The sequence below is a fragment of the Hypomesus nipponensis genome, chromosome 11 (assembly GCF_054491055.1).
Source record: "Hypomesus nipponensis isolate SF chromosome 11, ASM5449105v1, whole genome shotgun sequence".
In the NCBI taxonomy this organism is placed as follows: domain Eukaryota; kingdom Metazoa; phylum Chordata; class Actinopteri; order Osmeriformes; family Osmeridae; genus Hypomesus; species Hypomesus nipponensis.
This window is the reverse complement of record NC_140371.1, coordinates 14,477,703-14,528,705: the sequence shown is the minus strand read 5'-3', so window position 1 is coordinate 14,528,705 and position 51,003 is coordinate 14,477,703. Positions and strand designations below refer to the sequence as shown.

At 41.7% G+C, this 51,003-nt stretch overlaps 2 protein-coding genes across 3 annotated transcripts; one reads left to right on the top strand and one right to left on the bottom strand.

The window, feature by feature from the left end:
• The first annotated feature begins 27,270 nt into the window (after nucleotides 1-27,270).
• On the top strand, nucleotides 27,271-32,092 carry plek (pleckstrin). 2 transcript variants are annotated; one of them, XR_014768869.1, is made up of 10 exons: nucleotides 27,271-27,393; nucleotides 28,705-28,860; nucleotides 29,083-29,264; nucleotides 29,378-29,469; nucleotides 29,616-29,800; nucleotides 30,053-30,157; nucleotides 30,651-30,734; nucleotides 31,065-31,137; nucleotides 31,269-31,496; nucleotides 31,585-32,092. XR_014768869.1 is itself a non-coding variant. In XM_084709725.1 (9 exons), the coding sequence occupies exons 1-9, from the start codon at nucleotides 27,352-27,354 to the stop codon at nucleotides 31,406-31,408; spliced, it is 1,059 nt and encodes a 352-aa protein (XP_084565851.1). In that variant the 5' UTR covers nucleotides 27,271-27,351; the 3' UTR covers nucleotides 31,409-32,092. The 2 variants fall into 2 exon arrangements, 1 of the variants encoding a protein (XP_084565851.1); XM_084709725.1 differs by having other exon boundaries at nucleotides 31,269-32,092.
• A 15,029-nt stretch (nucleotides 32,093-47,121) lies between these two features.
• prokr1b (prokineticin receptor 1b) lies at nucleotides 47,122-49,373 on the bottom strand. Its single transcript, XM_084710252.1, has 2 exons — nucleotides 48,904-49,373; nucleotides 47,122-47,815 (listed from the first exon to the last, which is right to left on the bottom strand). The coding sequence occupies exons 1-2, from the start codon at nucleotides 49,371-49,373 to the stop codon at nucleotides 47,122-47,124; spliced, it is 1,164 nt and encodes a 387-aa protein (XP_084566378.1).
• Between the last annotated feature and the right edge of the window lie 1,630 nt (nucleotides 49,374-51,003).

The window sequence follows — 51,003 nt, the reverse complement described above, 5'->3', positions numbered from 1 at the left end:
TTTAGCACCCACCTCAAAGTCACTCACTCATGTGGTGCTCTCGCCCAGAGGATGAATGCAGAATCAAGACAAGACTGTGTTTTTAAAAGTGCCTCGTTCCTATCTTGAGAACAGCAGCTGTGCTTGCTAACTGGATTCTGGATTCAAATGACCATTTTTGTTCATAAATAGCCTGAGGGGCATCTGTTGTTACTGGAATTGTCTGGAGAATTGATGCTGGAGCTGCACCGTGGGAAATATTGACTGGGCCAAAAATGCATGTTTTGCCAAAAGGTTTGATTTGGTGTCAGTTCACATGTAATGGTTGGCTTTTCCATGACACAGATGCTGTATCCAGGACAGAGAAGGAAAGGCAAAACAGAATAAACACAAAAGCATCCAGATTGCTCTCTGGCAAGGATTAGCATATTAATGCTTTGTTTTTGTTAGAATGTAATACCACTGCATACATTTTATATGCCACATTACTAAACAAAAACTATGCAGACAAATCATCCACCCCAACACAGTATTTATTAATTGCTATTCCCATGTAAAAAAAGAAAAAAAACTCAGCATTTCTGATCAATGACAGTGTTGATGTGTTTAATAATAGATCGACAGTAATGCATATAATAATGTATTTCAAATCCAATTTTGACATTAAAGTAAGAAAACACTTAACGAAAATGTTGGTATTCCCTAAACCCATTAGAGCCAGCAGTATGCTCTATTAACATGATAGAAAACAGCGCGAGTTGCATGACTTTCTCCGTCTCTGTCACTCTCAGTCTCTCTCTCTGTCTCTCTCTCTGTCTCTCTCTCTGTCTCTCTCTCTGTCTCTCTCTCTGTCTCTCTCTCTGTCTCTCTCTCTGTCTCTCTCTCTGTCTCTCTCTCTGTCTTTCTCTCTGTCTCTCTCTCTCTCTGTCTCTCTCTCTCTCTGTGTCTCTCTCTGTGTCTCTCTCTGTGTCTCTCTCTCCGTGTCTCTCTGTCTTTCTCTCTGTCTCTCTCTCTCTGTCTCTCTCTCTGTGTCTCTCTCTGTCTCTCTCTCCGTGTCTCTCTGTCTTTCTCTCTGTCTCTCTCTCTCTCTCTCTCTCTCTGTCTCTCTCTCCGTGTCTCTCTCTCCGTGTCTCTCTCTCCGTGTCTCTCTCGCTGTCTCTCTCGCTGTCTCTCTCGCTGTCTCTCTCGCTGTCTCTCTCTCTCGATCTCCTGGTTCCGTTAGGGACTGATGAAACAGGGATTTAACAGGACTTGAACACCATGACCCAAATATGCTTTCATCTGACATTTTAGGTAAACAAATCCCTTTGAAATTAAATTGATCATCTGCCTTTTCATATTATTCTTTTTAAAAACATGTTGATAATGCTGCCTGGCATTTTCTTTTATTAAAATCCCACATTCCTGTTTCTTAACTGACACAGACTCCCCAGAGCCAGCATGCAGTGGCATGTCAGTCCCCTGACTGAAATGGAATTCCTTGTTACAAAAGTATCAAGAGCCCAGAGTCCAATGGCTGAGATAGGATCAGAGCTAAGATACACATGACACAGCTCGAGGTAGTTTCCACTTGAAGAGAGCCCACATTAGAACAAGGGCAATTACATGTAATGGGAGCTTAGCCTAACTTGGGTGGATGAGACTAAGTGATCATACCATATGCTACTTTGATAGAAACTCTAATAAAGAGATGAGGGAGAGCATTGGCATTTGCACTTTTTAATTGCAATAAAATGTTTTCTTTGGGAAGAGTAGGAATCATCCATAAACAAATGGTGTAGTAACTACAGCTGAGGAAGAAGTGACTGAAGAAGTGACTGAGTCATTCATTTAATTCCTCTATTAAGGCGATATGGGTATTAACACCTTGAGGAGTTCAAAGGGCAGGCTTTATAACCTGAGTGCATCTCCTTTCACACAAAACCTCATAGGCTATGGCGGAGTTATTGTTTTACTGTATTTTTCCGCCAACTGACGTCTCAGATACAGACAGTTTTGGAGAGCCAGATTTCCAACCCTGTGGCAAAAAGTGTTTCTCCTCACACCTAGAGTGAAAAAGAAGAAAGAATCTAATTTTCTCTCTTGAATGTTATACCCCTGACTGGTGAGGCCCTTGACCGGGTGCTTTTACATACTGTTGTCAACCTCCAGAATAATACTGCACTATAGCGGCAAGAGACATGAGGTAGCAGAAACTCCAAAAAGACCTCATCCAAAGATATAAGTTACAGGATGTGTCACTCCCAAAGAACCACGTGTGGGCGGGAAAACCGAAATCTGTCTCTGCAGCAGGATGGAGACCTAACCACTGCCTCTGCCTAGCGGAGCAAAGCCGGATAAGAAACTTCCGTCTTTCCCCCCATTTAATTGAGCCCAGCACATTAACTTCAAAGCAACACTGCAAAGTAATTCCAGGACTTTGCTGGAGCTCGTTTTCCCTAGCTGAAACCTTGTCCTCTTCATTACAGCCAGGCTCCTCCTCATCCCCTTTAGTCTGTCATGTTCAAACTGTGTCCTGTACTCAGCGCACGGCAGGATTAATGAAATATGTTGTATTCAGTGTCAAAATATGGAATATGGAGGATGGCAGTGTCTCTGGCACAATTACAGATGAGAAAAGAGAAAACATTAAAGAGAAGCTTTACCTTTAACTTTGCCTCAGCCACATCCTCTATGAGGCTCACATAAATACAGAGATTAAACCACACTTAAGTGCTAGGGCAGGAAAAACAAGGGAAAGTAGAAATTGCACTGTAGTTTTACCGCAAAAAGCAGTATATTTTATGTGCATTAAAAAAAATCTCTGCTTTCTTCAGGTTTGACGACCAACAATCTCGAAGCTGTCAAAATGAGCTTGCGACCCCAAGTCTTTGAGGTAACCTAACGTGCAGGTTTATACAGTCGATGACATTCCAGGAGAGTCAGTCTTCCCAGAAGAGAGCAGGCCAGGTCGCCTCGTGGCCTGCTCGTGGGCAGTAATGATAACCTGGCTGCAGCTTGTTTACCAATCAGCACCCTCTACAAAAACGGAGCCGTCAGGCTCAGAGGGAAGGGGCGGGAGAGGCAGCCGCCTCAAGAGGCAGTGTGTGCCTCTCACCAGCATGAGTTGCGTGCCACAAGTACAGGCCAGAGCGACCTACCTGGGTGGAGCGAGGCCCTGAGTACTTCTGTCTTCATGTTTGAACCCTGTTTCCTTTGTTAATTAAACGCACATCTGTGCTAATTGAGTATTTTCTGTCTCGTCTCCTGCCTCAGCCCTCTGACTCTCAGCGGATGTCACGACACACACATAACACCCACACACACACACACACCAGTAGTGATCCAGGTATCAATTCTAATACAATCTCTACACTAATTCACAGTGTGCACACTGAGTAATGTCTGTTGTGGGGGTGGAAAGGCATGGTGGAGAAACGAACAGAGTTGCCTTTATTCTAGTCAAGCTCCAGTTCACCAGACCCCATTCTGGACAGACTTCAAACAACTGCCTTACTCCACATTCACTCTTACTTAGTTCTTCGTCTATTTACTTTATCTATTCATCCATTCATATATATATCCATCTATTCGTACCATATCTCAAGATCACAATGTTACTGGCTGGGTATAGGTCAGATATAGAGCATGTAAAAGATGTGTTCTCTTGTCTGGCCAGATTGTGATTTCACACACAACATTTTTTATTTCAGAATGTGTGTATGTATGGTATCGTACACCTGTTTTTTTGAGCATATACAAGCTTTATGAGGCCCCAGAAATGAAAAACAATATAAAAGGCACTTCTCAAGAAGCAAAAAGAAACGTGTTCCTTAAATCAATTGTGTTTACATCTCAAGGACCTTGAGAGAAGGAGGGATGAGAGTCACAAATTGTCTCTGTCACCTGGAATGAACAAGCTTCATCCCTCATCCCTCAGTAAATTCAAGCCACTCTCAGCTGAGCGCTACTTCTGCAGCAGATTGGTGTCCTCCTCTTTCCCACATTAAATGTCTACTGTATATATTTAGAACCTGTCTATTTCCCTGTTCAGAGGGTAAAGCAGGGAGTCAGATGGCTGAGCGCTGAGGGAGTCGGGCTAATAATCAGAAGGTTGCCGGATCGATACCCCACCGTGCCAAATGACGTTGTGTCCTTGGGCAAGGCACTTCACCCTACTTGCCTCGGGGGGAATGTCCCTGTACTTACTGTAAGTCGCTCTGGATAAGAGCGTGTACTGAATGCAAATGTGAAGTCCACCACTTGACTAACTACTGCATTAAATCTGTGTGTCCCTAGCCTTGGCTGTGTCAGTCCTTTATCTATGCCTGGGGCAGAGAACTGGGGGTCAGGTAGGCAGCTGTGGGCTGGGACGAAACTGCAGGGTAGACTGGGCAGGTATGCATGGATGATGGAGGGAAGGAAGACATTGATTGACTAAAGGGAAGAAAACTGAGACCTATGGAGAAAGACACTGAGTGGGACGGTGTATAATTCAGGTAGCAGCACACACACTTGTGAATAAATAGACATCAAAATCTGAATAAAGTTTTATCACCAAGGAATTTACTTTGGAGGGGCAGGTGCATAAAGTAAACATATAAAAATCTTAATCTATAGAGACATTTTTTACTCTATAAAAAGAATGGCATTCAAAAGTATGACTGGGAAGATAAGTTGCTGATTTAACCTGAAGTGCAGGCCCTTTCAGTGCAATGCAAACTTTTTCCACCATCCAATAGGTTAGCAAACATTTCAAATCTCATGAGAGTTTGGTCCGTCAGAGTATTATCGTGCAGTGTTATGGATGTAGCCCTGGAGCTACTGGGAATTTCACTGGCAGAACTGATTGAAAATCAGTGATTGCAATTTTCTGTGCTGCCACTCACGGTCATGCAGTCATTTCAAACTTTGAAAAAAAATATCTGTGTGTTCATGATGAGGTTTGTTCTAGGTGATTGGGCCACTGCAGTAAACTTGCAGCGAGAGAAAGAAAGAGAGAGAGTCAGACAGACAGACAGACAGACAGACAGACAGACAGACAGACAGCAAGCTCCTCAGACTGCAGCTGATGTTAAGGAGCCTTCCTAGCCCCAGACGTCAAAGCTCTTCCTCCTTGCCACGGATGGGAGGTTACCCATCAGGAAGGTGTCTGCTGTGTGCCAGCTCCAGATATGTGGGCCATTTCTCTTGGCAAAACTACTGTACATCCCCCATAAGTCAATTCTCTCTGATGTCTCATGGACATCACCCATGAGGCCATTAATTGGTAGAATGAATAATGTAATTGATTACTTGGTTTATTTTTGACATCAGAGAGAAAGAGATTGGACACATCAGACCATTTTCTATGAATAGACTATTGGCAAGGCACAATAGATAGGGGAACAGATGTTAAAACTGCTGAGCGTGAGAATGAAAAATGGCTGTGTTATGAAAAATTAGAAAATGCTTACGAACATTAATGTCCAGGGGAGCTTGATGAATCATCTTAAGGAAACAATGAGAGTCAGTGGGAAGTAAAATGTGAGATTTTTTGCTTTTTTAAGGTACGTTTTCTTACTGAGTGTAGGCCAGAGATTCGATCCAAATCACACGACAGGGAAACATAATAGAATTCCCTTTAACATTCTCTGTTCTCATGTTTGTAGTTAAACAACATCTAAAAGTTCAGATTTAGTTGTCATATTTCAGATTGCAAAGGTGAACTAAAAATACTGTCACAGCCATTTTGAAAGTGAATCCCAACCAAATAAATAGGATAACATTGGAAAACACTATTTTGTAATGTTTAGACCAGCTCCAATTCCAACTCCCTACCTAGAGGACCAATCAATGAGACTGATCTCGTCACAAACTCGTTAATATCTAACAAGGAGAATTGAAGTTTGAGAATTGGGGAGGATAGTATGAGAGAAATACAGAGGATAGTATGAGAGAAATACACTAGCCATTCTGTCAGTAGGGGCTGAAGGATGTCCATTTTCTAAATGACTTGCATTAGATTCTAGCACAGCAGGTTTAATGTTGTGTAAATCCTGTGTGTGTAGCAGGCTCTGTGGTATGACAACATATTTGGTGCAAATGGTTTGGTTGCAGACGACTATATGCTTTTCAGAAGGAATGTGTGGTAATGTATTGTCCTGAAGCACATTTTTGTCACATATAACGGAATGATTAAAGAACTGTACAAATGTAGCAGAAATGCTCGAGTATTTGTGCTTAGGGGACATGTGGAGTGCCATATTTCAAAACGTGTTCTGTGAGACCCATTTCATATTTTGCCTTAATGACATATAAGACTTCAGATTGTTCCACAGATGTAAACAGTATATTGCATTCATGGTCTACTGACTCTGTGGTGGAAAAAATGATGCACTTGATAGACTGAATTCCACTAAAGTCAAACTCATCAATAGGATCCCATCCAATAACCCCAAATCATACAGTCAAACAGTACACTAAGATTGTAATGATGGCACAGGAAGCCATGCAATGTACTCCAACACCCTGCACACCAGTGCACTTGACTGCACTGCCACAGATAAATATTATTACTGGAGTGTGAAATTAAAACATAGGCACAAACGCTACCTGTTTCACCTAGAAAGGGGGCACTGGATGCTTATTCCTTACTCTGAGTGAGGTTTGATCTACTTGCTGGTGTGCTATTACTTGTTGCATCATTTTCTTCCTTAAATAAATGCTAGTTTCCATTGGCATCCAATTGTATTGTTTAATGACACTTTGGGTTGTGTTAATGTTCAAGCATGCACACAAGCACACAATCATCCGGTGTTAACTGCATATCTTCTTCCACTAACGATACTGAGTACTTTGTATTCAAGCTCTTTTCAGCTGCGTGAGAAAATATGAATTTGTTCCAAGGACGGCTGCTGAAAAGAGATAGGGAACCAGTTGACTCTTTTTCATACCATACAGACATTGACTAAAGGGCAAAGTTGAATAGACAGGGGGAAATGCAGTGTCCACTTAATCATGGATTCAAATGGCACAAAACAAAACATAAGTTAAATGATGAGAACATAGCTCTGCACTTAAGCTAGGTGAGAGCACTCAAAAGAACTCATTTAGTCACGCTGTATTAATCTGGAGTGTGAGTGCATTTTGTACCATCATTCCTTTACATTCTAAGATTATTTGTGTATCAAATGGAAGTTGGCTCATGGTTTTCTAAAGGAGGCAACAAATGAGGATTGATTCAGCCAACTGAGTCTATCTTAGTGGCCTGCAAATCATGAATGAAATAATAAACACAGGAAAACCTCAAACTGTATGTTTCACTTCACCTGTCAATAAAAAGTCAAAGGAAATGATTCCAGCAAGATCAAAACTTATATTCTAATGCAATAAAGTTCTGAACTCAGAAGAAGTGTGGTACAGTTAATAGATGAGTATCTGCCATGTGTTCACGCAGGATTTTTCATATTCATATCAAGTTCCATTTCCATTAATTTCCCAGAGTATTGCCGTTTCCACAGGGAGATAACTTGCATTCAATCATCCTCTCTCCTTCATGGTTCGGTAAAGGCCTCAAACACTGACATTCTATCTACCTCCTAGCCATTACTGTTAAAGACGTTTCACTCGATGGTGGGGACTACTAAAGCTAAAAGATTGATATTGGTGTGCTAACCGGTACAAGTTACACACTTTCAATTGAAAATCCTCTAGTCCTGAACCGGATGTCTGTTGCACAAATGAAGACATACAAGCTTAGATGTAGGTTGGTGTGAACCCTGTGGTACATTTGGAATGCGTTGAGTACTGAACACTGTGGACGGAGCTTATTTTTCCCCTGCTTATTGTTGAAGGTGTATCAAGGTCACTGTTCACATCCTTTTTCAGCATTCAAGACATGGCAGCTCCATCTCCATTGATTAATCCTTCCAAGTTGCACCTTGGTGTCAATGAGCATATCTCCTTGCTCCTGCTTCAGAGTTCATGGATAGAGTGTGATAATGCAGTGTAGTATCAGTCCCTCACTAATGTCAACGTCCTTAGTTGTTTTTGCTCTTCCTTGTTTGTTTGAACTTACATGGCGAATAGAGCTAATTGGGATTCTGATTCTCTACTTTGCTCTTTTCTTATTTCCTTTCTTCTTCCACGTGAGATAACAACCTTGATTACGTGCCATAGAACAGAGGCAGTCATCACCATTCACAACCTAGTGTGCTTGACTCCTATCTAACTCTATTAATTCTCTATCTTATGAAGTTGAGAGGAATGTCTCTCTATCGCCAGGCCTGACCAAAATAGTGCAGAGCATTGCAATTTCACGCACTCACAACCGATGAATCTCTCCTCCTGGCGGGTAATAAATATTGTCTCTGGAGGGCGACCGACCACACAGTGTGGTCCTGTTGTTGCATCTGGCTTCACTGGCCTGGCAACCTCAAATACTTTAGGATCTGTGGAACACCTGCATCTGATGTGTGGGGAACTCTGCCTTCTCCCTTCTCATGTTCCCTGTGGAGCACTTCGAGGTTAAAGAAATGTGATTCCTAATAAGGGAGGCAGCCAGAAGTTCTACCACTCTGTTCTCAACTATCAGTTCTTCCCATACCATGAATGGATGTGACAGACAGCCCTACTGTATATCTGAAGGGATAAAATCAGCTGTGGACATGATTTGGTCCTCATGGTTTAAACATGACTCAATGACTTTCAAAAATGTTACTCCTTCCTCATGCAGTCCCTCTTTACATATCTTCAACACAGGCACTTTGAGCACATTGAATAAATCTTCTCTCACCCATTCACTCTATTATCTGTCTTTCAATCATACACCCACCCACACACCACCTTTACAGTTCAGACATATTTTAACCTTCAATAAAAGAGCATTACCGGTAGTTTCTTCCCAAGCTGGCCTTCAACTCTACCTTACAGCCTTCAATCATCAGACACTATGCCACTGAGTGAGCCGTAACAATGGGCTGCCTATGGAGCCAAACATGGGCAGAATACCAATAGAAGCAGGCATGTTTGGACCATGCTACTCGTCATGCCTCATTTCCAAATGTCAGCAGTCTGAAAAAAGCTATAGTATCCACTGAGAAAAAAACAACTGCACATACTTCTTAATACATTTCCTCAAATGATCCTGCCACAAATGAACAAGGCACAAACAAACATCTACAAATAGTAGATGTGTAGTGGTAACGAGGAGAAGCAAGGAAAGGATAGATAAGGTCTGCAATAGATTCTAGCTGTAGGCCTATCCGCTGCACTCACATAATTTCAAATTATTTACAATAAAGTACTGCTATTGCATTAATCAAGTCGAAAAGACTTCAATCAAGAGAAATACGCGTTATCATTGTGACAAGCACTTCTCACGCTCACTGTATTCTTGCACTCTATCCAACTCTGGAGACACCTGGGCAAACGCAAAATATATATTTTTTAATTCGTTCAAATAATTACCTTTTACGTCACGGGCGCTGTTCCCCAAGTTTGGTGCCAATCATCATCCGAGGCTTCAACGAGATGTAAAGGAAATCTTATATAATCCTTTTGCTTTTGTCCTTCAGACGTCGTCAGCCCACTAATCTTCAAAGAGGGGTCGACACTATAGCGCGTTTAGAGACAGCCACTAATCTCACTAAAACCAGGTTGCTGTCCTGTGCACGAATTGTCAGACCACTTTCTCTCGCACAAAGTTGCACACAATTCTAAACTAGAAGAGCTGGAAACTCGACGACATCTCGCATGCATCAGATGTTATAGAAAAATGTCGTTGGTCAATATCTCCCGTGGGGCTGTCAAGTATGGACAAATAGCAGAGTGACAGGTGGCAATTCCGACCTCCTCTTAACGGTACTGATCCTAGCCTGGAGCGCGGACGGCAAACCCCTTCTTTGACTGAATGAATCCTTGGACCGTCTTTTCGCTTCTGGTGAGCTGTAGCGCCACCTAAAGTATAATCGAAGAGCTAGGGCTCAAACGTCAGTAGATGATCATCATAGTTGTCACACTGTCATAACTAAAGAAATGAAAGGGTATCTTTCTATCAAGTAGAGTCATAACAAGAAGAAGAAAGGATAAACTATGTTTTTGTCTCACAGTATGTCACAAACACATGGGAGCACACACACATGCAGGACTGTCCACAGAAGAAACTTGTTCACTTCATATTTCCCATCCATGCTGTCCTTCCTCCAAGGGCAGCCAGGAACAATGGGGAGCCATATCAGCGCTGCCCAGGGACCCATTCCAAGTGCTCTCGTCCATGTCTTGGTCAGGGACAGGGCAGGACTGCAATCTGTTCTGGTTCTGCATGTTTGTGTATAGGCATTCTTAGGAGGAAAACCCATGTGATCATGGGGAGAACTCTACACAGAAAAGGATTGTGCACCAAGAGGCCTGGGGAGAACATGCCCAAGTGCAAAGCAGTAATGTGGCACACTGTGCCACCATGCCACGAAATCAATCATCAGCCTATACACATCATGCCACTGTGACAAAGTGAGCAGGCTAACTATGACTTACTGTACATCCACAGTAGTGTTTATGTTTAACAGTCCCGCCTGGGAACAAAGCTAAAGTTACTTCAGATGAAACCAAATACAAAAACAGATCACTCATGCAGATCACATGTGTTTGAGTAAGCTGGAGCCCTGTTCATAAACAGTGTAACTCTGCAGAATGTTTACACATTATTTAGGATTGGGAGGATCAGTTGGGATTTGTGCAACTCTGTCATTGTTGCAAAAATAACCAACCACAAAGACAAGACATACTTTGCAGAAGGGGCATTAGCAAATGTGCTGAATGTGCACAATTGATTGAGTAAAACACCTGCAGTATAATGCCTGTACCTATCTTTAATCTATCTGTTATTGACCTGGGGTCATCTTCACCCAACCCCCCCCCAGCTGTAGAGATCCTCATATCTGGGGGAAACGAAGATACATCAGCATCAGCTGTTTCAGAGCTTACAGTCCCAAATCCTTCTTCTCCTAACTGTCAACACAGGGCTAATATCTGCAGTGTTTTTTTATGAACGACACACAACCACACACCTTACACACAAAATAGGTGCCCATTATTATTCAATAGTATATATAGTACACTGAAAGGTTATAGTGGCAATATAAATAAGTGCTTATAAGTGCCAATAAAGGTGTATTTTTGATCATCACGCCCTGAGAGAAATACTAGGATGTGCATGCCTTATGTAGTACAAACCCTACTTTAACTGATAGGAATGTAATTCCCAAAATTAATTTAAACGCTAACCTTCACATTAAGACAAAAAAAAATTAAGAACTAAATTATAGAATAATTAATAAAAAGTTTACCAAACGCTGTTAAATACAGAACATCCATCGATGCTGAAATCTACAGTCAAAAATGCATGTAAAAGGTTGTATCATACATGTATCATAATTGTTTTTTCTCCAACAGTATTTATGTTGACAATTGGCAAACAGATTATGTTGACTGTCCTCAAAGGAATTGCAGCACATCCATAATTGAGCAACTGGTCATACCAAAAAGCAACTCAATTTGAATAATCACATTTGAATGATGATAAATGATGAATGATATTCTCATCAGGAAATTGTTTTGTTCTCTGAAGACAATGCTAAACATGCCCGTAGCTAAACAAACATTAGTAGTTTGGTTCGGAACATGATATACAGTATTTTGAGAAAGTCCCATGTAGCAATCCATGTAGGGACCACAGTCAATGTAAAGTATGAGAATAGACTAGCCAGGACGTCTTCTAATCCTTTGAATCTCAAAATAAGTCACATCTGGAAAAAAAGTCAAGCAGTCGGATGTCGGAACATCAAACGTCAAAAGGTCCAGGTTAACGTTTTCTCAGTTGTCTGTGTTTTCAGTGTTCACACATTGGCAGAGAGCGGAGTTCAAGCGGAGGAGGTCGGGAGGAAATCGAGAAATAGCCACCCACCCTCTTGCCTGTCTGGCTTCAACATTTAGAAAACCGTCAGCACATGAAAACAACAGGGATGGAAGGGGGTTTTCAATGCGCTGCCAGACAGGGCCTCTCACTTGAAGGGACAGCAATGCTTCATGGGGAGGTGAATAATGAATTGTACACTAAACAAAAGCAGCGACTGTGAAGTGTTCCCCCACTGTGATCCCTTAGCCGCCAGGCCATTCTAGTTCCATGGATGTGTGTGTGTGTGTGGGTGTGTGTGTGTGTGTGTGTGTGTGTGCATGTCGGTGTGGATGTGTGCTGGGGTATGTGTGTGCACGGATAATGTCATGGGGGTTTTGTGAGGGAAGGAGGAGGGGGGGGGGGGGTGCTAACAATGTCTTGATATTAAAGTACACTTTTGAGCTTCTCTTCAGGGGATCACAGGAGATTGGGAGCTGAAATCATTACTCAAACACACCACAGGTATGCCTCTCTGCACATACTAAATGGCTGAGTTCAACAGTAGTATTGGATGTAATTTATCATGAGTTTAAAGCAGGAGGAAACCCATCTCAGCACCACAGAGTTTGCATGCGAAATACTCCTTGAGATGTCCTCTGTCGATTGAAAGGTGAGCTGGCATCGTTAGCTAACAAATTCTCAACTTAATCATAATAATTTGAAATGTCTGATCCAATTAGCAGTCGGCATAAGGTGGGAAAAGGTTTATCGCATTTGTTTGTGTTTGAGGGATATAACTGGTTTCAAAGGGGATCATACATTCTGAATGAATTAAACCGACAGGAATTTTTCAAAAGACGGTTAGAAAACGAGTGGTTATTGTATAAATATATTAAAATGCTCCTGCTGCCTCCTTTCATAGTCGTGTTCTTGAAAGCTTTGTCTCAGAGCTCTGCATCCATCTGACTTAGTATTCATAGCCAGTGACACCTCTGTCATTTACATGTGTTACTTTTATTCTGCCCAACCAGCTTCAAACCAGTTCTTATCCAGATATTCTTGAAACATGGTCTTTTCCTGGTCCAAAACTGTTTCGTTTTTATCAGTGGAGTCTTCTCTTTCTCTCCCTCTAATCCCCTTCCAGGTAGGGATCAATTGCAAAAAAATGAATTGTGAACTTGTTGTTTGGTCCATTCTTTGGCAGAAGGACAATGGGGAAGGTCTGCACAAGCTATTCTCTGCATATATCACCAAGTAGTAGTTTTTCAAGATCCACTTTGTGATATTGAAACAGTATTTACCATCAACTGAAATTGTATGTCTGAACATTTAAATATAAAATGGATTTCAGAAAAAAGCCGCACACAATTTGGCAGCGGAAGCATAGGCCTTGGATTACATTCTCAGAATTGGAGTCAACAGCAAGGTTGAAATATTGAAACTCCACACCCACTTACAGCTTTGCACCAGCAAATATGATTGGCCACCCCTATCTGATGACAGAATTTGAGAGGCTCAGTATCCTGGCAACACCTATTACCAAAAGAAGCTCCTCCAGGCTTTCCTGAACCACCATGCTTTGGCACCCTGTAAACTGAGACAATTTGGTTTCTATCAGGTGGAGAGAGTGTAGAGATGAACCACTTGTCAAAACCAGAACAGGAGATACATCCCAGATCCTTGATTCTCTGGATGGAGAGACAAACAGCAACATGTCACCCACATGTGTGAAAGCTATGATGGATGTTGCTGATTAAAGTCCTCTCACTTGAGAGGTGTGAGTCATACGTCAAAATACAGTTGTCTGTTACTGAAGGATTTTATTGTACATCCATCTACAGCTATGGTACCTTAACATGTAAGTTTACTGGTGGTCTATCACACATTCACCTAGCTGAGGAATGTTCTCTCTCCTCTTTGTTCTACTAATTTGTATTCAGGACCACATTTTAAAGATTAGGATGGTAATTGAAATGAATATGAAATCAAACAAGTTGTGTTGCCAATGACATGTGGCAGCCAATCACTGTGAAGCAAAGACAGGTGGCAACCAATTGTAATGTGCCAACTGATTTGGCCTCCTTCACTAAATTGTTTACATGGCCATTGTCAGGATGCAACCAGAAGAGCCCCATTTTCTCTGCCTAAAATCTCCACAAATTTTTATGAATGCATATTTCCAGTTTTGTGTCTCATGTATGTACTCAATGTCAATTATTTTCAATTGTGTCTCGCTCATACTGTCTCATATGACATTGTGTCCTTGGGCAAGGCACTTCACCCTACTTGCCTCGGGGGGAATGTCCCTGTACTTACTGTAAGTCGCTCTGGATAAGAGCGTCTGCTAAATGACTAAATGTAACCAAGATGGATACATCCAGGTTTAGATCTGTAAAGGAATTATCTTCATCTTAAACTAGATGTTGTTCAGGATGGACATCTAGTACACTGTGATGGGTTGGCTGAACCCAATTTCATAATATCCAATGAATCACCTCTGGGCCCCCCTAACAGGCAACACTTAACTAATTATATCAGTGGAGCCAATAGGTCCCTCCCTGCCAGGACACAAAGTATCACTGATGGTCAAGATGTCAATCATGAAGATGTGCTCATAGTCATAGAAGACTAGTACTTGTTTGATGAGAAGGGACTGGGAAGGTGACCAGACAGCAGTCTGTTGTTCTTGTCCAAGAAGATTGAATTGCAATATGTGGCCATGTTTTATATTTCAGTCACCTACAACATGTTCTATTTGTCAGACACCATGTCTACTGACAGATGCAGCATACAATTGTTGTCAAAATGAGGTAGACACTAACACAACACACTGTCCTGTGGCAGACTCCATGGTTCAGAACTTGGTACTGGCAGCCACACCATCTGTACTACCATAAAAAAAGCATAAAAAAAGATTTCCCTCAGTGTCAGTGACAAACTACAAGATCACCTTGCAACGATGATAGTCAGTGGGCCATCTCAACATATACTCATAAAATCCTTGAACATGTTAGAGATCTGGATGCTCATAAAATAGCTTATATATTGTACGGTGAAATATTATCATCCAACACTATGCAAGGTCTGCTGGACAGATCTATCAACCTACCTACACACTAAACAAAATAAATAAAAGACAGCATCTTTAAAACAATAATACACTACTATGGTATCCAGAAAAACACTGTGGGGCTGTTAGGATCCCTAAATTGGCTAAATGGGAATTCTCTTTTTAGTACAATCCACGTGGAACATTATTATTATTTAGGCTTTGTCAAAACTAGATTTGGTCATTCTAATCAAGGAGAAGCTAAATTCTTTTTAAATGTTTTATCAAGCCATCCATTGTCTTTTGAAAGTTGATGTAAAATACAGTTCCTAGTGTATGAACTGAGCATAATGAACCTGACAAGAGCATCCAACTTTCAACTGTTGAAATCAGCTCGGTGTCTTTGCCTTCTAGTGACGGAAGATTGAGAACTAATTGATTCCTGCACGTTATGAAGAGACGAAACTCAGGATTCTGTAGTGCAAATTTACAATTCAGTAAAATGTCTCAGGGGGCAGAGAGGGAAAACCCACAGTGAAGAGAAGGGTTACCCTTCCACCACAGAGTCAGGAGGGTTGGTGGTGGGTCTCTACACACCAGACACAAGGTGAGGGGTCAGGTTACTTCTGCTGCTTTGTGACAGCCTGCTTATCCTAATTGGCCCTTTGAGAGCTCATTTCCAACCAGGAGTTATAAAGTAGTGAAATGAACTCATGCCATGATTCACATATCCTCTAGCTAACGAGTGTATCAATTAATTAACTCGCTGAGGAGGTGAAGTTGCAAATGCTATACTTCAAATTATGCTTTGGTGTTGTAGAGGGAATTGGAGAAGACTGAGTGATTTGTGAGAACTTTGAATTACAGTGGCACCAAATACTGAGGTGAGAGTACATTTACATTTATGCATTTAGCAGATGCTTTTATCCAAAGCGACTTCCAAGAGCTTTACAAAAGAGCATAGGTCACTGATCATAGCAACGAGGTAGTCCCAAACATTACAAGCAGCCAAAACATGAAGCATACATGTGAAAAAACTAAACAAGTGCCAAAGGGAAGACTCATAAGAGCATGCGGTAATACACGTTACAAATTTAAACAACATGAACCACAAAAAGAGCAAGACTGTACCTGTAGAAGAACAATCAACAGTAAAATATTTCACAGCGAGTACAAAAGTTAACTTCGTAATAATTAACCTACAAGAGCAACAAGTCACTCAATAAGAGTCATTGTCACTGGCAATGTCATTGACAGAGTCATTGAGAGTAGAGAAATTAGTAGAGAGCACTCTGTATATTTAATAAACACCACAAAAAGGGGCAATCCAATTTCATATACTCATCGTAACTTGTCAAGTTTAGCCAGTTTGGCCATGGCTAGAGTAATGTTTATGATAGCACAAATTAGCACAAAGGAAATGCTGACTCAACAGGGTCAATAGCTGGTCATAAGGAATGGGTCATCATGTTACTGTAAACAATGACATATGTCTGACTGTCAGCAACAGTGACTTTGATTCCCTGGGAGAGTGGGCTTTCTCGGCATAAAACATTGATACTATGGAGCTTGTGAGAAACATCTTCATTGGATGCCAGGGCAAGACATGCACACAAATAAAAGATGTTACAAAAGTTTATGCTTCAAAGCAATAATATCTCTATGTGATACTTAACACTAACAAAGCAACACACAGAACGGTGTGAAATACCAAGCATCAGAAAACACAAGCTCAAAGGAATTTGTCAAATGGAGTACTCAGTGCCAAATAGCTGTTGCTGACAATGAAGGGATGTGACCTGGACTGGGTCCCATGACTTTGGTCCCAAAATAAAGTATCAATTTAAACAAGAATTCAATCACTTTCATATAATTCATTGAGAAATACAATGGATCTAAAACCAATGAACACACAGTAAACTACAAGTTTAAAATACGATAAGTCAATCCAAAGTTGTTATAGTATATTCAACGTTTTCATAAAGAAACAGGAATTTATCAATTCCACACAATTAATATGTTGTAGACTAATTCCATTTTGATTCCTTAATAATAGGCTTTCCTAGATGAATCCCAGGAAGGATTGGTTACATGAAAGTGATTGAATTATTGTTTAAATTCAGACTAACATTTGAACCTCCTGAATTTCAACGACTTTCATTCAGTTTGACTGACCACCAGTTGGCCTGGTGCTAATCTGCCAACGATTCACTCCAAAGGAGTTCCAACCCAAGATAGATGCAGGTAGGAGGACATTTCCCAAACTTTCATCCATCAGTCACCATTACACACAAAGGCTGAGACCTGGAGAACCAAAGGTTCCTCCACTTTCAAAATACATGATTTTTTGGGATTGATCCATCTATTCTGTTTACCTTCATCATGCAGTCTTTAATTTGATTTGTCTCTCTTATTGCTATCTTCTAGAACTCCAGTTGAGGTGAAGGATGCTGTGGTGCATTTCTGCGGAGTTTAAAACAGACTCCTTCGGGTTTTTTCGCCACACTGTGCCTGTGAGGGTTGGAACACAGCCCAACGTTGTTCCTGCATGTAATTTAGAGACAGCATCCTCTGTACTCTCAAATCACACACACGCACACCTAACTACAACACAAGCACCTCTGACAGCACAAACCTCAGAGGGTGAAATTAATACCCACGACATGCATCAGGTGTCTCATTAGTTTTTGCTTCAGAGAGAACACAGTCTGTTGGTTTATCACACTAAATCATGTCTCTTCCTCGTATTGTGAACAGGGACCAGGGTGGAGACAGAAAATACTGCTCAGTGTTGTAGCACACATGGGCTTTAGGAACCCTATCATTGTGTGGAATTGTACACTACAGTATGAACCAGCCTGCCAGTTTATATTAGAGTGCAATGGAATAGAATGAATTCTGAAAACAGAACACAAAGGATCTGGTCAATTTGTAATTAGTATCACGGCCGATATCTTCACGACTTTGATGAGATTGATTCACTTACGATACGATACCATCAACTCTCCATTCACATTTAAATCTTGCAGTAGCTATCTCTATAATGTCTTCAATGCCATCATCAAACATGCTATGTATTTCTGGGCAAAATCTGATTGATACCAAAATGCATCCGAAACATTGCTTCAGGAAATTCAAAGATTAGCCAACACCACTGCCCATCTTATAAACATGCTGCAAGTGTTATTCAGGTCATCTTACTAAAGCCTTGAGCGACTCATTTTCCCATCTGAGGATCAAATTGAATCTCAACTTTTTAGTTCGGCCCTTGGCCTGGCGGCCTATTAAGATTCCACTTAACCTGTCTACTTCTGAAAAATGACACATCGTAGCTGGATTAATTCTATTTCATCTGGACTAAGTCTGTAGAAACACCTACTGGAAATGGAATCTCCTACAGGAATCCCCTTGACCCCTACCATTAACATTTGCTAATGTATTCCCATAAGAACCATGGTCGATGAAGCATATCTTGAATGGGTAAGAGAGTGTGACGCTACCATGTGCTTGTCACTGACTGTCACAAGGTATGGAGCCTAATGGTCAAACGTGTTAAACGATTGTTTAATTGATTGAGAGATTATACCTGGGTATTCATTTTGTTATTGAAATATTGTACAGTGCAGTATAATAGTCTTTCTGAGATCAATTGAAGTAATGGATATTTAAAGCAGAGCATGGTACTGCAGTAGCAAGATGTGACTTGAATTCTGAGGATGCACAGTATCATCATCATGTGTAATCACCACCACCCCGAGAGAGAGTGTGTTTGTCAGCGTGAAGCCTCCAGCCACTGCACTCGGTGGGCTTTCACTTTCAAACAGAGCCATGGCAGAGCCTAAGCTAGGCAGGGTCTCCTAGCAGCATGGGGAGTGTATTGTATGCCTGACAGACAAGAAATCCTGTGCCCAATTTACTCACCTGTCATCACCTACCTTCCAAAAAAACTGTGACTTGAAGAGACAAGGATGCCTGTGCAATGATGCCCATACTGAGCAGAAAGGCAGACTGTGGAATGATTGTAGGCATAGTAATCTTAGTCACCAAAGTAATCCATTCATAGCAACATTTTTATACAATTGACTGGCTGATTGACTGTGATCACAATTACTTTAAATGGGACGGGTAAACACAGATGCATTACATAAATAAACACGTAAATCACACAATAAGTCTTTGAACGATCTCTTGAAAGACTGCCATCCCATCTGAGATTAAACATTAGCTGCTTTCCTGTGTGCGGTTTCACTACAAAGAGGGAGCAAGAACTTCGAAACTAGGTCATAAAGATACTTTTACACACATTTCAGAAACTCAGGATTTCTGCAGTAGTGATGGCAAAGCACCCAACACAGTATTTTTGTAATTTGATGACCCGCAGAAGAGACTCAGAATCCTGAGCAGTTGCACAGTATTGTGTAACTGCTCATTATGGTGACTCACTTTTTCTTTCTTTCTTTCTTTCTTTCTTTCTTTCTTTCTCGCCATTTCACTCTCTTGCTTTCTCCCTTTCCCCACATGCCGAAAATAAACAGCATCAACATTCCTAAAATGTACAATCATGACATTCCTAATCACATGACTGTATGAGTGATAAACAAAGCAGGCAAATCCCCCTCGATAGCAACATCCTCCTAGCAGTTGTCAAGAACTTGGTAGAGTAAAATCCTGGATTCCCCCTTGGCTGGAATATTCGGGGGAATTGGATTAATGCAGTGCTGACAAATACATCTAGTTTCTTCCACAACAATTCAATATCCTCGGTTACAAGATTATGTTCTTTACCAGAAATAGCACTTTTACTTTTTCTCCTGATCACTCAACAGTGTTGATCAAATTACAGTAGCGCTGGAGCACTCGAAAAAGGAGGCAACCCTAAAGAGAGCACTGAATCCAATAGTCTGTCAAGCCCCTTTAAATGAGATTTCCCATCTCATAATTTCAGTTTGAAATATCATGGAGACATGGATATGATTAATCCAGTGAATACAATTTATAATGATAAATTGAATCCAAGCAGAAGTACTGTATGTGGCCATGAGATTAGCATGAGGTGACCTGTCCTTCATTCCAAGTCAAATACTCTATCAGATAGATCTTGTATTTACTAGAAGACTAAACAGCAGAGGACTTAGCGCCCCATTCTGGAAACATAGAATCTAGACTTTCTATGCAGTGGGAAAATAAAGTAAAAGCTAGGTTTATTGCATTTACAAAGGAAAAATTCATACATTATGATTCATCTAGTAATCATGTATGTCATACAGTAGAGAATCAAGACATTACATTTTCCTCATCTCATCCGCTTCATCCAGTAATCCAGTTGCATCATGTTTAAGGTCAAGAGTGATCAGTGGATAAGGTTTGCAATCTAAAGTATTAATTCTGCTTCCAGTCAAGCCCAGTGGGATAAATCAAATGTCTTTCTGTTTGTTTATGTCTGTGCTTAGTCTGCACAGTGGATTTGAAGCACATACAGTACACACAAATGCACAGACGGATTGACACCCACACCCACACACACATACACACTCACATACACACACACATACACACCCACACACATACACACATACACACACACACACACACACACGCACACATACACACATACACACACACATACACATATACAAATACACACATAGTGTCCCTCTCTCCTTCTATATTTCCTCCCAGCCAGGGATGTGTGTACAGGCCATCACAAGACCCCAGGTTGCCGTGAGTGTAACAGTATATCTGTCAGTCACAGGGCTGCGCTAAAATAAATAAATATGAAATGGAGGCGGAGGAAGGAGGGAGATACATAAGGGAAGTGGGTGTGTGGGAGAAAGAAAGACAGAGATTGAAAGAGAAAGAGAGAGAGAGAGGTTGAAGAGAGAGGGAGAGAGATAATTACATTTATATTCTGAATACATACATGCACGTTATTGGATAGCTGTGTTAATATTGTTATAATGCAAAAAAAGCAAATCATTCCCCAGCAAGCAGTAGCCTACTCACTTAACTCATAGGCCAAGGTCGAACTGTCATCTTGTAGTTCAGCAGTGCATTGGCGCAACAGATGGATACTGCCCCCTGTTGGAGACAGGAAGCATCTCTTCTCATACAGAAAGGAAACAGTGGTTAGAGAGATAGAGGAAGGAGCAACAAATACCTCACATTGTACTAAGGCCAAGTTAAGTCTACTTGACGCCAAACAAAGGGACACCTAAAGGCCAATGCCAGATATGGCTGCAGTGTGAGAAAAGGTAATGAGTGAGTGGTCCTATGATGGGTGGACCACAAGAGCAGGGCCAAGGATTTAGAGATGAAACCACAAAAGCAATCTCAGACCTTCCAAAATCCATACCTTCCTTCTTTGAAACCATTCCACGCCATATCTTTCTGGAATCGGCATACACTGCGGTGTATAGGGCAGAAGTTGCACCTGCCAAGTGAAGGACATGCTGGAATCGGGGATAGCCAGAGGGGCAGGATTTCATGTGAAAGATGTGCCAACCCTATAGCATATAGAAACCTCTGGGGACATTCACTCAGTGCAGCTGTCAGCCAAGCCAAAGGTTTGGCTGCAGTTTGTAGGCAATGTGTTGGAGAGGCTATGTGTCATGCTATCTACACAACTCAATGAAGTGGTTAATGCCAAATGCTGTAATGAAATATTTACAGTATCCACAGATTCATACAAATTACATTCACTTTTCTGTCTCTGTGGAATATGGAAACCAATACTATTCATTACCTATGTCTATACTATCATAATACATTTTAAAAATGGGAATATCTCTAATAATAATAATATTTATTCTTTACAATACTTGGATATGCTTCCATTGTGGATTCAGATTAACTATATCTGCATACAATGTCAGGTCATCTTGGTCTCTGATACAGCAGCAGACAGATACTGCTACTGGTCTGCATTCAGTGGTCTCAGAGCAGACTGATTTCATCTAGCTTCTTCCAAACTGCACAGCGACGGAAGATGATACTGTGATGATTAGATAATACATAATGGGCTTAACCATGGAATAAAAGACACCTTTCAGTGGAGGAACTGCAACAAGTGAGGAGAAAGTAGGCATTGCAAATCAACCTCATTACTTATGGAAGATTTAAAGATCCTTGAAAGCACTTCACACACTATGCAGGAAAATTCCTGTTCTAGACAGAGCCAGGCCTGAAATATGACAATCTGTGAACCTGCATTTGGAATGCTCCTTTTGATTCTTATCTGTAGCTCGCCTGGACTGCAACAGCATCAGATGGAGAATAGACCTCCAGGATCCACACCCCACTGTTAAGTTCATTCCCAACCCATCTGTGGCCTATTCTTTTGCTGGTTCTTCTAAAGGCATGGTCACGTCTCTGGTGCTGCATACCACTGCACCATCCACAAGCCCCACAGAGTTTGAAGGTCATTAAACTTGCTAGTGGTTGGGCTAGATCAGGAGACAGAAGCCAGCATGTGCTGTGCGAGATGTGATCCCTCAAGTCTCTGGAGAGATTTGATTTATATCCTCCCTCAGACTGTCGGTTGGAATCTTCTCTCACCTTCCGTCCCCTCATGGGCAGGCTGAGCCACCCTGCCCGTCACAACACATTATTTCCACCCCAGCATGCACACACAGCCAGCCTAACACCCTCTGAACGACAGTAACCTTTGTTTTGCAATGTAACAGATTTCGGTATCAAACCATAAACCTTGGTACAATGGAGAGTCTGTTGCTGTTTTTCAGTTGTCATTCAGAAATGGGAAAATTGAATTGCTTTGATGACTCTGTTTAGCATTTAACAAGATTGAGAGAGAAGGTCCTACATAAACTTAATTCCAAATGTGATTTCAAGATATTACACATGGTTATTGTTGTCTAACCTGTACCAGTGTCTTGTCATAGTTTGCCATTATGGGAAGAAGACATGTTGCACTGTGGGTGGGAGTGAACAACAAAATGACATTTTGCTGGATCTAGAGACAACCCCAACAACAGAAACAAACTGTTGATTCTAGACATGGTTCTGATGTGTTTGTGTGTCTCTAACAACGTGAAATCAGGGCCCGGGGCGCTCTCCTTCCGTGGTTAGCATAATCATTCAAGTCATTGCCTGTGAGACCGTGGAAAAGGAGGAAATATATTCAAAAATGTTGAATTGACTCAGTGGGCACCATGCCCTAGCCTGAGGCTACAGACATTCACCATTTGAGGCAGGTTTATGGAACTTTACAGTTGAAGCTTAAACAGGGGTTGCCCAAAGGCAACTGAGTTATCAAACAGAGTGTTTGAACTATCCAAAGCATTAGCCATGGACCTGATAACACTTACTGTACTGATATTGCAAAGACAAAACAGGGCTTTAGTCATCCAATGACCAGTGCGAAACATTTGGCAAGAAAAAATGCCTCGTACAAATGAAATCAAACAAACCTACTCTGATCACATATCTAATTTGTACATATTACTTTACATTTGAAACCATTATTTTGGTTTGAGGTCAAATTAAATAATTGATATTGACGTTGGACATCATTTTTTTCAAACCAAGTTGATCTAAAATGCTCTTTTTGAAAATGTATTTGGTGTTTATATGTATGATCTGCATCTTTTCTGTGGACAAAAAAAATAGGGCTACCTTGATGGTTGTGCCCGTTTAAGAAATCAGGTTGAAATCACTTTTAAAGAAGCCTGATGCACCACCAGGGAATGCTGGTCAATTACTTTCTGCAGAACTTTATTAAGTGGGCACAACTGGCCTGCGGTCTATCAGGTGTGAACAGGTGGATAAGAGCTCTTATCAGAACGGGAGCATAAAAGGAACACATTAACATAGAGCTCTGTGAGAACCAAACATGTGTGGGGGGATGATTAGCAATGACAAAGTCGACTAAACAAGAATTGATCAAAGTAAATATGTCAGATCACCTGAAGGCTGGTTGAAAGAAGTGGACGAAGCTTATACTCCTGCCCCAAAGTCCCTATTCCCTCTGTGGCTGTATGTTAATTATTTTCCTGTTTGGTTCATTTTCAGAATGTACGGTCCTCTCTCTCTCTCTCTCTCTCTCTCTCCCTCTCTCTCTCTTTCTCTCTCTCTCTCTCTCTCTCTCTCTCTCTCTCTCTCTCTCTCCCTCACTATCTCTCTCTCTCTCTCTCTCTCCCTCTCTGTCTCCCTCACTATCTCTCTCTCCCTCTCTCCCTCCCTCCCTCTCTCTCTTTCTCTCTCTCTAAACTCCACTGGAGGTGCAGTGTTTCAAGCACAGCGGGTTGTCTTTTCTCCACAGGGTCGTTTTCTTCTCTGTGTTTTTCATTCAGATTGTGTGTATGTGTGTGTGAGTGTTTGCATGTGCGTGTGTGTTTTGTCCCTACCTTGGCGGAAAGCTTCACACATGGTGCCTCGTAAAACCTACCAATAGATTGAATCAAAGGAAGTGTGTTCATTATAACTTGATAGAAACCCTTTAACCTGCAGATGATATAAAACGTTTGGACTGACACATGCAACCAAGGACGATTCCATTTACGTAACATCCACTCCCAGGTCTCTCTAGTTATAGCTATAGTTCTCGTTCTTCCGTCCAAAATAACGCAAACATCACACCCAGTGCTTCTGTTGATATTAGTCAATCTGTTTTCTCCAACCAGACGTTGGATCTTTCTGCATGGGCTTAGGGCTGTGAGAGCTGAAGGACGGGAGGATCCTGGGGTGACCATGTGGAAGGCTGTCTATTTGCCCCCCACAGAGCCTAAAAGGCTATCAGCATGGACCCACATTTCTGTTTGATACTGAAAGATGAAAGAGCATATTGTGTGAACTCACATTCATTAGAATAAGAAACCCAAACTGATAAGGGACCATGTGAATTAATGCTGTTTCATAAACACAGCCTCAGTAAATGTTTCATCTGTCGACGTGAAGCCAATGCTGAGCTATAGTTTGTTGTATTTGATTTACACCTCGATGAACATGAAACAAACCCTGGTAAACCAGCTAGTCAAGTCACATCAAGACACCCATCAAGAAAAAAAGAAATATATGTTACACCTGAATGTATGATACACTTGAATATATGTGAAACCTATACTTTGTTCCTAAAAAAAGTAAACATCAATATTTTCTCTGACATCAGGCATCCTCGACAGAGGATGCAGATCTCCCTGCAATGCACTGTTGTCCCAGGCCAGGACTCTGCTGGCCATCTAACCCAGCAGCTGATTAAAAAGTCTGAACCCTTGAGGCTGTTCACAATATGGGATGCATAAGCTGCTGAAGCTAGCCTGTCCACCTCAGCTGTTTATGACTGCGTGCTGCAGGGCTAAAGGAAAATTACTGTGTGTGTGTGTGTGTGTGTGGATGTGTGTGTGTGTTTGCACACATGCATGCTGACTGCCCATGTGGCAGAAATGATAAATGACAAGAGGTTGTGAGAGAGGGGCACCCAGAGAGAGGGGATGTGGAGGAGGAGAGAGAGCGTGTTGCAAGAAATTCGTCACCAGGCCCCATCACCACATGGCCTCTTTCTCGGGTACCTCTGGTGAGTGATCGAGGCCCAGACTCAGATGCCATGAACTGAGAGAACAAGAGCAGAGAACATGAAGAGCAATCTCACTTAGGACTGAATGCAACTTTGGACTTAAAGCAACCCTCGGGCATATTGATCAAGTCAACAGACGTAGTTTGACCAACACGGCATGGAAAGTGTGTGTGCTGCGAGGTTGATTAAAGCCCTCCGAGGTCCAAGAAGGTTGAGGAGAGGAAGCTAACAGATTGGATGGAAGGATGAAGCTTTTCCTTATTTCATGGGTTTCATCATGCTTAGCTCACTCACTTTCTCCTGCAGGTGGGCAACAGGCTGACCCAGTTCTCACATCCAGCCCACAGTGCGAACCAGGTTATACGCCTTGCTAGTCAAGTTTCATTCCATCTGTCTATGGAGAGATCGAGACAGAAAGGTAGAAAGAGAGATTATTTCAAATTGATACAATATCATGGTATCGTCAATGACTTTTTTTGTTTGTGTGTGTGCTTTTGTGGTGTCCTGGTGAATTCCCCTGGAGCACAATGAGAGGTTGTGCTCTAAATGTCCTCTGCAGACCTGCTTTGTTTGCAGCTAAAATTAATATTCCGTTTCCAGGGTCATCTTCCAATCACCGCCTCTGAAAAATGAGTCTCCTGGTGCCAGTTAATGAAACTCCATCTCCCAATATTCATCAACAAGCTCATCAACACCATCCCTCCTGATGTTTATTAAAAGACAGGCTGATAGAGGCCAACAGGCAGATCTGTATGTCCCCGTTTTAGCAGGACTACCACAAGCCAGTAACAAGCTTTTCTGAGGCTTGCACAGATAAAACATGAAAATAACTGTTTGTAGGTAGAAAGCTTTACAGTTACAAACATACAGCAATCGGTCCAAAGCGTTTTTAACTTGTTTTATTACATTTGGTGGATGTATCCTTTGAATCCATGTATGGTTTCTTTTAACGTTCATCCATAAACAGACTCCTCCAACTGTTTCATCTCATGTGTCTGCAGTGTCCCCTAGTGGGGACACTAGAAATTACCAATCTGTTCACTTAAGGAGAACTCACGCGTCAAAAACAAAGTTCCAAATTGTATAAAGAGAAAGATAGCCCTTATAAATACACATATGGCATTTTCCTGCATGTAGCCCATGTCAGCACTTTAGTCAGCATTGGCTGTTTTCAAATGTGCTCTATAAATAAATGTACTTTACTTGACTAGCCTGTTATAGTGGTCCAAGTTATGTTGCTCTAAACACCAAGTGCCTGCACCACACTCTGGGTTGAGCAACAGATTCACATCAACAGGAAGAACAGATGGCCATATACTAGGACTAATCTACACAGAGTCAACACTTCCCTTTTGGCAGGTCGTTGCGTAAAACCACTTCCTATGACACATGACTGATACAAACTGGGTGAGTGATGATGATAGTATACTGTTGACATACTGACTTTTCGGTCGATATTTTGCAAACACACTTAGTGAACAGTAGAAATCAGCCTTAAATTGCACAATGGAAGTCATATCGCACAGTCAATATGAATGGACATCTGACACTCAGAAATGATTAGATAGTTGTGCTGGAGAGACTCACCCAGGCTTACTGTATGTGTCATCCCATGATACACCACAGCTCTGACCAGAGGAAGGAGCAATCAGTCTAGAACGAGATGAGGCCTTCATTTACAGTCAGAGGTCTACGCCTGTAGGAGGAAGAGAGCGGCTCGTCAGCATTGAACCACACCCTGCCCTGCCTGAGGAGCACTTCCCCTAGCTGTGTTTCACAGCTGTGGCTGGAGGGGTGTGGGGGGGGGGGTCAGGCGGTGATGGGTGTTCCTCTTTCACGTTCAAAAGTAGGAGAGCGGCTGTGACAGCTCAACACAAAGCCAGTCACCCTGACACGCCGACAGACACACACAGACACACGGAGCAAGCAGACGGAGAGAGAATGGAACCAAAGCAGATTAGAGAGGGATATCTGGTCAAAAAGGTAAGGAAGGGGGAACCATCCCTAGAACCCTGTAGTAGAACCAAAGGTGATTTTGTCATGGATAAGGGGTTGAGCAATCTAGTGTCAGTAGGTTTGTGTTGGCTGCAGTAACTTACAAAAGTGCTGATGTCCACATTTTGCAGTCATCCCAAGATGTGTCTGTTTAACTAGTGAGTGAATGCTGTGGATGGAATTAGGTAGATGTCGATTAAGGACATGCACAGTCTATAAGTGTATAAAACGAATATTTGTGTTGTTGAAGTTATAGAATACGGCAGGTTAACTGATTCAGACCCATTGGTTGCTTCTGAATGTGACATAATTCAGCTACTTCTACAATGCTACAATGCTGTGTTTTCTCTCTGGTCTGCGCTGACCTTCTGAGTTAATTTTAGAGGCTGTGAGTGAGTGTCAATAAGAAGCTCTCCCACAAACCACAGATCTAAGGGAAGATGATACATGACTCATGAGCAGTGTCCTTGTGAGGGTGGGGACCATCAGAAACAATGAGTCTGTCATTTCAAGGAGTCATTCTTTGCTCTGGAAAATGATGATTCTTATCTGAAGTCATGGAACTGTTAGAATAGCTCAGGTAGGTGCAAGACTTGCCTGCAGTTTTTTTTACTCAGCTGGTCACCACAACATAAAGTGAAATATAAACAATTAGAAATAAACACATTCTAAAAAACCAAAATCATAACCGAAAAAAACACTCAATACTTACCCGGGGTTTACTGTCAAAATGATACCTTTTCCCACAGTCAATGTCTAAATGAAGGAACAAAATCCCATTTTGTGTGAGTTGACAGTGTTCAGCAAAACTGAAAAATAACCCGCTGGTATCACTTCCTTTATAGTCCAGCATTTTAAGACAGACTTAATGTAAAATAATTGTTTACAGCATAGATAATTTCTAAGGTATCCAGAACAACATACTCAAAGTTACAGTTAAAATGTTACTTTTCATGGGTAGTGTCATTGTGTAAAGTTTCATTTTGATAGGAGTACAGGAAAAAAATAGGGTGTAATGTTGCCTGGCCTTATTGGCACACATCTCGGATTGATGAGAATTTAACATATTTCCTCAACAAGGATATCTTAGGACTTTTAGTATGTTAGTTCTATTTTTGGCTCCAAAATGAGTTCCTTTGCCTGGACTATTAGTGTTCTGATTGACACACATGAAAAGGACTGTCCGACCATGTTCTACTGCAGCACTTTACATTACTGTTGAAGGCCCAAAACTCTTCAGTACCGGATACAGTCCTGCTTCTTATCACCTATCTGTCATTCTCTTCATCCTTTCTGCAGGGCACAGTGCTGAACTCCTGGAAGGTGGTTTGGGTGGTGCTGTCAGAGGACGGTGTTGAGTTCTACAAGAGGAAGACAGATGCCAATTCCAAGGGGATGATTCCCTTGAAGGGAGCTACTTTCACCAGCCCCTGCCAGGACTTCAGCAAGAGAGCGGTAACATTCTTGACTGCTTCTCTGGGGTGTCTATTAATGTGGTACACTCACCATAACCGTCTAAATAGACCAGCCAAACATATACTTCCTTTCTTGTCCTAACACATACTGAGCTCTTCAGTCAGAATTGTATTTCGGTAAAAGTACAGAGTACTGTTACTGCAAACGCTCATCAAACACAACGGTCCCACCCAACATAATCATACTGTGATTTTCCCTTAGCTGGTGTTCAAGCTCCAGACGAGTAAGAACCAGGATCACTTCTTCCAGGCCACACACCTAGAGGAGAGGGAGGCCTGGGTGAAGGACATCAAGAGGGCCCTTTCCTGTCTGGAAGGAGGCCGGAAGTTTGCCAGGAAGTCGACGCGGAGGTCTATCCGTCTGCCTGACACAGTCAACCTCAGGTAGGACCTGTCCAAATCTGAAAAGTTGGGTAGCAAGGAATAATAAGCATCAAGCATTATGGTTTACCACCATGTTTGAAGATATGACTTCTTTGTTGTTTGTTTGTCTCCAGTGAACTGTACCTGCTAATGAAAGACCCAGATGATGGCGTGAAGGAGATGAAACTGGAAAAGGATAAGAGAATCTACAATCACTGCTTTCCAGGTATTGCAAGACAACACTCGCACACAATTAGATGGCAACACAAATTACCATTCAATGTTATTAGTGAACTTTTCTTTCCTCGTTACTCTCTGTTTCTCGCTCCCACTCTTTCTCCCTGCTTCCCTCATTCCTTCCCTGTCTGTCAGGTGGTACGGTGGTAGACTGGTTGATCTCCAAGGACAAGGCGAGGAACAGGGCAGAGGCTCTGATGTTGGCCACGGGACTCCTGAACGAGGGCTTCCTGCAGCCTGCCGGAGAGGTCTCCAAGCAGGGGGCGGTGGGTGGAGCAGAGACCCTCCTCCTGGATGAAACTGATGCTCTTTACTACTTTGTAAGTCAGTCCAGATCTGTACTGGCACTGTACCTCGTGTGGGTGGCTGAACCTTAACCCACACTGAGTTGGCCCTGAACATGATGCAACATCTTATATTCCGTCTTGTTGCAATGTAGGATGTCTATCTTGAATAGGAAACAAAATGTTTGTGGTCTTGAATGGAATGAATCACACAGGAAATAGCTAATTTTTTTCACTCATGATACCTGTGTTTGGTTTTACACTAAGTGAGCATGTGCGGTGTTGCAGGCAGACAGTGGGTTCTTCTGTGAGGGCTACTCAAGCGATGAGGATGGAGTGGTGAAGGAGGAGTTCAGGGGAAACATTGTCAAACAGGGCTGTTTACTCAAACAGGTGAGACTGCAGGCTCACACGTTCAGAAGCACTCAGCAGCACACACAATATTCAGATGTTCTCAACAGCAATGACCAGAAATAGACATATCTTCTATTAATTCCCACCATGGACAATTTCTGCCAAACTCAAAGGGGATTGACCTGCCTATTTTCTTGAAAACGAGAGTGCTGCCCAATATATTTAGTCATTTAGTAGACGCTCTTATCCAGAACGACTTACAGTAAGTACAGGGACATTCCCCCGAGGCAATTCGGGTGAAGTGCCTTCCCCAAGGACACAACGTCATTTGGCACGGCCAGGAATTGAACTCGCAACCTCCAAATTACTAGCCCGATTTCCTAACCGCTCAGACACCTGACTCCCAGGACAATACAAAAGTAAGAAGGGGAAGTGCAAGTTCCCAACCACCAAAAATTAGCGGTGACTTTCACTGGTGAGTGAAACTGCATATGCATTCTAAAGATTGGGTTTCCTGGTTTACTTTGCACAGGGTCATAAGAGAAAAAACTGGAAGGTGAGGAAGTTCATTCTCAGAGATGACCCAGCCTTTCTCCATTACTATGACCCCACCAAGGTAAAAACCCATTTGAGTTGCATGAGATCAAAGCTACAGTTCTGCAGTTAGAATTGAAAAATTGTTACAACTGTTTTGCTTGTTATTGTGTTCCTACTTCCCCTTCAGCTTTACCTGTTCCCTTGATCACTACTTTTCTCTTTCACTGTGTCAAATGTCTTATTTTCTTTCTCCCTCTCCCTCTCCCTCTCCCTCCTTGTCCATTTTCTGTCTATCTGTCTGTGTCTACTTATACCTCTGTTTCCTTCCACCTGTGCCTCTCCCTATCTTTCCCTTACTTTATCCCCTGACTTTCTTACACTTCCACTCTCTTTTTTCTCATTTTACAAGGGGGATGATGAGCCCCTAGGTTCAATCCACCTGAGAGCATCGGTGATCACAGCGGTAGACTACGTCCCTGACGGTGAGTTTCCGACCAGGGAAGTTGTGCACCACAGGTCCCCCACTGTAACAGACTGAGTTATAATGGGAGGTATAAAGCTTCCTTTCATGTAGACTCTTAAAACCTGTTTCCCTTATCCTCTGCTCCCCCAGCCAAAAGGTACGAGGTGGATGGGAACCTCTTTGAGGTCATCACTTCAGACGAGACGCATTACTTCCTCCAAGCAGCTACAGCAGAGGAGAGGAAAGAGTGGATCAAAGCCATGCATACCGTGTCAAAGACAGGGAAATGAAGCTTAGAAACAGCTCATCTACTCATATCCTGTGTGGAGTGGCATAGACCAGAGAGACCCTGGTTTGACAGACATTCACTCTAAGCAGGTGCATGAAAGATCACAGACTCAGGTCTTATAGATGCCAGATTCTATAATGTTGTTGTTTCTCAACATTGCTTATTTTTCAATCGAAGGGCCATGGATTCATAGCTCAAAGAGAGAGAGAGGTGAGAGAGGAAACATGTTTCTATTCTCAAAGACGGTCACACTTTAAGACACCCTCCCCTCCACATACACAATCTAGAAGCAGAGTCTAAAATAAGGTACATGGTATATGGTTTGTGAGCCTATCTTTTTTGTTGTGGCTGCTTGTGTCATTTGTTCTGTTCATGTTATGATCCGGCCTTCACAATTAGAGAGAAGGCATTGTGATGATTCAGAAGAATAATCAAAAGTACAGACAATTCCTGTTCCTGAAAGAAAATGAGATATCATATCCTGTTTCTGTGTCCTTCTGCCATGTTGTGGTTTTAGCTTTTTGTCTTGTCATGATGGCTTGACACTCATGAATCTTCACTGTACAAAACTCCACCAGCAAGTATTTGTTTTCAGTTAATACAGTGTATGCAGCACCTGTAATATACAGTATATCATTCAAATATTTAAACTGTGTAACATTTTAAATATATTCCATTCAATAGATCCAAGGACCCCACTGTTATTTGTACCTCCACACACATGTACATGTTAACAAAGTACATTAATCTAAGGGGCAACTATAAACAAAGTCTCAAATTGTTTTTTGTATTCGATTTGGCCCACTTGCACTAAGGAGCACAGTGTTAGGGAGGTGATGGTTCTACAGTTCATTCTCTCTGAACTATGGTCCTGTTAGAGACCTCCATGAAGTCACGAGGTGCTAAAGCTATATAAATAAATCATATCAGTATCCTTTTTACTGTCAAAACTGCTACCTGTGTACCTCGTGTGGGTGGCTGAAGCTGAGCTAATGCCCTGTTGACCTGGATTATGACTAGTTTTATTCACCATAAACCTCCCTTCTCTTCATCGTCGGGCTGGTTGAAGGCTGTCCTCTGACTCAACTGCTTGCAGTTGGTGTACTTTGCCCTCTTGCGTTCAATTAGTGATTATACACAGCAGAAATATTACATTTTGTTTTTAAACTCAGATTGTTCTGTGTATTAGCTGTATAGGAAGTCATCCACTCACACCTGAAGCCAATATGCTTGATCTGTGTGAAGTAAGGAGTCCTCATTTCACCCTGTCTCTATAGTTTTGTACATGGTCTCTAAAGTATGGAGAGGTCATTCCATCAGCTCTGAGCTTGGCCCTTTGGGTATAGAGTCAGAGTTCATAGAACTGTCACCAGTTCTTGGATTCATCACAATGACAAACGTGTTGCTCTTCGTTCCAGTGGGAATGTGTTGTGTTTGACAGCACTGTTCTCCTGATGGCAGACTGACCTGGGAGTCTCCTCCTCACATTCTGAATTTACACATCTCATCAGGATCTGTTCATGTCTCGAGTCTGACAAGGGCCACCTTCAAGTCACAAGCAAAGAGCCTGTGCATATTTTTGGCTGTGTTCATGCATGATCACGAGTTGAACACAAGAGGACAGTATACACTAACATACGCTTCCTAGTGGACAGAACAAGCTTGAATATTATTTGGACACTTCTGTCCAACTGATCTGACAAAAAACAGCCTGGGGAGGGAGGTTGTTTGTATGCAGCAGGCCACCATTACCACCTTTGATATAATATTTGATATAATATTCTTACTCAATCTAAACCATCTCCCTGATTGGTAACAACAACAAAAAAGCAGAAGCTACACTATATTTTCCCAATGGGATGCACCTGAAAACCCTCTGCAATCCCACGCACAGTATACTCATTTAAATCCAAAGCCTTCAATAGAAACCCACAAGTGAATCAAGCGTAACATGTTGCCGTCTCCTTTTCTCTTTGATAGACTGCACAAAGGAAGAGCATTGAATAACAGGCCTTGTCGCGCTCTAAATATGACAGAACACTGTTCAACTTCTCGGCTCAGCTGGCTGATGGAGGGATTGATAGAGGGGTAATAAAATACATGTGGGTTAAGATTTCTCACAGGAGAGTCATGAGTCTGCCAATGGTCCCTGGGTTGGTGATTGATGACAACAGAACCCAGTCCAGTCAGTGAATGAACCGATCCAGTTTTCTTATTGTATGTACATGTATGTGTACAGTATGTTTGTGTGTGAGTGCATTCATGCCTGCACACATGCATGAGTGTCAGTTGTTTAAGATCCAAACTTCACAAGAGGTGAATGACAGGCTTTACAGTGATTCAGAGAAAGGTCTTGCTATCCTGGAAAAACAAGAAAAAAGGTTTTCATCAATGATTTCCCAGCCTATAGTCAGAGCAAGTAGAAGGTCAATAGACCATGTCATTCAGAGAAGGATGATACACTTTGCCACTGTCGAAGACTGTGGCTCCTTCAGCTTGATGAAACTGTGAAGTTCTACCTATCTCTCTTTTGAATCTGAATGAAGGGCATCAAGGCAGAAGAATGGGATATGTGAAATTCACTCATGTGGCAGAAGGAAAGTATTTTCACACAGGAGTGTATTCACAGACAGAAACCAACATTGTTCTCTTGTTTGAATGTATCTGCCAACTATAAAGGGCCAGGGTAATGATCTGTTCTCAATTATTCCTCTCTTTTCAAAAGTATCACATTGAAATAAACTTAAAGAAAAAAAGTTTGAGAAAAGTTTCAATTGGAGTGTCCTAAATTGAAAACCTATTCTAATAAAGAACACACATTTCATCTTCCTAGTCTATGTTTGGCTCTCAAGAAGGCTTGTCGGTAACAAAGATCTGTGTTGCCTTCAAAGTGGATGAGAGAATTCTGAACAGGTTTACTGTGAAGTAAGTGTAAAGTCAGTGACTCACAGCTGTAGTCTAGACACAGGAAGGTTTATTGACCCAACTCAAGAAATAATATTGCAAACGCTTAAGATTCTTTCTCTTATGATTTAAAGTTGTATTTTCAAACACATTCAAAAGATATTACAAATACTTAACAAATGAAATACAGAACAAAATGGATGCTGTATTAATACAAAATTAAATACACAAAAAAAGGATTACCTTTCGTTAATCATTCATTCAAACATTCTTTCAAATACTCTAAATACACATTCGTCACCATCTAGCCTGAACAATGCTAAAGTCACTTTTGCGTTACTGTAATACGATTATAACATAACATGCAGGATAAAACGGCAAATAAACATAATTATCTAGTCAATGATATCCCCTTTATATGAAATCATCTCAATCTTTAATTGTTCATGCTTGACACCCTTTCATCTATAATGATGAGCTTTCTCCACTCCTCTCTCAATAACTTCCTTGTTAGATGCCTCCTCTTTTGATGCTTGTTATGGGTGTAAGTGAGGCTGTGAGTGAGGCTGTGAGTGATGCTGTGAGTGAGGCTGTGAGTGAGGCTGTGAGTGAGGCTGTGAGTGAGGCCATGAGTGAGGCCGTGAGTGAGGCCGTGAGTGAGGCCGTGAATGAGGCCGTGAGTGAGGCCGTGAGTGAGGCCGTGAGTGAGGCCGTGAGTGAGGCCGTGAGTGATGCCGTGAGTGAGGCCGTGAGTGAGGCCGTGAGTGAGGCCGTGAGTGAGGCCGTGAGTGAGGCTGTGAGTGAGGCCATGAGTGAGGCCGTGAGTGAGGCCGTGAGTGAGGCCGTGAGTGATGCCGTGAGTGAGGCTGTGAGTGAGGCTGTGAGTGAGGCTGTGAGTGAGGCTGTGAGTGAAGCTGTGAGTGAAGCCATGAGTGAGGCCGTGAGTGAGGCCGTGAGTGAGGCTGTGAGTGCTCCCAATCTGAGTGGCTCTTCAGTACTCCATAACATTGAGAGCGGACGTCAGAAAGCCATTTCATGATGCAAATTCTCAACCAAACAAACTATGAATAATCAGCAAGAGCAGTGGTTGTATCAAATCTAGGGGCACAACACTGTGAGAGTAAAACACAAGTGTGAATCGCTTAAAGCAATACTGGCCCCGAACCCTGGTTCAAAGGAAGCTTTGAGATGTACAGGCTCCAAAAAATGGCTTGCTATAGTGTGTCTGAAATTGATTAAATAAAAAAAAAGAAAGATTCTGAAGTCTCAAGGAGGATCTGAGAATGTACCCTTCAGACTGTTCAGCACTGCGTGTGAGAAACACTGGCAGTTTTACTTCCACGTAAGAGTCACTGGCAACAATTTATTAAGGTTACATTACCTACCATGAAGCTACATAGCTATACCTATAAGGAAAACAATGTAGGTACATACAAATTGCTACATCAAAACATGGAAGGAAATGTTAGCGTGATAGAATACAAAAATATATATATTAAGTAATTCAAATTTTGCAGATCGATTTACTTTATCTGCCTTTTAAAAATTTCCGTTTGCATGCAGATTTGTTCAAAATATGAGATGCAATGTAGCTGGAGTGGAGTCATGAACAATCTTGAAAGACTGGTCTCAGAGTGTGTGCTTGTGTGTATATGTACTGCATATTGTACAATATCTTTGGTATGTGCATGTGTCCTTCATACATCTGTGTGTCAATAGCCACCTTCTCAATCCCCAACCCCCCAATGGGTGTGCCAAATGCACAGTGTTGCATAGTGCACAGTGTTTCACACTGGACTTAGGTGCTGTAGTGGTCCTGGATGGAGTAGATCACGGCAAATGTAATGTAATCTTGGGATGAAATTGGCTACATGCTTGGAAAACAGTTCTACTGTATTAAACTTGTTATTCTGCACTATTCTATTCTTCTGGCAAAAGGCAGGGATGATAACAACCTCATCTCAATACACCTTTATGGTCCTGTTTTTACAAGTAATCACTCACCTGATTGTGTGCATAATGTAGGCTCAAACCATTGACGACGACCACATCTAGAAGGATCTTGTTGTCTGGGGAAAGGGAATTGCATGGTCTTCTACTTTGGACACATAACCAATCTGGTCTGACTCTACTTTCCTGGATTCTGTAGATGAATAAATACAAAAAATGCATTTTTCCCATTTGATACCAAATCACAATTTCATCTTCAAAGTTGTGGGGGAAGACTATAGGCATACCAAAACAAACCCACAGGCATACATGATAAACTCCTAAATTCTCTTTTTTCACTGTAATGTATGGACATTCAGCAACCCCTTGGGCACTGAAAAGATCTCTCCACACAGATGTTTTGAAAATGATATATACTGTATATACTGTTTAAACATTTAGTCTATAAACATCAACTAGGTAGTCTCCTTACACCTTAGGTAAACAGTTTTTCATCAGGCAGGATGAATAAGACATTTGAAACACATACCTAACCCCTAAACTCTTCGTGTCCTTGATTCAGTTGGAGTCCGAGGGCAGACTGTACTGCTGCTCTTTGGACCCACAACATCGCTTTGAATTGCTCAGGTGTTCCGGAGACTTCAGACGAAGATGCACTGACAGCCAATGATAAATATTCCCTTACAGTTACTTGACGTAGAAATCCCTAGCAGATGCTGACCATCTCCATGACTCAAATTTTGTATCTCTAGATCAATGAACTTCCATCTCATCCAAGGTGAAGTTAGGTTGTCTTAATCTCTTCACAGTTACTTATTTTCACACAAACCCCCAATTCTACAACCAGGCACATGATTGGTTATTGGGACTAGACAAATTACTTCAAATATTCAATTTTTACACTTCACAGGATAGCAACAATCTCACCGACTTCATAATAAAGTGACTGTGCAAGACACCAAACTCGTTCAATTTTGCCCAGATCTTCATATGGTACCCAGAAGTGTTCGAATGATACCCTGTTGATTCTGCAAAAAACTGGAAGAAACAGAAGAAATACTCACAGGTATGAAAACAAAGCAACAAGGACTGAAATAGGGATCGGACATATATATACAGGGCAAGGTAATCACACATGGACAACAGCTGGTCTGTTGTCCATGTGTGGTCAAAACAAGAAGCAGGTGGTGCAGGGAGCCAAGAGAAGGAGAGACAAGACTGGGACCGGAACTCACATAAGACTCTCTCCCTGTCTTTTCATTGTTAAATCAATGTTCATTGTTTAATCAATGTTCAATCATTGTTTAATTCAAGAGAGAGAGAGAGAGAGAGAGAGAGAGAGAGAGAGTAGAGAAGAGAAGAGAGTAAAAGTAGTACAAGAAACAGACTAAAAAGAAAGAGGTAGTGAAACAATAGCAAAAAGGGACACAAAAACTAAGAAAGAGAGAGAAGTAACAACATCCAGGAAGTTTCCAGTCTGGACTACATTCTAAAGTTATAACAGAGGGGAAGGGTGCGGAGTGGGGCTGGACTGAGTATGAAAATCTGGTAGTTTCCACATTTCGCACCCACTCAGCATCAAAGATGCCCTAGCCAGACACTCTTGTTTCTGTGCAGCAAGAATGTGTGTCTGAGAGAGAATGTGTGTGTCTAAGTGCATGCTATATGTTTTGTTATGTTTATAGCACAAGGCCCCCGGCATGGTCTTGTATATCATGATTACAAGAGGACTAATCTGTTCTCAGATGAGTGATGCTGAGAGACAGCGTTCACATATTTAATAAAGTTCCATCCTCTATAATCCCATAACATTTTCTCTCTCTCTCTCTCTCTCTCTCTCTCTCTCTCTCTCTCTCTCTCTCTCTCTCTCTCTCTCTCTCTCTCTCTCTCCCATCCTCACTGGTACCTTCATAGACAACATTGTCCCTCACCAAATGTGTCTCATCAGTTACTGTAAGCGATGTAACTACATCATGCCAGATAACGTACCAGAGAAGATGCTGGACTCTTATCAAGCTTCAAAGGAAATAGTGTTCATCACTCCTATTTAGACTGTGATTCAGTTCAATTTAGGGTGTGTGAATGTGCACATCAGATGAGATCCATCTTTACAGAACCTGTATGATGTTTGCGGACATTAGCAACAATATCATTGCCAGATAAGATGTATGCAGCCTCTGTTCCAAGCTGTGGGCATACATCTAGCATTCTTCCTGCTGAGGTGTAATGTGGCCACTAATGGATGACTCTTTTGCAAGGGTTTCTGTGCTCTTTTGGTCATTTTATTTTAATTAATTTGAGAATCTTTCCAGATCTTCTGCTAAGTGCCTTTGTGTCAATCGGAGTGACCATAGGAGACCTGGCTGAGAAATAAAGTGACCATGGACGCCTCCCCAGTTTTAGAGGGTGTTCTCATTCCATCTCCTGGCTTTCATGCCACGATAAGAGGATACGTCCAAATGTTACAAGCCTCAGGGAGGAGACCTTGTGATGCCAGGGCAACAGCTGTTAACTGACCGCTAGTGACACAGACACTAATGGAGCACAAGAACAATGCGCCGTCCAAATAGAAATCTACCCGCAGGTATATAAATGAATTGGGCATATACGGTTAGGCAGGCAATCTTGTGCAACGGCTGCAAATTTGAGTCTTTTGTAACGGATGAGAGAGAGCATATAAAACGACACATAGATGAAATTGAAAAGCAAATGTCACGCATAAATAGATTTCCACAAAAGCGCTAAATTGAAAAATAAAGATGTTAAGAATCACAGGTCGCTATCCAACCGTTTACAAGAGACCAGAGGGGATATTAAATAGTTCATATGTGCCTGAGTCCAGAAGGATAAGGGATAACTAGGTTGGGATGATGCATAGCTGCTGCTTGTCAACTGACACCGCGGTTCTAACTGAAGGTCTGTTGTTAAGCCAGTCATGGGCTTTGGCAGCGGTTGACTGTGCTTCATTAGCCTCTACGTGGCTGACCTTTCCATGGTGTAAACCTTCATTTATTGGTCTTGGCATATCCTAACAGCACAAAGGGAGCTGGTGCAATTCACACCAAGATGGTCAAATCAAAAACCAACATTTAACCTCAGGCAGTGCCCTTGTTGAGTATGTATTTTTTCATGCATTCACTGGTGGTTTCTGTGCTTTGGTTCCGCAATGTGTTCCCTTACCTAGGGGTCAAGGTGATGCTTCCACAGCATTTCACATGCTGATGCCACGGATAGAAAATCCTGAGAAAAGAGATTTACTTAAAGAGTGAGAGCAGGGATGAGGAGAATTAAGTAAGAGACAACTGAAGAAAGTTAGAAATAAACGTTGTCAAGAAGTAAGGAAGGAAAAGGGTGGGAAGGAGTATGGAAGGAAGGAAAAAAAGAATACAAGCAGGGAGCACAGTTGGCAGAACGTATGTAAAGAGAAAAAGAATAAAGGGAGTTACAAAGGAAAGACATCTGCATACTTTGGGTTCTTGGAAAACCGCTCTGCAGGCTGCATCCAAAGTGCCAGTAAAGTCAAATTTGCCTTCTTAGACTAAATCAGAGCTGACCAGCATCTAAAAAGGCCAGTATACTAATTAGATGGATGATGCCATGACTTTTCATCAACCATTTCTGCATTGGGACATCCAGAAAAATAACTGAATTTCCCCAGATGTTCTAAGAAAAAAAGTCTCAAACTGTTTCACTGACCTGATTGTGGTATTCCTTATTGCTCTCACTCTTTAAGAAAGAGTTCTCTCTTCCCTCCAGCGATGGAACAATCTCATAATTATCTTTGGATATATACACAAAATGTACACATTTTGTTGACAACTCACCTTAAAGACATACACCTTAAGCCTTGGATAATGACATTTTAATAACATTTTAATATAGATTCTGTTAACTTACAAAGTAACATCAATGTTAAGAGTCTTTTTTATCCTAGTCAAGGTCATCTCCATCATCCCAGAAGGGCAATTTGTTGCACTGCCGCCAGTAGATAAATACAGTCATCATCTACAATCAACACCAACACACAAACAATTCACTGAAATTATGTGATTAAATTCAAAAGGCCAAAAGCAGTAGGGACAAATTGGTTCTTAAAGCTATTGGTACTGCATTTTGGCAGATTGTCTGTGACTAGATGGAAACAACCTGAACTGAACCAATACAGTAGGTGACTCAGGTCAGCAAAGACTGGGTCTTTTGAGTTTTGCCATTTGTAAGAGTCATTGGATTTGTTGTTTCAATTGTATTGCACATTCTAACAATTCCTTCTAACCTGTTCCTATTTTTCAAGGTAAGTGACTCAAACCAGCAAATAGAAAAGGTGGGAACAGACTCAATAAAACAGTTAAACATTCCAATAAAACAACATTAAAACATAGAAGCTTTTGAGAAACACTGATGGGACTTCAAAACAACAGCAGGATTTGGTTCATTAGGTTTATTTCTATTCAATTACTGTTACCAGATACTTGTACTGTTTACAATTTCAACAGTCTGGCTCAATAACATCACAAAAAATGGGGGAACATTTTCTAGAATGGGACTGTTTGATGAATCTCTTAAATTAATGTTTGTGATTAAGGTTTGCTTTTCATGTCAAGAGCCGCATCATTATGTAATAAAATGTTTGACTTCAAATTCGGTTGCATGGTAATTGCCTCTGAGCATCTAATTTTAACAAACTCTGAGACCCAACAGTATGTACTGTATCAATGTTGCACTACTTTGGAGTTTGAGAGAAAATGTAGAGTTCTAATAGGCAAGAGCAGAAAGCCCCCAAAAATTGTGTTTGACCAATTTCTTGGCATTTCAATTCAGTGCACTCATTTGCCTCCACAGCAAACCACTTGACTTCAATGGAAAACATAACACATTTTAAAAACATGATTCCCCCTGATCTATGTCCCCTTAGTAAAGAAAATAGAAAACAAAAGATGAGTTTGTATTTCTAAATAAAGACAAGTCACAACAATGTGACGCCCAAAAAGTATATTTTGAAACCCCCTGATGCCAATGCACTCTCCAGCTGTTTTCATGTGATTGTTGTGAAAAGTGGTGATTAAAAACCCCAGTGGAATGGCATGTCTTCCACTGTCACTTCTCTGAAGGCATCAGGAACTCTCAGCTCCCTCCCAGGGCAGCTTCCACAGGGCTGACACCAGCTGAAGGGCTTCTCTGTAAGTCCTTGGGGAGCAACAGAAGCCATTTCCTGATTTAGCGTGTTGACAACGGAGGCGCGGCAGACCAGAAAGTAACGTCAACTCAGACAACAGAGTCCTCCAGGACACTATGTTCCCGCTCTGCCCTGGTCAGAGTCAGGATGAGGCTGGGGGAACTGATGTTGTAGCTCAGTGGAGAACCTGGAAAAGCAGGGGTAGAAGCAGATAGCTTAGCAGATCCTAAAACTGTTTAGTTGTAAAAAAAAAAAGAATTATCTGTACTTTCATGTATTTATTCATGTTTTTTTTTTGGGGGGGGGGGGTGGAACAAATGGAAGATGAATAGATAAAAGCACCAAAACAACAAACACAAGCAAAACTTTAAGGCGTTATTTAAATCATTAAAAAACTCTAATGATAAACATGTGTGCTTGACATTAGCTTCTATGCAAAATCAATTGAGGTACGGTATTTATTCATTGTACTGCTCGTGCAAACAAAATTTAATTTATAGTTAGGAAAAATAGTCTTGATTTTTTCAATCGATGACAGGCTGCCAGATGCAGCTCATTAGAGAAAAATGAACACATTCTAAAGCTGCAGACATTTCCATTGCTTATCGCCTCCTGGGTCAAGGGGTTAGCAGAAAACATGCATCGCTCAGTTATTGTAATTTTGTTGTTCTGCATGTTGTTGGGTGAGGGCTATGGGCTTTCTCTCTTTGATACCCCATCCATCTTCTGTTCCACGTTCGAGCTACTGTTAATGAGCTTGTCAATTTAGATTTGTCTCCCATTTGGAAGACAAGATTGTTGGGCCCATCTTGTATACTCATGCAATTAGTCTAACACGGAGTATGGGGTTTTAATATTGGCCAAACAACCAAAATGATTCCCCTAGGTTTAATGGAAAAGGGGTAAACTGAACAGTGCATCAATTTTTACCAAATATGCTGGAATTGCCGTTATTTGACTCTATGGGTTAAATCAGAGCAAGAATGGTCAGACTAAATTAGCATATGAGAGGTGGGGGCAGGGGTCCCACCTGGCATGCAACAGTAAACATTAATGTATATTTAATTTAATCATATAGTAACAGATTCAATTAATTCAAAACTAAACCAAGAAATTCCAGTGTATGTTTATGCTTTTGTCAGGATTGCTTTAAAATCAAGTGGAAATTAGCACGTACTGAATGTACATTCATCCTTTTCAAATGTAGCCTTCACATGCCGTGGTATGTGTTCTGGCATCATTTTCATGTGTTCTACTCAGGTCCTCTGTGGCCTAAACTGGCCCCTGAAAGGCTGTCACAGACAACTACTCAATTCAATCTGGTCACCACTTGATAGATGTCTACTCTGCTTGAGAGCCATGAGAAATCTCACATTTGACAGCAATCACAGTTGGAACTTTACAGTGGAGGGAACAGTTGGAGGGTAATGGTGGCCTGAAATGATCTCTTGATTGGCAGCAAAAGGAGAGAACAAGCTATAATTAACCAAAGCTTATCAAGATTCAGATTTGACTGCTGTTCTGAGTGTGAGGCATGGTCTACATTAACACAACACTGGTGCAGTTTTTGAGTATGTAAGTCTGTGCTAGTAGAAATGAGTTTACATGAGAGGTAGAACCATTGATCTTAAGGATTAGGAACAAACTCTCTTTGTCTTCAGTGTAGCAACAGATCTCGGTGATGTACCAGCAGACAATACAAGTACTGCAGGCAGAGAAGCTCAGGGCTGGGGAACAGATGCACACTAACATTTAATTAATGGTGCACTGTTGAGCCGTGCCCTTAACATCAGCAGTTATGCAACCATTACTCCTATCAACATGGCCCCAAAGATACAATCTCACCTGTTGCCCATCGTTGCACTCTGAGTAAAGCAAGGCTGTCTTTTTAAGCTCACAGTCATCTCTGTAATAAACGACCAACAAGTGGCCCAGCTGTGTACTAAAAGCTATTCGTCTGCGCAACATGCTGGCACTTATGTGTAGTTTTAAAAGCCTTGCAATGAGTAACTGGTTCTTAGGTGTGTAATTAGATAGGATGAAAGATTTTGGGTTCACCCAGCTTTGAATGCAGAGTGTTAATGAAACCTCATGGAGGTTGTGCACGCATCTAAATGATCTGCCTATGTACGCACAGAAACACTTACTATTTCACATTTCTGACACCCACCAGTTTTCTGAGCTGTGCGTACAGTAATAGACAATTATTGAATTTAATTACACACAAGAGAATACTGATTCTCCCATTGGTCGACGCTCCATCGTCAGCAGCCTCTTGGACATTAGAAGATCATTGGATCCTAAGTACAGAGAACACAAGTATAGTCAGGAGACCTAATTAGAGTCCGGACGGCATTGAAATTGATTTTGAAGATTACGTTTGTTGGTAAGTGGTTGGGTAACTCTGTCTAGCATTATCTGTTCTCTCATCACAGTGCCAGTTCATTTGAGCTTGTTGAGTCTGACATGTAAATGTGACTCAACCACAAGATATGGATTTCTCTTACAGATAGTGCTTCTGTGGTTGAGTACCTTTGAATTAATTACTTTGATGCAGGCATGGTGTAATTACTAATTGCCAAGGGATGAGCCTGCGCTGACAAAGCAAAAGCATGCCGTCTGGAAAGGGATTGTGGTTGTGTTATGGAGTATTGTGTGCCATAAAATGGGGACTGATGACATTAAAGGAGATATGTTACTTCCATTAATGTTGGAGCTACCTGTGCAGTATGTATGCATTCGATTGTACCTACACAGTACAAACACTCACCCACACACACATACAGAGAATGTATCTAATGCAAGTTGATCACAGCCTGGGGCCATGGCGACCTTCTTATGGTGACCCAGATTGGCCCATAGTGCTGATGCTGCTCTCGTAGCTGTACAGGCGGACAGTCAGACGGGTCGGGCGGGTCAAGAGACAGCCCAGCTGGTGCCACCAAAGATGACCAGTGCAGAACACAGTCTGAACTGACAACTGTGCCGGTGGATTCGGCGGTTCAAAGCAGCGCTGAAACCCTCCTTTTCTGTCTTAAGGTCCTACTTTTAAAAGCTTGTGGCTTGTTTACTGCATGTCCAGAATGAGACTGCACTTATTTATTTTGACATCTGGTATCACATCTCTGCCAGTGTCACCATTTTTACCCCTCAGCACTTTGCTGGCCAGCAATAAATGCTCACACATCAACAAAAGCAATAAACAGATTAGTGGAGTGTGAATACACATAGTGGTATTGTCATCTTACGTTAATGTTGTGAATTTATCCTTCAGTGATAACAAGAAATGTCTAAACGGTTTTAGCAATCGGTATCATAGGGAGATGGTGAGGAACAAAACATAGAGCCTGGCTAACTGACAGCTGAGCTTACAGGGGTTAATGCAGAGACTGATGTGGGCAATAAACACCACCAATAAACAGTGCATGCTAATGGAAAGAAAACAGCCCTTGGCTCTGACTGAAGGCCTCAAGGAAGATTAGTATAAAGAATGACAAGCCTCATTAGCGGTCAATGTGCTAAATGTGCTTCCAGACTGATGAATAGTTATAATGCCAAATCTCATTGACACTTAAACATCTGTGATGCTCAGAATGGAGGAGAATGTGGCTTGGTCAGGCCAGGGCAATATTGAGGTATGGTACAAATAAAGTAAGATGTAAAATGCCTAGATTTAAGTATAACCTGCAACAACATTGATCTGTGAAAGCTGGTACAGGATGTGGAGAACAGGAGCCTCTCTTGATGAAATGGGTCCATACTAAACGATTATGATAATATCAATAACAGTTATTCAGGAGGAGAAGTTAAGGGTATTATACAGTTACAGATGTGTGTCTGTTATGTAATCCAGGACCGTTTATTTGATTACCCAAGTGTATATACGTGTGTGTGCGTCTGTGTGTGCCAAGTTTCTACATACTGAGGTCTTTCAGAGCTAATCTGTCTACTGTTGCAGAGTGCTGACCTGCCAGTGTCACTTTAACCTCACTAGGATCACTAAAGGGGAACAGAATAAGCACTCCCCACATCTAGGGGAGGCACAGATTCATGTCAAGTACAGTCAATTGATCTTCAGTGACCATGGTCTGGACTTCACGAGGTAAGAAAACAGATGTACGTTTGGTGATGTTGTATGTAGACATTTCTCGAGTGAGGACCTGCACGTGCATGTTATCTCATGATAAGAAACACATTTTGTGATTAAAAGATACAGAACAAATTGCATTTCAGTTAGGCTCTCTGATCTGAGAATACACAAGTGAATTGCATTCTATTAAGCAGGTGTTACAATTGAGAAAACCAATAAATGTCAGTCCAGGCACCAGCCATACCATTAAGGGTGGGATAAAACACAACTTGTGTTTTGTTGCATTACTGCGAAAACAAATATATTGTTTTAGACAAAATGTCCACTTGGTTATGAACTGGCTATTGTGGCTGGATTGAAATGAAGAGGAACGATAATAAACCCATTATTGTGCTGCCCGACTGAAACATTCTTAAGAGAAATCAGGTGTGCTTCAGAGAGTCAAATGAAGGTTGGAATGGTTGCATATTCATGCCTTAGATCTGGCCAACTTTGGGGCTTTGAAAACATGTGGATTGACTAAAGATAATCAATGCACAGTACCAGTCAAAAGTTTGTGTACATTTTCCCATGTGAATGGGACAGTTTGTGTCCAAACTTTTGACTGGTACTGTACATACCTACAATAAGAGTAGATAACTCAAAGAAGAGTTATCCAATCCAAATCTCCTACATTTTCCAGGTGGTATTGTGGTGTGTATTGAGTTCAGCCTTTCACACAAACAAAGTAATCCCGAAATGGAGCAGGAAGGAAAAATATCCGTCCTTCTGTTCTGTCGCATGTCGTTTTAATAAGCACACTAAACATGCAGTAGACAACAAAAAGCAGGCAAATGTAAGTACTACAGAAACATTTCCATACAAATCACAACAGGAAAATAGCAACACACTGGATGGACATTCTACCATGGACACATTGCTTCTATTGATCTGTAAGAGAAAGCACCGAAAAGAAGCACACAAACAGCACAGAGAACATCCTGTTGTCACTGCTTTTTAAAGGCCAAGTAACAGTAAATACCTTTGAGTTATGGTGCCTGCATGTGGTATGAGGTGAGAATGTCAAAGAAAATATTACTGGCATTGTAACGTGCAGAGTAAAAGAAGGTTAGAATATGAGAGGCCAAAATTATGCCAAGATTTAGGATTCTAGTAAGTCTCAAAGTGTTTTTTAGACTGATCAAAACATGTCAAAGGAACATAGAGTAGTGATGCAACATCTTCACAGATTCTGTCTGACCTGAGAGATCACAATTCAATTACGAACATCCAGTTGTTGAAAAAATTGCATTTTGATACAATGAATTACGTAAGCAAAACATGAATGAAAGTATAACACTATAAAAGTTGCATTTTGTACATTCATGTTCAACATAGGCCCACTGTACATTAGATTATCATCTGTATCCGACAGTGTAATTGAACACACATTTTCGAAATTCAAATCAGCTTTCTGTCTTCCACAGTAATATAGTATACTCAAAATAAAATACACCCAAGATTCCTCTCCACAATATAATTTACACAGTCTCTACCAGTAGACCAACATCAACTCAACTGTGAAACAGTTAAGTAGAAACAGTTTCATGATTCCTGATCATTCCACCACCTCAGTTACCGGCATGTTGGAGGTTCTCAGCTCAGTCTCATCCACCATCTTGTTGGGTGCGTACGAGGACCTCCAGCGCAGCAGCACAATCCTCTTCAAGTACTTGACCGTGTTGTTCTTCACGCTGACAAAGCAGAAAGTGTTGATCATGCTGTTGCTCATGGCGATGCACTCGATGATGTAGAAGGCCACCAGCGAGTTCTTCTGGCGGGAGATGAGTGTCGGGTGGAAGTCCCGCAGGATGGTGAAGCCGTAGTACGGAGCCCAGCACAGGATGTAGGCGCTAAGGATCCCGATCAGCACCATCACCGTCTTCCTGCGGCAACGCAGCCTCTTCCTGATCTGCTCCGTCTGGAAGCCGGGAACGCTCTTGAACCACAGCTCCCGCGAGATCCGAGCGTAACACATGGCCATGACCACCACGGGCCCAACAAACTCCAAGGCAAAGACGAACAGGAAGTAGGAGCGGTAATAGGCCTGCTGGTCCACGGGCCAGATCTGGGCACAGAACACCTTGTGTGTGGTCTGGGCGTCGGCACCTCCGCGTGGGTACATGGTCTCAGAGGCGAAGTAGGCAGAAGGGATGGAGATGAGGATGGGGACGATCCACACCCCTGTGATCAGGCAGTAGGCTGTCTGGTACTTCATGCGTGGCCTAAGGGGGTGCACGATGGCCATGTACCTAATGAGGGGAGAATGGAACAGTTAGAGGTTGCTCCAGCCATTCTGTATGCCTGTGATGCCTTGCTTTCTTCTTTCTCTGCTTCCGAATCTTATCACATTTATTTAGGAGCTGCCAAGAAAGGTCAGTTCTGGGTTTCAAAGCTTTACAGAAGTCATCGAACAAATAATTGTCAGTACAGTCTTCTCTCCTTTTCAAAATAGGTAATTGTACCTAAGAAATACTTAGCGTACAATATATACAACAATATTGTGGTATATCAAAGCCTGCAGAGAACTGGAGGTCAGCCTGTGATGAGTAATCTCTCTAACTGTTCTGCTGGTGAGTAGGCTAATTCAGATTGATACAGTTACTTGTGATGGCTTTCTAGTTCCAGTTTAAAATGGATGAACAATAACAGCCAATATGACATGATGATATCTTACATTACCTGAAACGACAAAATTCATTATTCAATATTGTCATTCAATATCGTTTTTTCTCTAGACGTTCTTTGTGTATCGTGTGCATTGTGCTGAAGCTGCGAATGGTCCCTGACCTAGGAAAGACACTATGCACCGAAAGGACGTTCTTACAGTAGCTAGCTGTATAACACATATAACCCCAACAGCACATTGTCTCTCATTTACACACAGTGTTCCTACACTGAAGACACCAACATACTTGAGATGCTGGGCTTTCATCAGAAGCACCTGTGGTGAGAATTAGCCTCCCTGTGGAGCTGCTTTGAAGTACAATTTGGCAGGAATACAATGAATTTCCCTTTTTCCTTTTGTGGGCTTCAGTCTGTGTAATTCAAATTCTATTGAAAAAAGGTTAGTCCTTTTCTCTAGAGCCCTACCAGGTCAAATGTACCTGCAGTCACAGTTTTGACCTTCTCTTCGGCCTATAACAGTGGCAAAAGAAAATGCAATAGAATGTATGAACATCCACTGGCCACTAGAAAAAAGATTACCCCATGTTTACGTACAACAGGTCAAAATTGCATTAATGCACGTACAAACACTTTCTCATTCACACACTCACACACACACACTCACAGCCACACATGCCTGACGTAAGATGGCAGTCATCTTGGCCGCACCCACCTGTCCACAGCGATGGCCAGCAGGGCATTGGTAGAGACATACAGAGACACAGTCCTCAGGTAGTTCACAGAGGCACACAGCACCAGACCGTGGTCCCAGGACAGCTGCTTGACCACGTAGTAATCCACCAGAAACGGGCAACACACCACAGCCACGATGAAGTCTGAAATGGCCAGGTTGGCGATGAGCAGGTTGGTGAGGTTTCGCAGCTTCTTATAACGTGCCAGCGTGGCAATGAAGAGGAAGTTCCCGACACCGCAGACGAGCATGATGCAGATGAGGACCACGCCAATGACAATGGTGGCCAGGAAAAAGGCCTGGCCCTGTGTGGTGTCCGGTAACTCGTCATCAGAAACGGTGTAGTCCAGGTCGTACTGGTCCAGGAAGGGGTCCTGCTCGCTCCCCAGGACTGTGCTCTGCGTCCCTGCCACGTACACTGCAGCCAAGTGACTTGTGTTGGAGTCTCCCATGTCTCACCAAATTCCCAATATCCAGCTGCTTACAAGTGTTCAATTTCACTGACTGATTGTTTTTTCAATGTTGAGGGGGTACAACTCCAATTCTGCAAAAACAACAATTATATTAATGACGTTTTGTTCTCTGTGATTACCTCAAAGGATAGTATTATTTTGCATCTTGAGGCATAGAAGTTGATGAGGCAGGATGCCCCCAGGAGTCTAGAGTATGAAGAGTCATCAGACCACTCATATATATCACTGTACAAGGAATAGCCAAAAATTGAGCAATTGAATAACTTACAATGGATTACAATGAAGTGGATCAACTTTTATATTTTATCGAAATGTATATCATCGATGGGGACCTGCAAAGGAATCACATCTAGTTAATCCCATTCCCATCCATAGGCTACAACTAAAACAACAATTGTAAACATCTTATTCTAATAATCTGTTTATCTGATCGACGGATCATCAGCCTATTGTAAGTGGAAAGTGTTTCTGATATATCTCCTTCATCTAGTCCTCCACCATCAAACAGTACAAAAAAAGAGGAGTTATATGACCAAGAAATCCAGAAAAGGTCGCAGTAATTATTTATCCATTATGTCAGCTGGTATATTGTACTTACTTTTCAATGTCTGTCGCGGACTTCATAGATGCGTAAACCTCGATAACGAAGGACACTTTTCCCGCGGTTTAAAAAATTGCTGATTCTCTCCATCACCTCAAGTATATGTGCCTATGTGCCTCTCTCTCTCTCTCTCTCTCTCTCTCTCTCTCTCTCTCTCTCTCTCTCTCTCTCTCTCTCTCTCTCTCTCTCTCTCTTCGAACGAGCTCCTTCGAAATACTTAAGTTATCTCGGTGTCCTATCCCTCTGGTGTAGATCGGCAATATGACGCGGAATGATGCTCCCAAGCTCGTTGGAGAGGATGACTTCCATATTTTGGAAGGATTGGGCTCAGCGTAAAGGGGTAGAGTGACAGAATGGAGCATTGAAACATTCACAGTATCCACTGATTCAGAATGTATCCACAAACATAGTATGTCTTATCTTGACATAATGTGTATTGCCAAGCTCTGTAACTATAGCCTAGAAAATACGATAGGGTTTTGAAGTAGGACATTAGACAAAAACCGTATTAACATCTACAACCCCAATCTTTTGTGAAACAAAGCCGAAATTGCTTCTATACTATTAACATTCATTTGTATCCAGTAATACCGTTTAAATCAGAGGAATTTGGTGTCAGAAGGCTAGTTTATGTCTCCATATTATGTTGAAAAAGCTAGTATTACTTTAACATCAGGGAACATGAAAATTCAGTCAGGTCTCTCTCATTCAGGTATAATAATGACTGTATATTGTCTAACGTTGAAACAAACCATTTCAAGCAAATAGCAATCATCATTCTTGGTAGGGATGAATATAATGAGGTAATTTTCTCAGATTGTTGTCAGCAATAAAAGAGAAACCCTTAACTTCGAATGCCAGTTTCTACCAGTGCTGTCAATTAAATGTTCATTATGATTTTTATTTTGTCTGGTGCTGGACAAACAAACCCCTGTTAGGCTGTAAGAAAACTATACAGCAATTCCCTTCTTTTCAATTTCTCTGGGGCAGAGCTTTGGCCAAACTCCA

What these genes read in the sequence shown, in the direction of transcription:
- plek (XM_084709725.1), top strand. Translation starts at nt 27,352, where the DNA reads ATGGAACCAAAGCAGATTAGAGAGGGATATCTGGTCAAAAAG. An exon ending in CCTGACACAGTCAACCTCAG is followed by an intron (nt 29,265 to 29,377) that starts GTAGGACCTGTC and finishes GTTTGTCTCCAG; the next exon opens with TGAACTGTACCTGCTAATGA. An exon ending in AGGGCTGTTTACTCAAACAG is followed by an intron (nt 30,158 to 30,650) that starts GTGAGACTGCAG and finishes TACTTTGCACAG; the next exon opens with GGTCATAAGAGAAAAAACTG.
- prokr1b (XM_084710252.1), bottom strand. Translation starts at nt 49,373, where the DNA reads ATGGGAGACTCCAACACAAGTCACTTGGCTGCAGTGTACGTGGCAGGG. An exon ending in CTGGCCATCGCTGTGGACAG is followed by an intron (nt 47,816 to 48,903) that starts GTGGGTGCGGCC and finishes TCCCCTCATTAG; the next exon opens with GTACATGGCCATCGTGCACC.